The sequence below is a fragment of the Aegilops tauschii genome, chromosome 5 (genome assembly GCF_002575655.3).
Source record: "Aegilops tauschii subsp. strangulata cultivar AL8/78 chromosome 5, Aet v6.0, whole genome shotgun sequence".
In the NCBI taxonomy this organism is placed as follows: domain Eukaryota; kingdom Viridiplantae; phylum Streptophyta; class Magnoliopsida; order Poales; family Poaceae; genus Aegilops; species Aegilops tauschii.
The window spans coordinates 392,715,963-392,788,051 of record NC_053039.3 but is presented as its reverse complement, the minus strand read 5'-3'; the positions used below and the strand labels follow the sequence as shown (position 1 = coordinate 392,788,051).

At 46.2% G+C, this 72,089-nt stretch overlaps 2 protein-coding genes and 2 long non-coding RNA genes across 4 annotated transcripts; 3 read left to right on the top strand and 1 right to left on the bottom strand.

Annotated features, from left to right (window-relative positions):
- Positions 1–35,165: 35,165 nt before the first annotated feature.
- Positions 35,166–36,148, top strand: LOC109752655 (uncharacterized). Its single transcript, XR_002230326.4, has 4 exons — positions 35,166–35,273; positions 35,397–35,501; positions 35,680–35,781; positions 35,872–36,148. It is a non-coding gene; the product is annotated as an uncharacterized lncRNA (long non-coding RNA).
- A 4,273-nt stretch (positions 36,149–40,421) lies between these two features.
- On the top strand, positions 40,422–41,599 carry LOC120964009 (uncharacterized). The gene is made up of 3 exons (XR_005755679.2): positions 40,422–41,069; positions 41,192–41,299; positions 41,490–41,599. It is a non-coding gene; the product is annotated as an uncharacterized lncRNA (long non-coding RNA).
- Positions 41,600–49,795: 8,196 nt separating this feature from the next.
- On the top strand, positions 49,796–51,345 carry LOC109752659 (5-epiaristolochene 1,3-dihydroxylase-like). Its single transcript, XM_073498647.1, has 2 exons — positions 49,796–50,449; positions 50,697–51,345. The coding sequence occupies exons 1-2, from the start codon at positions 49,796–49,798 to the stop codon at positions 51,321–51,323; spliced, it is 1,281 nt and encodes a 426-aa protein (XP_073354748.1). The 3' UTR covers positions 51,324–51,345.
- A 15,988-nt stretch (positions 51,346–67,333) lies between these two features.
- LOC109752657 (uncharacterized) lies at positions 67,334–68,242 on the bottom strand. Its single transcript, XM_020311555.4, has one exon. It carries the CDS (start codon positions 68,162–68,164, stop codon positions 67,499–67,501), a length of 666 nt encoding a protein of 221 aa, XP_020167144.1. The 5' UTR covers positions 68,165–68,242; the 3' UTR covers positions 67,334–67,498.
- Positions 68,243–72,089: the final 3,847 nt, after the last annotated feature.

Below are 72,089 nucleotides of genomic sequence, written 5' to 3'. Positions count from 1 at the left end.
ATCCCTCTAATCATCTAAGTGATCACGTGATCCATATCAACTAAACCATGTCCGATCATCACGTGAGATGGAGTAGTTTTCAATGGTGAACATCACTATGTCGATCATATCTACTATATGATTCACGCTCGACCTTTCGGTCTCAGTGTTCCGAGGCCATATCTTCATATGCTAGGCTCGTCAAGTTTAACCTGAGTATTCCGCGTGTGCAAAACTGGCTTGCACCCGTTGTAGATGAACGTAGAGCTTATCACACCCGATCATCACGTGGTGTCTCGGCACGACGAACTTTGACAAATGTGCATACTCAGGGAGAACACTTTCATCTTGAGATTTAGTGAGAGATCATCTTATAATGCTACCGTCATTCAAAGCAAAATAAGATGCATAAAAGATAAACATCACATGTAATCAATATAAGTGATATGATATGGCCATCATCATCTTGTGCTTGTGATCTCCATCTCCGAAGCACCGTCATGATCACCATCGTCACCAGCTCGTAACCTTGATCTCCATCGTAGCATCGTTGTCGTCTCGCCAACTTTTTCTTCTACGACTATCGCTACCGCTTAGTGATAAAGTAAGGCATTACAGGGCGATTCCATTGCATACAATAAAGCGACAACCATATGGCTCCTGCCAGTTGCTGATAACTCGGTTACAAAAGATGATCATCTCATACAATAAAATATAGCATCATGTCTTGACCATATCACATCACAACATGCCCTGCAAAAACAAGTTAGACGTCCTCTACTTTGTTGTTGCAAGTTTTACGTGACTGCTACGGGCTGAGCAAGAACCGTTCTTACCTACATCAAAACCACAACGATAGTTCGTCAAGTTAGTGTTGTTTTAACCTTCTCAAGGACCGGGCGTAGCCACACTCGGTTCAACTAAAGTTGGAGAAAGTGACACCCGCCAGCCACCTGTGTGCAAAGCACGTCGGTAGAACCAGTCTCGCGTAAGCGTACGCGTAATGTCGGCCCGGGCCGCTTCATCCAACAATACCGCCAAACCAAAGTATGACATGCTGGTAAGCAGTATGACTTGTATCGCCCACAACTCACTTGTGTTCTACTCGTGCATATAACATCTACGCATAAAACCAGGCTCGGATGCCACTGTTGGGGAACGTAGTAATTACAAAAAAATTCCTACGCACACACAGGATCATGGTGATGCATAGCAACGAGAGGGGAGAGTGTGTCCACGTACCCTCGTAGACCGAAAGCGGAAGCGTTAGCACAACACGGTTGATGTAGTCGTACGTCTTCACGATCCGACCGATCCGAGTACCGAACGTACGGCACCTCCGAGTTCAGCACACGTTCAGCTCGATGACGTCCCTCGAACTCCGATCCAGCCGAGCTTTGAGGGAGAGTTCCGTCAGCACGATGGCGTGGTGACGGTGATGATGATGCTACCGACGCAGGGCTCCGCCTAAGCACTGCTACGATATGATCGAGGTGGAGTATGGTGGAGGGGGGCATCGCACACGGCTAAGAGATCAAGAGATCAATTATTGTGTTTCCAAGGGGTGCCCCCCTCCCCGTATATAAAGGAGTGGAGGAGGGGGAGGGCCGGCCTTCTCTATGGCGCGCCCTAGGGGAGTCCTACTCCCACCGGGAGTAGGATTTCCCCTTTCCTAGTAGAACTAGGAGCCCTTCCAAGTAGTAGGAGTAGGAGAGAAGGAAAGGGAAAAGAGAAGAGAAGGAAGGAGGGGGCGCCGCCCCTCCCCCTAGTCCAATTCGGACTAAGCCTTGGGGGGCACGCAGCCTCCCCTCACTCTTTCCCCTAAAGCCCAATAAGGCCCATATACTCCCCGGCGAATTCCCGTAACTCCCCGGTACTCCGAAAAATACCCGAATCACTCGGAACCTTTCTGATGTCCGAATATAGTCGTCCAATATATCGATATTTACGTCTCGACCATTTCGAGACTCCTTGTCATGTCCCCGATCTCATCCGGGACTCCGAACTACCTTCGGTACATCAAAACACATAAACTCATAATACAAATCGTCACCGAACGTTAACCGTGCGGACCCTACGGGTTCGAGAACTATGTAGACATGACCGAGACTCGTTTCCGGTCAATAACCAATAGCGGAACCTGGATGCTCATATTGGCTCTCACATATTCTACGAAGATCTTTATCGGTCAAACCGCATAACAACATACGTTGTTCCCTTTGTCATCGGTATGTTACTTGCCCGAGATTCGATCGTCGGTATCTCAATACCTAGTTCAATCTCGTTACCGGCAAGTCTCTTTACTCGTTCCGTAATACATCATCCCGCAACTAACTCATTAATTACAATGCTTGCAAGGCTTATGGTGATGTGCATTACCGAGTGGGCCCAGAGATACCTCTCCGACAATCGGAGTGACAAATCCTAATCTCGAAATACGCCAACCCAACAAGTACCTTCGGAGACATCTGTAGAGCACCTTTATAATCACCCAGTTACGTTGTGGCGTTTGGTAGCACACAAAGTGTTCCTCCGGTAAACGGGAGTTGCATAATCTCATAGTCATAGGAACATGTATAAGTCATGAAGAAAGCAATAGCAACATACTAAACGATCAAGTGCTACGCTAACGGAATGGGTCAAGTCAATCACATCATTCTCCTAATGATGTGATCCCGTTAATCAAATGACAGCTCATGTCTATGGTTAGGAAACTTAACCATCTTTGATTAACGAGCTAGTCAAGTAGAGGCATACTAGTGACACTATGTTTGTCTATGTATTCACACATGTATTATGTTTCCGGTTAATACAATTCTAGCATGAATAATAAACATTTATCATGAAATAAGGAAATAAATAATAACTTTATTATTGCCTCTGGGGCAAATTTCCTTCAGTGTCTACCGTTCTTCATTATCGACCATCCGATCTATATCCAACACACATGAAGCAAGCTATAACAACTTTGCAAAAAGACGCCCGCACTCTACTCCATATTTGCAGATACCGCCTTGTTTCTCCTATTCAGCTGTATGTCTCCACCACCTCCTCATCCAGACTTCAGGAGAATGCCATGGAACAATCTGGTGTGGTAGGCCACTGCCGGCGCTGTCCATCCCCAATGCCTCCACTCAGCCTGGCCACCGCTACGACCCACTCTTCCTCGATGTATCCTCCCCTTTCCTCGTCTCCCCAACGCACACCTCGCCGCATACGCCGCCGACGAAGTCTGCTCCGACGCCGTCCTCCGCAACCACATCGTCGGCTCTATTCGTGCCCCAATGCCTCTGCTGCCTCACCACCCAGCACCACCACCTCACCATCCTCAATTGATGGAAAGCATAAATTCGTTGCATTAAGAACAAGTATTGAAGCAAAATTCAGGTCGAAGCATTTAATGTTCAAAATAACATCATTTAAAAAACAAATTTTGTATAAAGTAGATAGAAGCAAATTTCAGTTCCATGGGAAGCAAACGGAAATTTTAGTGGAAACATTTCATAAGGAGGCAAACTAGTATGTAGCGCGGAAACTTCTTTTGAAGATAATTAGTTTCCTTGACGACAAAAACTAGTTTCGAAAAAATCTAGAAGAGAATCAAATTAGGGGTAGTTAATAATGAATCCCACGTAATTGGTTTTAATTTTTGATACCCCTGGATGGTGCATGTTGGCTAGTATACTCATCTAACAATTGGGTGGGCTTTTATCCAACGGTCATCTGCTGGTCTGATGGGATGTTATGGATCAGTAATCTGATACATAGTGGTTCCCTGTCATAAACTCATAATTGCTATATTTATGTTGAAATTGCATATTGTAGCGTAGTTTCACGACATAAGCAAAGAGATTATACAACAACCTATAGGCTCTTCATCGCTTCCACCAAACATGCATCTACACCTCTTCGTTCTTTTACATCTCTCTATTTCTATATGTATTGTGTTTCCCGACTGTCTGCTACAACAAGGTTTGCCCGGCTTCGGTGATGGAGGGGTGATGATGGTGGCACACTTCGGCTCGCTACAGTGCTGGTAATCGTCCATAGATGGTCTGCGGACCTGGATGCAATTTTTTTACTTTTGGTTTTTGTTTGAATAATAAACTTTTGATGTTCTTTATACTATCTTACCAGTTGATGAATAGATCCCAAGTTTTTCGGGAGAAAGAAAGAAGTACAAGCAGACGCATGTGATGCAGCTGCTAACGCCAGGTGGTACATCCGAAGTACTCCCTCCATTATTATATACAAGACCACTATGGAATATACGTTTTGTATCTATACAAGGCCACAAACAGTAATCGAGGCAAAATTAATGATATTTTCTCGTGCTAGCAATCTGTTTAATAGTTGCATGCATGCAGTCATAATGACAGTCAGCTACTTCTTCCACTCAGTTTTCTTGCATGCATGTGGGGGTATTAATGATCCCAGTAAACAAAAAAAAAGCTGAGTTTGAAAGCAGACATTAAATTTTACATTGGTACATGTAATTTGAGTTTGTGGCCTTGTATATAAAAATGGAGGGAGTAGTAAAAGTACACGTTCCGAGAAATACAACAACCATCTTCCCATCTAAGGTACTGACCACCTGTTCCATACCAGTTTTTTCCACGGTTGGGACACTTGATTAAGCAATGCATGTGGTTGTACCTGCTGGCCCTCCTACTCTTCTCCAGACATAACACTATAAATTAACGTCAGCTTGGATCGATTGGTCGTGCTAACTGATAAGCAAGTAAGCAACATATATGTGCAAACAACTCGGAGAGCAAACTATAATGACCTCTTCCCGGAATTCATGTAGAAATCGAACCTCTCTCTTAATTGGACTTGGATGCCCGCGCGTATCGGTGTGTTTCGATTTGCACGGAAATGTGACGGAAATTACACATGATGAAACCTGGGATTTCAGTTTAATAATGTCCATTACATCTCATGAGATTTTTTCCATGGTAGAGCAAACGATCTGTCTACAAGCTGATCAGAAACATTAATTCAAGTTCGACGAGGTTGATGGGAAAAGTTCCGACGGGCTGGGATGTTTTGTCATGTCCTGATGACTTTTATTCAAGGGCGCACATCGCAGGCAATAACACCATTTGAATCGAAGTTCATTCTTTCAAATAAATACTACGTCTACATCTCAACTGCACCGTTCATATCTTATTGATACGCGGGAGATCCACGGCAAACGCGCTGGGTCAAGGACTAATGACATTGGCTCGGTACAGAGTAATACGTATACACGTACACCGTGTATAAACCTAAGAAAAACAAACACCATGGTGTGTATACCAGATGAAATTTCCAGGTTTTTGCGCTCTGCCCTGTATATATATCCCATCCATGGGGTAACCCACAACTACCCAAGCATTTATCAACAAAACTCTTTCAAAGCTAGCTAGCTGAACCCAAGACAGGCAGACACGAAGGCCTCCAGGACTACTGAGCATGGCGGCGAAGGGTACGTGAGCCAGCCTCCAGATATCGAATTCATCCACTGCATGCACATGCACGATCGGAGTAAAGCTAATTATCAACTCTGATGTATCAATATTTTCTCCATGCATGCATATATGCAGGGACAAGTAGGCCTGTGCCTCCAATGCCATGGTCTTCCGGCCAACGTCCAGCGTATGCTCCGGCAGAGGCCGGCCAAAAGGCGCCGCCGCCTAGTGCAGGTTAGTGAGTGTCACTCATCGGCTCAACACCTGAGCAAACGTGATACGTGCATGCATGCATGGATAGCTCGCCCTTTATCAGATCCGCACCTTTCTGGTAGTAGTACCTTTCTATTCCACGGTTCTGGTCTCTCATCCTTTTTTGCACTTTCTTGATGCCTTTTGCATGCATTCGTGCGCTTCATAAAGCAGGTAAAGCGTTGTCGACGTCGACCTCTGTGTCGAGCAACGGCAACAGCTCTCACGCAGCGAGACCCCCGTACAAAGCCGATGATGCAAGTAGTGGTGGGAAAACCGCTGGACAAAAAGGTGAGTCGATGATGCAACATGTTTATGTATTGTTCGTAGTAACCCGTACTAGTGTTTTGCATGATTTGATCCTAAATTTTTTGTTATTTGACTATTCAGCCAAGGGCTTATCTAGGTGGTGAATGCTCTGCGCGTGCAAGAAGAATCATGTGACTAAATATCAGTTTATCCAAGTTATATCTGTCAAATACGGTTCTGTGGTCGAAGAAACCTCTCTACATATGGAGTGTAGCTTGTGAAAGTGGTCGTGCAGACAAGTAGTAGTATTTCATTCGTTCATGCATGTTCTTCATTTGTATCTATATATACTGTAGTTATGTTGGTGAATTTGTACAGTGGATCAAATATACTGGAATTGTATATTGAATTCGTTCTAATAGATATTTAATATACATACATATAGACATTTTACACCATGTGATATTATTTAGTACTGCTATTCATCACATGCATGTTTACGTGGAAAGCTACCTTCAGCCCATGATTCTTCTTTGTACCTGGCGTACTTCAAATCATACAAATTAGTGTCGAAATTAAGTACTGCCAACAAGCACATACTATGAAGCTCGATGCATCATCGGCGAGAGTTCATGAAAATTAAGAAAAATGAGACGTTCCATTGGTCCCCCGGATACTCGGGGTCAGGCTCGTGGCCCCAGAAACAACAAGGATACTTCCCCGAAAATTCTGTATATCTAGATTCAGGGGATCCTCACAAACTGATGGCTTCTTTGTACTCTTGGAGTACTTCAAATTCGCCAATTAAATTGTTGTGAAATTAATAAACTACTGCGAAGAAACACGTACCAGCTCTACGCGTCATCGGCTAGAGTTTGCATTGGTCCTCCGGATGTTCAGGTCGGTCCCGCGAGTAGAGACAACGCCCAAGGTTGATTAGCAGTGGCTACAACGTTGAACATTCTAGGATAACTCCTCGACAACATTGAGCGGTCCTCGATCTCCTCCTTGGGCTGCCAGAGCTGCTAATTTCACTAGCATATTTATGCATGAGAGTGGTTTGGTTAATAAAGAGGCACACAAACTTGCTCGTTTTTCGCTTTCTTTAGATCAGGGGCGCCACCTGCGGCTTGTTCAACCCCATGACACGAGTTGTATCCCACATTCTGTGGTTTATGATCAATAAAGCTTTTGCTTTACCGCTCAAAAAAAAAAAAACTAGAGCCCTCGTTGCCGTACGTCACTCCGGCCCATCGCCGGCAGGCGTCCAACCTCATCCCCGTCTCCCGCTGACCCCGCACTTCTTCCTGCCAGCGCTGTGCCATGGCGTCCTGGAGTAGGCTGTAGCCGAGTGCCGCAGCTGTCCGACTTCCACATCTCCCCTCCCTGGATGGACGCATGGAGCACCTCTCCCGTCCGACCGCCGCGCAACCATCGGCCCCGTTGTGTGAGGAGGCGCCGGCCAACTTCTCGTGGAGGGGTTCACGCACCGGCCAACTTATATCTCAAAACATTCCAGTTTTTTGGACCAATGGCCAGAGGTGATTACAAAGATAATAATAAAGAAATACACTGTGCTTAATACGTGCAGCCGTGTACATACGCTCAGGATTCTACCTAGATAAACAACATGGCACTGAAAAATACCATTACGTATGATGCAAAACGATATGCAAAATAAAAGGGTTAGGACATCTCCAGTTGACGGGGGGATACCGAGGCAAGAGCGGCACACCGCGGCCTGCCGCTCCGTGTTCGTTAAGTCGGACGAGGCGGTGGACTGGGTCCGTAACGACCAGAACCTGGCGGCAGCCTGGGCTCTCGACAGGTCCGTCACCACCGCGGAAACGGCTGCGCGCCGCCAGCGCCGTCTTAGTGGGAAACTCGCCAAGGTTGGTGAGGAATGGTCACTTACCAACACCATCGCCAATGCCTATAGGGGGAAGGCCAACACCACGGCACCGCGGGCGTCATCGGCATTGGCAGCGGCGGCCTCCACGCCATGCAAGAGGAAGTGGACCGGCTCCTTCATGAGTGCCAGGCGACGGCTGGACAAGGCTGTCCTGGTGGCCATGCGCCCTTCCACCGCAGGAGGGACGACACCGACGATGATGACAACACGAACAATGATGGCGATGCGGCCGGGCTGGCAGGGCAACCAAGCGTACGAGGTCGTCGTTCACTACAAGTTAGCCTCATAGGTCTTTTTCCTAGTTTTTATTTAAATGGTCGAAATATCATCTGTTTTATATAAATTACGTTCTAACTTTAATGAAATTCGGTGTGTGATATAATTTGTTTATTAGTTTATTTTAATCCAATTTAAAATATATGCGGGCAACTTTGAGACTAGCCACAATGGGTAGTAACATAGAGTAGTAACATGCCCATGTTACTACTCTATGTTACTACCTATATAGTGGGGAGTAACATATGTGTGGTAACATGCAACACTTCATTTATTATGCTATAGACTCATCTTGCCTTGATATGTGTAATGTTACTCATACTAGTAGTAACTAGCTATGTTACTACATGTTTCTCTTTCTTCATTTATTGCTTGCCACATCATCTATTTTATCTAAATATGTGTGATGTTACTACCTATGTTATTCCCATTGCGGGTAGTCTGAATGAGCAGCTCCTACATCAGTGTCCGTGGACTGGTCCTCATCGGTCTACGGACGGATACGATGTCCGATTTTTGAGTCAGCGTTGAAGACGCCCTTATCAACCATTCGTATGTGCCCTTAGTATATGTTTCTCGAACATGCAGGGGAGAGGATTTGGGTCACACAGTTGCGAGGGCACCAAGTCCCCCGCGCGTGCTTTGTTTTTTGTCTTTCCATTTTTTAACTTTCGTATCTTATGAATAAAAAGTCCAAATTGAGTTACCCGCAAAAAAAAAGAGTCCAAATTGAGTTATGTTTTCATATTCGTGTTTCTGATGACAACGGCTTTCAAATAGGATTCATTTTGAATATATTTTGATGAATTTTAGAAATAAAATAAATGTTAAATTTTAACTCTTAAAACTTAGTACGACCGACCGATAACATCATGATTTATGTGCCTAAGACCGGCAAAAGAAATGTGTTAAAGTTTTATCCATGTAAATTGGTAAGAGCGTGTGAAAAAACACAAATTCCAGATGCAAAATCGTAAGTTTGAAAGATTAAAACTTCAAATTTGTTGTACCCTGATGCAGGATCTAACTACATGAATCACGAGGCGACTGGACGGACGGGTAGGTCTTGGCTTGTGCGTGCCCCCGCACCACCTGCGTACCCCTGCAAATTTCCGTGCGGTTCCGCCCTGCGCTACCTCACGCGGTGGCTTCCGGTAATCGCAAAACCGCGTTTGCCATTGGGTCAAGTTCGTCAGTCGTACTCTCCCAACGGTTCCGGTGGATTCAGCCTTGGTGCCCCTTCGCGTGAGCCGCTGTCTGCTAGTACTTGCATTTACTGCCCTACACTCACGCCCTGTTTGGTACACGGGATATTTGCAGGAATCTTGTAGGGAAGCTGTTCCTCTGGGAAGTTTTCCTTTGCTGGTGTTCGGGACAAAGGAAAGATGAACAGTGTTTTAGAGGAAAACTTCCTTTGGCACGCAGATTTTGGCTGATTCCATAGGATTGAAAAAATCTGCCATGAGCCAATGTTTTGGCGGATGCCCGAGGCAAGCCACTCCCTGCCATGTTTGAACATGAATAAAATATTGAACTAAAAAAGATGCTTCAGCTATAGACACAAGCAAATCACTGCTTGGCCAAATAAAAAACTGATATTTTTCCTGTACGTTTCTGATCGAGGCGAACGCTCCTTCGTCCAGTTTCCCTGTGGTTTTCTGTGTTATCTCATTCCTATGTTTTGCAATGACATTCCTTTCCTATTCTCATATATCTCTCCATTCCTACGTTTTGTACGCCTTTGTTCCGAACAGGCCTTCACAGTTCCGCCCAGGAAGGCAAATGGCACGTGTGCATATATATTTGTTTGAGAAAAAATGACACGTATGTATGCTTCTAGCTTTTTTTTTTTTGAGGATCACTTCTAGCTTCTTCTTCGGAAGGTAATTGCTACGTCCGTATCTGCTACTGCCCAGGAAGGCGCCTAGCCTTCCCACCAAAGCTAACTCACCGGCGCAAAAATATCTCTGACAGGACGCGGTGGTATGTGCAACCGAAATGTATAAATACTCCATGGATGCAGTAGCCCATGGGCAATTTGCCTTTCGTTTAGCAGCCATCTCATTACTGCAGCTAGCCGGAAACCCCCCAGAGACGAAGGCCCCCCATCTCAAGGACCGATCATGGCGCCGGAAGGTGAGCCGGCAGCCTCCACATATCCGATTCATCCATGGCATGTGCGTGGTCGAAGGCATGCTAGAGTAATTACTAGCATCTGCAATTTTCTGATGTGCCAACGTATTCTCACATGTATGCAGCGATGACAAGTAAATCCATGGCGCCGGAACGGGGGCCTCCTGGTCCGCGTTCGGTCCCGGCGTATACTGCGCAGGCGGCTGGGCAAAAAGCGCCGTCTACAGGTCGGTGAGCATCACTCATCAGATCAGTAGTCGAGCATACGGATATGTGCATGCATGGATGTTGGATGTGATAGCTCCCTTTCATATCTGCACCTTTCTAGCCAGCACCTTTCTGCTTGACGTTTCTGGTCTCTGAATTGCTTTCTTGTGCACTTTCTTGACGCCTTTTGCATGCATGCAACATCTAAAGGGTTGTCCAAGACGACGCCTCCTGACCAGAGCAACAGCAACAGCACGCAGCATCGATCGCCGTTCAGACCCGGTGAAGAGCGTACTACTACTGGTGGTAAAGTGACAGGTGAGTCAACCTAGGTACTGTCATATCAGCTTCCATCTGTGGATCGATCGATCATGCTATTAAAAATGCTATGTTTATGCATAGGTCGTACTAGAATTTTGCATGATATGGGCTGCGAAAATACCCACGTGCATACTAAAAGTTCCATTCATTTTCATCTTTCAGGCGCCAAGAGCATGTCTTCTAAGGGGTGAACGACCTACGTGCCTAGGCCGCCTTGTGCAGAAGAAGAACCATGTGATCTTAGGCTGGTCATAATGGGAGTAACTTAGATAGTAACATAGCGCACTCCAAGAAAATTTTACTTATGTGGCGAGTAGTTAATGAGAGGTGGTAACATAATATGTTACTGTAACATAGCGTTTCCCGAGACAACATTAGTCTACAAGTTAATAAATGAAGCCATTTATGATATCACTATTATGTTACTTTGCATTATGAAGGTAGTAACTTAGACTAGTGTCATGCATATGACACTAGTCTAAGAGGGCTTGGATATGTTTTAGTCTCATGACTAAAAGTAGTGGGACTAAAACTTGCTAGCCTCACCCATGCTTGGATCCAAATACTAAAGAGACTAAAATCAAGTTAATGAGCATTTATTATACTTCAAACCCTCCAATCCAGAACTCGCCTGTGTTAAAGGAGAGGAGTTAAACGAGAAGAGAGAGGACTAATCCATATTTTAGTAGGGGTATCCCTGACTAAAAAAATTAGTCTTAAGACTAATTTTAGCCTCTCTTTAGTCGGGGGTGCTTGGAACTTTAGCCTCTTAAAGAGACTATTTTTAGTCAGACTAAAATAAGTCCCTTGAATCCAAGCACCCTCTAAGTTACTCCCCACTATGACCAGCCTTAATTCGTCCAAGTCATATGTCAGATTGAATAATGCCACATCGATTCGGTATTCAAAGAAGCTCCGTAGATATCAAGTGTAGTTCGTGAAAGTGGTCACGTAAACAAGTAGTGGTTCATTTGTTCATTCATATGTTCGTTTCTATCTATATTGTTATTGGTTAATTTATTATACAGTGGTCATATCATATATGTGTATACTGGAATTGTTATTGAATTTGTTCTGAGATTTTCTTTAATGTACATTTTGTGGACCATATTTATTACTACATATTCATCGCATGCATGTTTACGTGTAGACTTATCTTGGTCCCAAGAACAGGATTCGAACTTCAAATAAATTAAAATGATTTCTCCATGGGGGATTAAATTAACTACTGCTCGAAAACGTGTCTGAGCTCCACGCGTCATCAGCTAGCATTACTTCTTTTTTTAAATGAAGGAGGACCCCATACATCTGTATCTGGACGATGCATGCAGCCACTTTATTAATTATTCACACAAGACCTTACAAAGTCATACAAAAGTGAGGCTGAAGCCACCGTTTAGGCAACATCTGTCGCCACTCCTATCAGTTGATGAAGGGATGCTGATAGTCTGGGCCTAATACCAAACAGACCACGCAACCAAACTAACATCTAAGACCTGAGGTCCCAACCAGGACGCCTTCCGGGTATGGGGCACCCACCAGTCCGGCGCACTCCTCAACCTGGACGCCTGCCGGGTATGAGGCCGCCGTAGCCACCTGCCACCAATCCATCTTTAGTGCTGTAATGCTGCATGTACCTTGCCCGGTCTAGCTGTCGTCGACGCCACCACGACGCCAGACAACGCCACCATCCTGCGCTCGTCCATCATCACACGCCCACCGGCGAGACCCCGCCGCTCCATGCCGCTGAGACCCGCAGTTGTCGACGTGTCAGATACCACGCCGCTCCCCCTCTTGTCCCCTCCAGCCAACACTTCCAAAACGATGCCCCCAGGAGGGAGAACGACATCGAAACATCGCCATCGTTTGATCCGGTATACCCAGATCTAGGGTTTCCCCGGAACCTTCCTATCAGGTTGACGTGACCTGCAACGACGATGCCTCGAGAAGGGAACGACGTCTGAGACGCCGCCATCGTCCGCCATGACTGCAGTCAGGCACGATTTTCACTGGAAGACACGTCGTCCCGATCTCGCGGTTGGCTGGAACCGAGCGGAGTCTCGCCACGAAGACGAACGCCGACGTCGGTAAACCGGCGGAGATCCGACATCTCCTCGCCGGTCCCTCCCCGCGCCGCCGGTTGGCTGAAGGACACCCCGCGGCGGATCCGATCAGGGTTGGATCCGCAGTCGCCGCCGCCATCATCTCCGCGCAGATCAGGCGCCCCGTCGAATGGGGCGCTGCCACCGCCGCTGCTCATCTCAAGGCCTCCGCTCGGCCGGCTTATGGCGCTTCGGCCACCGCCGCACGAAAAGGGATCGCCGCCCCAGCCGCTGCCTTCGGATCCCACGAGAAGGGCCGCCCCTACCGCCTCAGATGGGATCTCACCGCAACCACCCGCCCAGGTGCCTTCAGCGCCGGGCCCGCCGCCACCGCGGCCCTCGCCGGCGGCAGCAGAGGAAGGCGCGAGAGGAGGCCTGCGGCGCTAGGGTTCGGGGGCCCCTTGCGTCGCCTAGGGGGAGGCGACGCGAGGGGCGGCAGAGGGAGGCGCGAGAGGGAGGGCGTCATGTAACATCCCAAATTTTCAATTTGGAATGTTATACATTACATCATCATTCCATATCATATTTTTGTTGCATTTTGGCTTGGTCCTAAAATTCTATGCAACTCAAGGACCCACAGAGAGAGTTGGGGATTTCGTTATTTTCATAATTGAGTTTTCTCAAATTTTGAAAAGAGGATCATTTGATTTTAATTATTTTTCCCTTCGAATATTTCTTTTATGAAAATAAAAGAGAGGGGATAAAATGACTTCCCCAAAATAAAGAAATATTGGAGATTTAATATTAAAATCAAATAAGAATTTTATTCGGAGTTTTTATCGCTATTTTATTTGAATTAGGAAAAATATGCGTTTTTCAAAATTGCATTAGAGGCCCAAATAAATTTTCACTTTGTCCGCTATATTTATATAGGACGGGGAAAATTTATTTCAGGATTTTTGGAGTCCGGTTAGTATTTCTTTTCTTTGTTTTTCTGCACGCGGAATTATTTAAAAAAAAGGTCAACCGCCTTACCGGGCCGTGTCCGACTAGGACACTGCACCCGGACGGCCTTTTTAAGGCCGAGGCCCGAGCCGCCCCAGCCCCAAACCCTAGCCGCCCCGCCGCCTCGAAATCCGCACCGCCGCCACCGGATTTTGCCGCCGCCGCGCCGCCCTTCCGCCGCCCCACCGCCGACGCCGCGCCGCCACCCCGCCGCCCGTCGCCAGAGCCCGGCGCCGCCGCCGCCGTCCCGATCCGCGAGGTAGCCGTCGGTTTTATTCTAAAAACCGTTCGGTTTTTATACGAAAATCTAGATGTGTTTTTTAGATCGATTTTATTTTTTCTTCCCGGTTTAATTATTTAGCGAACGCCCGTTCGTACGTTCGTTTTAACGAACGGTTTTCACCCGTTAACCGCAGACAGCGAACGTTCGTTCGTTAGCCTGTTCGTCAGTTTTTCATTTTCCAGGGATTTTCCGCGATTATTTTCGATCGCGATTTCTGCCCTGATTTTCGTTTTAGTTTATCTTTTCGCTCGTTTATCGGAATCAGGCGATTCAAGCGCCTAGATCTTCGTTGTGAAGCCCTTTTTCTGTTTAACCACCTTGAACAAGATTTTGCTACTGTAAAATTTGACCTAAGTCCAGATTAGTAAACGGATCTTGTTTCTTTCGCAGTTTGAGTTTTGTTGCTTCGTTTGATCTGATTTTTTTTTGCAAACCGGAGTTCTTAAGTTGAACTTTCTGGTTAGATCTCTTATTTGAGTTTTACCCGTGCTTCTAGTTGAGTGCTTATTGTATGCTTGTTTGTCTGCGATAGAGTACCCGGAGTGCGAAGCGTGCTACTACGAGTCTCTAGGTTTCACGGATCATCAACAAGGCAAGTAGCACTTTGATCATACCTCTTTACTACCCAGTTTTATTGCATTAGATCAATCCTCAAACAATTGCATGGTTAGGATCTGATTAACTTGTGGGTTTTGGGAAGTAGATGAGGTAGTACCTATTTACGTGTTTATTAACAAACCTATGGGGGTTACTTCTACGTTGCTTATATTGCTATGCTATGCTCGTAGACATGGATTGGGTGTGAGTGTATCCATGACAGATGTGAGTTTGTTAATTAATGGTTCAACTTAAGGTGGCAACTTTAATACACATCTGGGTGGATTGCTTGTGGGCACCTGGAGAATCCAGTGTTGTCCTAGGATATCCCGGAGGACCCGTGTGATCATACTACGGTCCGCCACCCAGGCTCAAAGGGATCATAAGATTATTCATGCTAGAAACTTCCGTGTGCAGCCACAAGCCAATATGGGCTCTGACATAGTTGAGTAAGTTGCGTGAAGCTCTTGAAGAGGTAGACTAGCAGATGTAGTGGGTTGTAGGTGGTACTGTCTATCCAGAGTAGAGAGTTAATGCTTCAGAAAGACTGTGTCTCGAATCTCCGACCATGGATGTATTCGAGTCTTGTGGGGAAAAATGCGCAAACCTCTGCAGAGTGTATAAACTAATCATGATTAGCCGTGTCCCCGGTTATGGACGTTTTGAGTATCTAGTTCTTGGATTATCATGTTGATCTCATCACTCTTAAAATAATTTGATTGGGTTTAATGATGATGCTTAATTGGGATTGAGTTGGAGGAACCTTCTCAATGTTTAACAACCACCATGATAGTTAAATAAAATTTATTTCTTTGTTGTAGGAAAAAATTGGCTTTATGCAAAACTGTAACCATAGAGCTTACCACCAGCCAAATATGCATGTAGTGATAGCATTTATTCCGTTCATTACTCTATGTGTTACATTGCCAGCATATTCCATGTGCTGACCCGTTTCGGGCTGCAACGTTCATGTTGCAGACTTTTCAGACGACGAGTAAGGTGCCATAGGTCGTTGTCTTTCACTCAGTGATGCCGTTGGAGTTGATGGACTCACTTTATCTTCCAAACCTTCCGCTGTTATCGATTTTAGATGACCTTAAGCCATATTTATTGTATTAGGTTCTCTTTTGAGACATCCGATGTAATAAGTGTGTGATTGATACTCTGTTATAAATTCTTAAGTACTGTGCGTGTCAGCAGTACCGATCCAGAGATGACACGGATGCACAGAGATCAGACTGTTTGAGGTCTGGTCGCTAGACGTCAACTAGCATTACTATCCTGAAAATTTCAGTGAGTGATAGTTAGTACATCCATCTCAAAATAATACGTTTTTGTAGGAGAGTTGGTAGTAGTTGAGAGGACGAGAGATTTATTTGTGGCTACACTAGAGTGGCTTGACAAGTAGAGTAAGGGAGAGACTATTTGTAAGTCGTCTGGATATTTTTTTCAACTGGTGGCGGCGCCGGGCCGGGGCGGCCGCGAAGCCGGGCGGCTCGGAGATGGTGCCGGGCCGGGCCGGCTCGGCGGCGGCGCGGCTCGACGCCGGCCACGGCGGAGGTGGCTCACCGCGCGGCAGGGGGCTCAAGGCGGAGGCCGTGGTCATCGAGGTGAAGTCGGCGAGGGGTGAAGGCGCCTTGGAAGCGAAGGCGAGGCGCGACGGCGGCTAGCAGGCGTTGTGGTGAAGTCGCGGCGGCGATTCGCAGGCCGCAGAGACGACGGCGCAGAGGCAGCGGCTTAACGAGGTCGCGACGCCGGAGGCGCGGGCGGCGAGAGGCGATTTAAGGGCGAGGGCAGGAAGGCGAAGACCGGCGGCTCGGCGGCGGCAGGGCGGGTCGAGGTGAACCGAGGCGAGGCCGACCTGGCGCGGCTGTGGCGATGAAGGCGGCGGCGCGATGCGAGGTCGAGGCGGGGCCATGGCAGAGGCGCGGCAAGCGGAGACGAACCAAAGTGGGCGGCTGGAGGCTGCAGGGGCGAGCTCGCGCGGAGGCGGCTCGAAGTGGAGATGAATCGGCGAGGCTGTTGGAGCCGGCTTGACGGAGATCGGCGAATGCGGAGGCGGCTTGAAGCCGCGGACGACTCGAAGGCGAGGTCCTGGCCGCAGAGGCAGGCCGTCGGGGCGGAGGCCGGAGGAGGCGACTCGAGGGGGGTCCGAGTCCTTCTCCGGGTCGTCCAACTCTCCTATTTATCGTGACTGGGTTGACGAATCCACGTCCACGTCCTCCGTGTCGTTTTTTTACGTCTGACGACCAAGTGTAGTATCTTCTCCTTTATTTCACAGGTGATTTTAAACCTGGAACGCTCAAAACAAACAGCAGCGGCGGATTGCTTTTTCGTTGGGACTTGATCCCTTCTCTTGGTGGTGTCTTGCCTTATTTGCCTTCAACATGATCGGACGTAGTACGAAATCAGCTGAGCACAACATCCTTTTTTTCATGATAATACGTATTTCATTAATAAAATAAAGATTCAGTTACAAGACACGTAAACATCGATGTTACAGGACTGAAAAGATAGGATAATCCTATACAAAAAATCAGCGCCTGTCCCTCTCCACTAAGGAAAAGGAGACATATCACCTCTTCACACGAGCTCGACGCGGCTCCATCGCTGATTAGCAGCTTTACGGACCTCCAAAGTAGTTTACTTGAAGCAAAACCATTGCCGTTGAGAGTATCAGACCGGGGTCCCCGGACACGCCATCGAACTCCAGAACTGACACCCCCACGCGACTATGACGCCAGAGAAGGAAACCAGAACTGTCAGCCTTCAACCACAAACCCAGCACAAGATACACCCATCTTCCAGCTGTCACTTGCGTAGACAACCGTGAGATCTCCGCAAGGTGAGACGTCGTGCATTGAGGGCAGTACCTGAATTGTCTCAGCCGTCAGCCGTCGGTTTTCTCGGTTAACAAAGCTGAGGTTGGTATCATCCTAACCGCAGCGCATGACACGTCTGCTGTCGAATACACCAGTTTAAGCAGATCATTCACGGCAGTACGCGGGATGTCCACGAAAAATTGTTTCAATCCCGTCTGATGAACTCGGAGTTGATTTGGATCCTTCTGCGCCGGCTCATCTTCATCCGGCCAAAACGTGACCTTCTCGATCCCTGGAAGAGCTCCCTCCAAGACCACAACACCACCTTGCGCAGGCCCCACGGTGGGTGTCAACTGTCGTGGTTTTAGTCGTGAGGCCATCGTAACAAGGTAGCTGCTTGGACGGGGTTGGTCGAAATCGAGATACGCGAGTTTTTACCCAAGTCCGGCCCCTCAAAGTGGAGGCAAAAGCCTATATCCTGCTTGATTGTATTCACGATGACGATGCTCACGGTTACAAGGATTTTTTGTTGTTGGAAATATGCCCTAAAGGCAATAATATTTGTATTATTGTATTTCCATATTCATAATTAAGTGTTTATATTCCATGCTATAACTGCTATGATCCTGGAATATGCAATTCAGTGGAAAAACTCATATGCACGTGTGGAATGATAAACGGAATAAAATAGATTCCCGCTCTCGCCTCTAAGACTGGCTCAAGTGTTGTTGGTGATCACGTTTTCCGGATTTTAGGATATCGTTAAGTGTAATGGTAGTCCTAAAACAACATTGAGGGTATGACGCTGGAAGAACGATCATATTGAATCGACCCAATACTTGTCTGTTATACTATGTGATTATATCGTCTGAAATCATCTGTTATAACACGAAGTGTTTGCATGTGTTTTAGTTTCTCAGACCATGAGATGATAATGACAACTTTCAGGCACACCGGAAAGTTTGACAAGTGACCGGATAACTCGAGAGTGAGATTTGCTCCTCCGATGATGGAGAGATATTCTTAGGGCCCTCTCAGTGTGACGGCATCCATCATCGTCTGGCCAGACACAGGTGACTATGTCACGGGGATGCCGGAACACGTCAATGAGAAAGAAGAACAAAACTCCAATTTTGACATTCTCGCTCGACCCATTTAGTATTTTGGCCACCATTTCTCATACAAACTCCGATTTTGACGTTCTTGGGCTAGTTGGATTCGTATGTACGACGCTGATGCACATGCGGTATTGGATATTCAATTTGGGCACTTTAAAAAATGACATATTTAATACTCCAAAATACCCAAGTCTGGTGCCTGGGAGTCCTCTGTATTGATCCCAACCTCGGCCTTTTCATTGTGCTATGTGCATGGTCTCCAAAACACCTAAAGACGTAACAAAACAAAACAAAATCTACAAAGATGCTCACAATGAAAGGAATATAAACTGGAAATCATGCATAATGGACATAATATGAAACGAATGAGCCTCAAAAGGGTGTATAAAATAGAGGCTTCAAACATCGCCGGTAGCATTGCAGTTGCGGTGGAGACAAACATGCAGCTGGAGCTGGTCAAAGGTTGCGTCTCCCGGTGGTGCGTGTGTGGATGAGCAACTTAAAAACCCCAACAGGACGCCAGGAGGAAGAAGTTGAAATTTCCCTCCCGCGCTGGCTCTTGCGGTATGGAACAACCTCCGCATGTGAAACAATCATTTGTAGCTAACACTTACTAATCATACATATTTTCAGACAACAAACTTATTTTATTTTTTTGGTTTGTGAAATACTAGTAATTATGACGAAAATCAATAATACCACAAATCATGTTACACAATCGAGTCTTACAAGCACACCTTGTATTTTGTCAAAGCATACATGTATACTAGGTATAAAGCATTAAGTTCTTTGCGAAAAAATTAGTTTATGCCCATTAGAGTGGCAAACCAAAACCTACTACGTCCTACAAATGTCAATTTGTCTTACAGATTTACTATATACTAACCACATGAATATAGATTCTTAGTTACTACTCCTTTATCACTTAATTACCGTAAAACAGTACATAAAGTTGGAAGTCTGAGGAGTATTGCTTGTCAGAGATCATATGGTTTGTTTAAATGAAATCAGAGAGGAAGACCTCCCTTTTGCTGAAAAAAACATTCATTTTTATGTGTACAGTAATGTCTCATCAATTAAGTCAAACAACAAACAGATCAGTTTTTCTTCCATTTGTGCAACAAAAATAATTTTGATAATCAATACCACAAAATATATATTTATTGTATATGTTTGCCTGAAAAATAAAACTAGTCTGCACACGTCTATGCACACATCTAAGTTTTGCTTTCTCAAACTTACAATGTCAGCAATGTGTTAGTTAGTTTGGTCCTTTCATACTTAAAGTCGTAATCTCATTTTTTTTCCGCTGTCGCACTGCGCACATGCTTGGATCGAGTTCAAGGCATTTACTTATGTACAGGGAATTCCTGCTCTTTTACGCCTACCACCTTCCTTCCCAGTTGCATGCTCCAGAACCGATCTCTTCTCACATCTCTTGGACATTTTTGCCCCCCAGTCGCACCAACTCCATTCTGCAACCATTGCCACCAAGGAATCCTATTGCGTCTCATTATTGGTTTTTTGACGTACGCACTTTTGATAGTCTAAAAAACCAAAATGGAGGTGGATGAAGGGGATGAAATTGAGGCAAATTTTCATGTATCTCGCTTATTATTTTTCAAACACAGGGACAAATGCTTATTTGCTACTGTTTCTGTTCCTATTGCCCAATATGTTACAATTACAGAGGTTTGTGCAGCCATGAGAATGTTGTGAAATACAACACCGTCAACCTCTTCTTTCGAGAATCCTGCGAACACATGAAAGTAAGATTGAACTAATTATTCATTTCTTAATCAACCGTTGTGTAATTTGTTACTTACTTAACCGTACAATATTCTTGCTTATTTGTTAACTCCAATTTACTTCAAACACAAATGACGCGCCAAAGCTTAACTTTTGGAACATAAACTTGTTATTCATGGGAATTACCTATTAATATATATTAGTTTATCATTTTCAAATTTTCGAAGAGACTGCTTGCTAAATTTCAAAATTACTCGTCTATATGATTATCTCAACCATAATTCCGAAATACCATAATGTCTGTAAAAGAATACCATGCATGATGTGAAAACAATAATTTGTAAACTCTATAACAATAATCAATTATTTCCTTTAACTTGTGTGAGGTTACCCTTGCTTTGCAAGAAATGTTTTCCTGCAAAACCTCCATATTACAAAATTTGGCATAACTGAAAATCAGGGCTTTCCTTAAGACAAAAGAGGACATGAGAATCGGGCGTCGACATCCCGAATAAAGAACATCAAATTTGTTTCACGGGCGATGATTGGAATGATGTGCTAATGACCTTCACTCTAGATGGTGGTGTGGGTCGCTCCATGTATGTGCAACTACCCAATAACCATGTCACTCATCCATGTATGTTGTCTTAAATATAACTGCACTTTAGTATCCTCTGTCTCTAACGACCAACCTGTTAAGATTTAGGTCTCCGTGCTTACCATGCCAACCCCTAGATCGATTCACCAACATAGACGGTACTGATGTAATATCAAACAAAAATGGATCATTCCGTTACATCGTAATGATCCAAAATTAACATAGTCTTATAAACCGCTAGTCAGAGGCTAGCCAAATAAATAGCCTTAAAAACGTAAATAGTTCATAACAACGGAAACACAAACAAATCCTAATAGAGCCCCATCTTCGGTAGAACGGCCACCGAGCGAAACCCCAATATTGGCTCGACAGCCCATTTGATGCCCCCCCCCCCCCGGTGTGTCATTCTTTATGCCCAAAAAAGTAGTCCAAATGAAAAAACTTTCCGAAAACACGTGGCAGAGAAACCAAAATAGATTTGCAATGGGATTTATATCATGGATTTGAATTGTCTACAAAAAAGCATGTACTAAAAAATTAATTGCCATGGTAGTATGAAAAACAAAAATCAACAAAAAGGACAAATAAAGTAGAACACATATTTCCCCTACAAAAATTGCCATCGGATGTGTCTAAAATTTTCCATGGTAATGTCATATTAAATTGCCATTCAGAAATATAATAGTTTAACATTTTATATAAATTTTCGTGCCATAAAATGTAAAATTGCCATACTCTTAGTCAAGTGGCCAAATTGTATATTTTCTGAGTATTAACATCAAATCACACACACACACACACAAATTTCCATGATTGAAATGATAGAACTGCCGTATCATTTAACTAAATTACCATGGTCTAAATAATAAAATTTGCCATGAGACACTGAAAAAACATTTTAAAAAAGACAATCTATTTTAAGTTGTTGTGGTTGTATAATTTAAATTTCCATTTCAACAAGAATAAAGTTCCCATGACAACAAGTTTTTTCTTCAATGATAATGATGCACAAATTGCAATCTTGTGAAAACAAAGAAAATTGCTATGTTTGAAATAATAAAATTACCATGCCATTAGAAATAAAATTTTCGGGCTGTTAGTAATAAAATTTGCATGCCATATATTTTCTTAATAAAATTGACATGCCATTAAAAATAAATCTTCTTGCTCTTAATAATTTTTTTTGTTCTCTAATAATAATAAAATGCCATAAGTTAGATGGGAAAAGGCCCAACTATCCAATGAGAACAAAACATAATAATATCTACAATTGATCTATAAGAATTATGTACATAAATAATTATCTACAACAAATTTACAGGAAAAAAGCATAAAATAATTCATGCCCATAAAATTGCCATCTCAAAAACAATCGTGAAAAAGTTTAAAAATACATAACATGGATATTGGGGCAAAAATGACAAAAAAGTAAGTTTTCCATGATTGTGATTAAATTCCTCCTATATATAACATAAAAATTTCCCATGTTCAAGATTACATATATATGGATAAAAACATAAAATAGAGAGAAACTGTTATGACAAAGTAAAAAAAATCCACCTATATCTAAATTTACAATTGCCATGTTGCATTAAATAAAATTGCCATACTATAATAGATAAATTTCCCATGTTAGAAAAACTAATTTGCCATGGTGATATAGAAAGAAAAACATACTTATGATAAATGGTCATGGTATTGTACGAGAAATTATGAATAGTTCTATTTTTTACATGGTCCATGGAAACTTTGATGGAAAATGTTCTATATATTAAAGAAAACAAGCAAGTTTTTAGGAAATTTTGTAATCATCTCATGTCAATTTGTTGGAAAGAAGTTTAACTTATCACATGGAAAATTAGATATTTTTGTTACATAATTCACTAAAAATTATACATAAAACACATAGCAAATTATGTTCATATGTATTTTGTTTGTTTATTTGTTTCATTTGTTTCATGTAGATGGAGAATCAATAGGCTTTGCACATGTCAATTCCACATAAAAATGATGTTGGCAGTTTTTCTAAAAAATATTCTCAACACAAAATTGTTTTTGTCATATCAAGTACTTGTATATACGCCGTGACACCTATACATAGATCATTGCAAGATTATACATATTATGGAAATTTGGTTGAAATTTTTTCTTTCTAATGTGTGACAAATTTAGAACAATTTTTTTACTGGTCACATAGCAAGCTTAGACAAATTTTTGATCTAGATCATGGCAACTGTACATATTATGATTTTTTTACTAGTCACATGACAAGTTTAGGAAAAATTCATAACATGGCAAACACGTATTTGGTCACATGGATCTTGTTTTCCAAGCATGGCAAATTGTATATATCTATGTAATGTCCACATGGCAAATCTATGAATTTTTTAACTTGTCCCGTGGAAAATTATATACTCTTGGACATGACAAATTACGCATATTTGGTGCATAAGACATGGTAAACCTCCATCTCGTCCCCCCGGAGCAGCAGCGCCAACGAAGCAACCCTACAAACTCACTCGTGTTAGCCGGAGTAGGTGACGGATGGGTTTATCCCGATGGAGAGCCTGTCCTCGAGCTGCTGTGAGTTGCAGGATCCAACGGGGAGCCCCGTCACCGCAGTGCAGTAGCCAGTAGCCGCCTCCTCATATGCGGTGGCCCAGACCACGCGCCCCCGAGGTAGCGTCGTGCTGCTCACCACCCTCGTTGGGGCCTCGTAGGGATACCGGAGCTGCCGCCACAGCACCGCCGCCGGGAAGATGGATGATTTTGAAGGAAATATGCCCTAGAGGCAATAATAAAGTTATTATTTATTTCCTTATTTCATGATAAATGTTTATTATTCATGCTAGAATTGTATTAACCGGAAACATAATACATGTGTGAATACATAGACAAACAGAGTGTCACTAGTATGCCTCTACTTGACTAGCTCGTTAATCAAAGATGGTTAAGTTTCCTAACCATAGACATGAGCTGTCATTTGATTAACGGGATCACATCATTAGGAGAATGATGTGATTGACTTGACCCATTCCGTTAGCTTAGCGCTGGATCATTTAGTATGTTCCTATTGTTTTCTTCATGACTTATACATGTTCCTATGACTATGAGATTATGCAACTCCCGTTTACCAGAGGAACACTTTGTGTGCTACCAAACGTCACAACGTAACTGGGTGATTATAAAGGTGCTCTACAGGTGTCTCCAAAGGTACTTGTTGAGTTGGCGTATTTCGAGATTAGGATTTGTCACTCCGATTGTCGGAGAGGTATCTCTGGGCCCTCTCGGTAATGCACATCACTATAAGCCTTGCAAGCAATGTGACTAATGAGTTAGTTGCGGGATGATGCATTACGGAACGAGTAAACAGACTTGCCGGTAACGAGATTGAACTAGGTATTGAGATACCGATGATCGAATCTCGGGCAAGTAACATACCGATGACAAAGGGAACAACGTATGTTGTTATGCGGTTTGACCAATAAAGATCTTCGTAGAATATGTGGGAGCCAATATGAGCATCCAGGTTCCGCTATTGGTTATTGACCGGAGACGTGTCTCGGTCATGTCTACATAGTTCTCGAACCCGTAGGGTCCGGACGCTTAACGTTCGGTGACGATTTGTATTATGAGTTTATGTGATTTGATGTACCGAAGGTAGTTCGGAGTCCCGGATGAGATCGGGGACATGACGAGGAGTCTCGAAATGGTCGAGACGTAAAGAACGATATATTGGACGACTATATTCGGACATCAGAAAGGTTCCGAGTGGTTCGGGTATTTTTCGGAGTACCGGGGAGTTACGGGAATACGGGGGAAGAAGTATATGGGCCTTATTGGGCTTTAGGGGAGAGAGAGAGGCAGGCCGCGCCCCCCCTCCCCCAATGACTAGTCGGAATTGGACTAAGGGGAGGGGCGGCGCCCCCTCCTTCCTTCTCTTCCCTCTTCCCCTTCCTTGTCTCCTACTCCTACTACTTGGAAGGGGAGGAATGATACTCCCGGTGGGAGTAGGACTCCTCCAGGGCGCGCCATAGGGGCCGGCCCTCTCCCCCTCCTCCACTCCTTTATATATGTGGCCAGGGGGCACCCCGTAGACACAACAATTGATCTCTTGATCTCTTAGCCGTGTGCGGTGCCCCCCTCCACCATATTCCACCTCGATCATATTGTAGCGGTGCTTAGGCGAAGCCCTGCATCGATAGCAACATCATCACCGTCATCACGCCGTCGTGCTGACGGAACTCTCCCGTGAAGCTCTGCTGGATCGGAGTTCGCGGAACGTCATCGAGCTGAACGTGTGCTGAACTCGGAGGTGCCGTACGTTCGGTACTTGGATCGGTCGGATCGTGAAGACGTACGACTACATCAACCGCGTTATCATAACGCTTCTGCTTTCGGTCTACGAGGGTACGTGGACACACTCTCCCCTCTCGTTGCTATGCATCACCATGATCCTGTGTGTGCGTAGGAATTTTTTTGAAATTACTATGTTCCCCAACAGTGGCATCCGAGCCTGGTTTTTTGCGTAGATGTTATATGCACGAGTAGAACACAAGTGAGTTGTGGGCGATACAAGTCATACTGCTTACCAGCATGTCATACTTTGGTTCGGCTGTATTGTTGGATGAAGCGGCCCGAACCGACATTACGCGTACGCTTACTCGCGACTGATTCTACTGACGTGCTTTGCACACAGGTGGCTCGCGGGTGTCAGTTTCTCCAACTTTAGTTGAACCGAGTGTGGCTACGCCCGGTCCTTGAGAAGGTTTAAATAGCACTAACTTGACGAACTATCGTTGCAGTTTTGATGCGTAGGTAAGAACGGTTCTTGCTCAGCCCGTAGCAGCCACATAAAACTTGCAACAACAAAGTATAGGACGTCTAACTTTGTTTTTGCAGGGCATGTTGTGATGTGATATAGTCAAGGCATGATGCTATATTTTATTGTATGAGATGATCATGTTTTGTAACCGAGTTATCGGCAACTGGCGGGAGCCATATGGTTGTCGCTTTATTGTATGCAATGCAATCGCCCTGTAATTGCTTTACTTTATCACTAAGCGGTAGCGATAGTCGTAGAAGCAATAGTTGGCTAGACGACAATGATGCTACGATGGAGATCAAGGTGTCGCGTCGGTGACGATGGTGATCATGACGGTGCTTCGGAGATGGAGATCACAAGCACAAGATGATGATGGCCATATCATATCACTTATATTGATTGCATGTGATGTTTATCCTTTATGCATCTTATTTTGCTTTGATTGACGGTAGCATTATAAGATGATCTCTCACTAAATTTCAAGATAAAAGTGTTCTCCCTGAGTATGCACCGTTGCCAAAGTTCGTCGTGGCGAGACACCACGTGATGATCGGGTGTGATAAGCTCTACGTTCATCTACAACGGGTGCAAGCCAGTTTTGCACACGCAGAATACTCGGGTTAAACTTGACGAGCCTAGCATATGCAGATATGGCCTCGGAACACTGGAGACCGAAAGGTCGAGCGTGAATCATATAGAAGATATGATCAACATAGTGATGTTCACCATTGAAAACTACTCCATCTCACGTGATAATCGGACATGGTTTAGTTGATTTGGATCACGTGATCACTTAGATGATTAGAGGGATGTCTATCTAAGTGGGAGTTCTTAAGTAATATGATTAATTGAACTTTAATTTATCATGAACTTAGTCCTGGTAGTATTAGCATATCTATGTTGTAGATCAATTACTCGCGTTTAAGCTCCCCTGTTTTATTTTTTGATATGTTCCTAGAGAAAACTAAGTTAAAAGATGTTAGTTGCAATGATACGGATTGGATCCGTGATCTGAGGATTATCCTCATTGCTGCACAGAAGAATTATGTCCTTGATGCACCACTAGGTGACAGGCCGATTGCAGGAGCAACTACAGACGTTATGAACGTTTGGCAAGCTCAATATGATGACTGATAGTTTAGTGCACCATGATTTACGGCTTAGAATTGGCGCTTCAAAGACGTTTTTAAAACGCCACGGAGCATATGAGATGTTCCAAGAGTTGAAATTAGTATTTCATACTCATGCCCGTGTCGAGAGGTATGAGACCTCTAACAGTACTTTGCCTACAAGATGGAGGAGAATTGCTCAGCTAGTGAGCATGTGCTCAGAATGTCCGAGTACTACAATCACTTGAATCAAGTGGGAGTTAATCTTCCAGATAAGATAGTGATTGGCAGAGTTCTCTAGTCACTATCACCAAGTTACTAGAACTTCGTGATAAACTATAATATGCAAGGGATAACAGAAACGATTCCCAAGTTCTTCGTGATACTGAAATCGATGAAGGTAGAAATCAAGAAAAACATCAAGTGTTGATGGTTGACAGGACCACGAGTTTCAAGAAAAAGGGCAAAGGGAAGAAGGGGAACTTCAAGAAGAACGGCAAGCAAGTTACTGCTCAAGTGAAGAAGCCCAAGTCTGGACCTAAGCCTGAGACTAAGTGCTTCTACTACAAAGGGACTGGTCACTATAAGTGGAACTGCCCTAGATACTTGGCGGATAAGAAGGATGGCATAGTGAACAAAGGTATATTTGATATACATGTTAGTGATGTGTACTTTACTAGTGTTTATAGCAACCCCTTAGTATTTGATACTAGTTCAGTTGCTAAGATTAGTAACTCGAAACGGGAGTTGCAGAATGAATAGAGACTAGTTAAGGGTGAAGTGACGATGTGTGTTGGAAGTAGTTCCAAGATTGATATGATCATCATCGCACACTCCCTATACTTTCGGGATTAGTGTTGAACCTAAATAAGTGTTATTTGGTGTTTGCGTTGAGCATGAATATGATTTGATCATGTTTATTGCAATACGGTTATTCATTTAAGTTAGAGAGTAATTGTTGTTCTGTTTACATGAATAAAACCTTCTATGGTCATACACCCAATGAAAATGGTTTGTTGGATCTCGATCATAGTGATACGCATATTCATAATATTGAAGCCAAAAGATGCAAAGTTAATAATGATAGTGCAACTTATTTGTGGCACTGCCGTTAAGTCATATTGGTGTAAAGCGCATGAAGAAAATCCATGTTGATGGGGTTTTGGAATCACTTGATTATGAATCAGTTGATGCTTGCAAACCATGCCTCATGGGCAAGATGACTAAGACCCCGTTCTCCGGAACAATGGAGCGAGCTACTGACTTATTGGAAATAACACATACCGATGCATGCGGTCCGATGAGTGTTGAGGCTCGCGGCGGGTATCATTATTTCCTGACCTTCACAGATGATTTGAGCAGATATGGGTATATCTACTTAATGAAACTGAAACATTTGAAAAGTTCAAACAATTTCAGAGTGAAGTGGAGAATCATTGTAACAAGAAAATAAAAGTTTTTCTGCGATTTGATCGCGGAGACGAATATTTGAGTTACAAGTTTGGCCTTCAATTTAAACAATGTGGAATAGTTTCACAAACTCATGCCACCTGGAACACCACAACATAATGGTGTATGTCCGGACGTCATAACCGTACTTTATTGGATATAGTGCAATCTATGATGTCTCTTACCGATTTACCACTATCGTTCTGGGGTTATGCATTAGAGACAGTTGCATTCACATTAAATAGAGTACCGTCTAATCCGTTGAGACGACACCGTATGAACTATGGTTTGGCAAGAAACCTAAGCTGTCGTTTCTTAAATTTTGGGGTTGCGATGCTTATGTGAAAAAGTTTTATCCAGATAAGCTCAAACCCAAATCCGAAAAGTGTGTCTTCATAAGATACCCAAAATTTACTGTTGGGTACACCTTCTATCACAGATCCGAAGGCAAGATATTCGTTGCCAAGAATGGATCCTTTCTAGAGAAGGAGTTTCTCTCGAAAGAATTGAGTGGGAGGAAAGTAGAACTTGATAAGGTAATTGTACCTTCTCCCGAATTGGAAAGTAGTTCATCACTGAAATAAGTTCCAGTGATGCTTACACCAGTTAGTGAGGAAGTTAATGATGCTGATCATGAAGCTTCGGATCAAGTTACTACCGAACCTCGTAAGTCAACTAGAGTACGTTCCGCATCAGAGTGGTACGGTAATCCTATTCTGGAGTTCATGTTACTTGACCATGACGAACCTACGAACTATGAGGAAGCGATGATGAGCCCAGATTCCGCGAAATGGCTTGAGGCCATGAAATCTGAGATGGGATCCATGTATGAGAACAAAGTGTGGACTTTGATTGACTTGCCCGATGATCGGAAAACCATAGAAAATAAATGGATCTTCAAGAGAAAGACGGACGCAGATAGTAGTGTTACTATCTACAAAGCTATACTTGTCGAAAAAAGGTTTTGACAAAGTTCAAAGTGTTGACTACGATGAGATTTTCTCACTCGTAGCGATGCTTAAGTCTGTCCGAATCATGTTAGCAAAATGCCATATTTTATGAAATCTGGCAAATGGATGTCAAAACTACATTACTTAATGGATTTCTTAAAGAAGAGTTGTATATGATGCAACCAGAAGGTTTTGTCGATCCTAAAGGTGCTAACAAAATGTGCAAGCTCCAGTGATCCATCTATGGACTGGTGCAAGCATCTCGGAATTGGAATATACGCTTTAATGAGTTGATCAAAGCATATAGTTTTAAACAGACCTGCGGTGAAGCCTGTATTTACAAGAAAGTGAGTGGGAGCACTACAACATTTCTAATAAATATATGTGAATGACATATTGTTGATCGAAAATAATGTAGAATTTTCTGGAAAGCATAAAGGAGTATTTGAAAGGAGTTTTTCAAAGAAAGACCTCGATGAGCATCAATATCTATAGAGATAAATCAAGACGCTTGATAAGTTTTTTCAATGAGTACATACCTTGACAAGATTTTGAAATAGTTCACAATGGAATAGTCAAAGAAAGAGTTATTGCCTGTGTTACAAGGTGTGAAATTGAGTAAGACTCAAAGCCCGACCATGGCAGAAGATAGAAAGAGAATGAAAGTCATTCCCTATGCCTCAGCCATAGGTTCTATAAAGTATGCCATGATGTGTACCAGATCTATTGTGTACCCTACCACTAAGTTTGGCAAGAGAGTACAATAGTGATCTAGGAGTAGATCACTGAACAACGGTCAAAATTATCCTTAGTGGAATAAGGATATGTTTCTCAATTATGGAAGTGACAAAAGGTTCGTCGTAAAGGGTTACATTGATGCAAGTTTTGACACTAATCCAGATGACTCTAAGTCTCAATCTGGATACATATTGAAAGTGTGAGCTATTAGCTAGAGTAGCTCCGTGCAGAGCATTATAGACATAGAAATTTGCAAAATACTTACGGATCTGAATGTGGCAGACCCGTTGACTAAAATTATCTCACAAGCAGAACATGATCACACCTTAGTACTCTTTGGGTGTTAATCACATAGCGATGTGAACTAGATTACTGACTCTAGTAAACCCTTTGGGTGTTGGTCACATATCGATGTGAACTATGGGTGTTAACCACATAAAGATGTGAACTATTGATGTTAAATCACATGGCGATATGAACTAGATTATTGACTCTAGTGCAAGTGGGAGACTGAAGGAAATATGCCGTAGAGGCAATAATAAAGTTATTATTTATTTCCTTATTTCATGCTAAATGTTTATTATTCATGCTAGAATTTTATTAACCGGAAACATAATAAATGTGTGAATACATAGACAAACATAGTGTCACTAGTATGCCTCTACTTGACTAGCTCGTTTATCAAAGATGGTTAAGTTTCCTAACCATAGACATGAGTTGTCATTTGATTAACGGGATCACATCATTAGGAGAATGATGTGATTGACTTGACCCATTCTGTTAGCTTAGCGCTTGATCGTTTAGTATGTTGCTATTGCTTTCTTCATGACTTATACATGTTCCTATGACTATGAGATTATGCAACTCCCGTTTACCAGAGGAACACTTTGTGTGCTACCAAACGTCACAACGTAACTAGGTGATTATAAAGGTGCTCTACAGGTGTCTCCGAAGGTACTTGTTGAGTTGGCGTATTTCGAGATTAGGATTTGTCACTCCGATTGTCGGAGAGGTATCTCTGGGCCCTCTCGGTAATGCACATCACTATAAGCCTTGCAAGCAATGTGACTAATGAGTTAGTTGCGGGATGATGCATTACGGAACGAGTAAATAGACTTGCCGGTAACGAGATTGAACTAGGTATTGAGATACCGACGATCGAATCTCGGGCAAGTAACATACCGATGACAAAGGGAACAACGTATGTTGTTATGCGGTTTGACCGATAAAGATCTTCGTAGAATATGTGGGAGCCAATATGAGCATCCAGGTTCCGCTATTGGTTATTGACCGGAGACGTGTCTCGGTCATGTCCACATAGTTCTCGAACCCGTAGGGTCCGCACGCTTAACGTTCGGTGACGATTTGTATTATGAGTTTATGTGCTTTGATGTACCGGAGGTAGTTCGGAGTCCCGGATGAGATCGGGGACATGACGAGGAGTCTCGAAATGGTCAAGACGTAAAGATCGATATATTGGATGACTATGTTCGGACATCGGAAAGGTTCCAAGTGGTTCGGGTATTTTTCAGAGTACCGGGGAGTTACTGGAATACGGGGGAAGAAGTATATGGGCCTTATTGGGCTTTAGGGGAGAGAGAGAGGCAGGCCGCGCGCCCCCCAATGACTAGTCCGAATTGGACTAAGGGGAGGGGCGGCGCCCCCTCCTTCCTTCTCTTCCCTCTTCCCCTTCCTTGTATCCTACTCCTACTACTTGGAAGGGGAGGAATCCTACTCCCGGTGGGAGTAGGACTCCTCCAGGGCGCGCCATAGGGGGCGGCCCTCTCCCCCTCCTCCACTCCTTTATATACGTGGCCAGGGGCACCCCATAGACACAACAATTGATCTCTTGATCTCTTAGCCGTGTGCGGTGCCCCCCTCCACCATATTCCACCTCGATCATATCGTAGCGGTGCTTAGGCGAAGCCCTGCGTCGATAGCAACATCATCACCGTCATCACGCCGTCGTGCTGACGAAACTCTCCCGTGAAGCTCTGCTGGATCGGAGTTCGCGGGACGTCATCGAGCTGAACGTGTGCTGAACTCGGAGGTGCCGTACGTTCGGTACTTGGATCGGTCGGATCGTGAAGACGTACGACTACATCAACCGCGTTATCATAACGCTTCCGCTTTCGGTCTACGAGGGTACGTGGACACACTCTCCCCTCTCGTTGTTATGCATCACCATGATCCTGTGTGTGCGTAGGAATTTTTTTGAAATTACTACGTTCCCCAACAGATTTTATGCGGAAGAAGACGAAGAGAAGTAAGCTAATTGGTTGAGTCAACTAGGATTAAAGAAGACCTTTTTTTGCGGTTGAAGATTTTCACGGGTCAGCCGCCGCCTCCCCAAAACTAGGGTTCTTTGCCTCCCACCGGCGCCGGCGCCGGTCCGTCCCGTCTCCGGTGGCCTTAGGGCCATGGAGGCGAAGTGGATCTCGGCCCTTGCCGGTGGGAGGGGTCCGTTTTCATATCTTTTTTCGAGCTTTGTTAGGGTTTGTGTCCTGCTCAGGAAGGCGAGACGGCGGCGGCTCCCTGAAGATGGAATAAAGGTCTTCCCGTCTAGTCCCCGTTCCGGTGATGGGTGTAGCATCATCGGTGGACGTGTGGAGGTGTGTCTCCGGCGGTTCTATCTTTGGTGGATTTGTTCGGATCTGTTCGTCTTTGTTCGTGTGTCTTCAGGTTGGATCCTTTTGATCTACACTCTTCATCCGTGGTGGTTGCTGTTCTGGTGCGTTGGTTCTATGGGACCTTAGCACGACGACTTCCCGACTGTCTACTACAACAAGGTTTGCCCGGCTCCGGTGAGGGAGGGGCGATGACAGCGGCACGCCTTCGACTCGTTTTAGTGTTTGTAGTCGTCGCTAGATGGTCTACGGATCTGGATGTATTTTTTTTATTGTTAGTAGAGTTCGTTGTACTACCATGATTGAAGATGAATAGACTGAAAGTTTTTCCGAAAAAAAGAAGACGAAGAGAAGTGGGGTGGGGTGGGGTGACTGAGAGACACGAGCGGGTGGCATGAGTGGATTCAAACACATGACGTGGCACCAGCCTTGCGACGTGAGCTGTTTTGTGTGATCGGACGATAGGAAGAGCTTTACACGGGATGGTCAGAAATCTAACGCCAGACCTATAACATTTAGGTTTAATAATGCACACATGGAGTAGTATACTGTATAGGTTAACATGCAGTACGCTGAAAATGCTATTTTTGTGAACTATTCTCTATAAATAAATATACGAGTGTTTAGATCTAAACGCTCTTATTTTTATTTTATTATTTTTTTAAACGTGAAACGCTCTTATTTTCTTTACGGAGGTAGTACTTCTATATTAAAGGGCAGGTAGGTAACAGTCAACCCAGTGTGATAAAAGAAGGTCAACACATGTGTAGTATAACCAGGTCGTACATCAGAAGTAGAAGTACACGTTCCCAGAAGAGTTTGTTACTGACCACCCGTTCAATACTAGTTCTTTCCACGGTTGGAACACTTGATTGAGCTATATGCATGGCTGTACCTCTTGGTCCTCCTCCTCCTCCTTTCTAGACATAAGGCCAACTCCACCTCGCGACCCGACGTTCGTTTTGTCGGATTTCGTCCGTTTAGGATAACGATGGGTGGCAAAACAGACATCTGTGTCCGGCTGTTCTTGGACGCGCCCAACGCGGCCAACCATCCCAAAACGTCCGCGTGCGTCCCCCGGTGTGCTTGCCTCCGCGGTCGCCTTGCAGCCGCACCAGCTCACGCTCGCCTGAGGCTGCCCGCCTGCGAGTGCGCACCCGCCCGCCTGCAGCAGCAGCAGCCCGCGCCGCCTCGCCGCTCGCCACCTCGGCTGCGCCCGCTTCCCGCCCCGTGCGCCACCGCCTGCCCGCTTCCCGCCTGCGTGCCGCCCTCGCCGCCGCCTCGTCACACGTGCCCGCTCGCCGCGCCCGCCCGCCGCTCCCCGCCCCGCCCCACTCCGCTGCGAGCTCGGCCGCCCGCCGCTCCCCGCCCCACCCGCCGCGCGCCCCGCCCCGCCCCGTGCGCCCGCCTGCTCGCGGCCCTGCCTCGCCCGTGCACGCGCCGGCATGGTGGTGTGTGGAGCAGAGGAGAGAGAGGATGGTGGGTGGGCATGGTGGGCCATGGGAGATTAAAGAGAGAGGATGACGGGTGGGTCAGGCCTCGCATGTAGAGGACACGGCCCGGACAAGGAGGACGCAAGATTCGTCCGCCCGTGTCCGTTCCAGACGCAAACCCAGACCAACTTTGCTCCGAGGATGGGTCGAGGCGGACCAGAAACGGACGTTTTTTTAGGACGGGGTCGCGCGTTGGACGTTTGATTTGTCCGTTTTACCTCAAACGGACAGACCCGGACGATTTGGGCTCGTGCGGTGGAGTTGGCCTAATAATCGGAGAATCTAATCACCTTAATGTAGTACTCCACACGCAAACGACTCGGAGAAAAACTACCTTGATCTGTCTCCGGAATTCATGTAGAAATCGAGCCTCTCAGTTAATTGGGAGTTGGACGCCCACGCGTGTCGGTGTGTTTCGATTTGCATGGAAATGTGAAGGAAATTACACATGATGAAACCTGGGATTTCAGTTTAGTGTCCAGGCTTCGTCAAGTCCATTACATTCATGACGTTTTCCATGGCAGAGCATCCATCTGTCCACAAGCTAATCAGAAACAACATTGATTAAGTTCGACGAGATTGATGCGAAAAGTTCGTCGGGTTGGTATAACAAATCTGTTTTTGTCATATTCTGATGACTTTTGTTCAAGGGCGCACATTGCAGGCAATAACACCATTTGAATCGAGGTTCATTATTTCAAATAAATACTACGTCTACATCGTATCTCAACTGCAACCGTACCAGCCGGACGTATCTTCTTGATACGCGGGAGATCCAGCGAAAACGCGCTGGGTCAAGGCCTACTGACATTGGCTCTGTACAGTAGGATTACATGTACACGTACGCCATGTATAATTCTATGAAAAATAAACACCACGGTATATACATGATGGATGCAACCAGATGAAATTTCCAGGATTTCCCCCTCTGTCCGTGCGTACTACCTGTATGGATGTATATATACCCCATCCATGGGCTGGCCCCAAATTATCCAAGCATCGAGCAACAAACTCTTCCAAAGCTAGCAAGCTGAAGAGAACACAAGCAGACACGAAAGCCTCCAGGACTGAGCATGGCGGCGAAGGGTGAGGCAGCCTTCTCCAGATATCCAATTCGTCCATTGCATGCACATGCACGGTCGGAGTAAGCAAATTATCAACTCTGATAGATGTTCTAATATATTCTCCATAATACATATATATATGCAGCACAAAGTGGATTCGTGCCTCCAATGCGAGGGTCTTCCGGCCAGCAGAATGATCGACCATATGCTCCGGCGGAAGCTAGCCAAAAGGCGCCGTCGCCTAGCAGAGGTTAGTGAGTGTCGCTCATCCGATCGTTCAACACCTGAGCATACGTGATACGTGCATGCATGGATAGCTCTCCCTTTATCAGATCCGCACCTTTCTGGTACTACCTTTCTATGGTCTCTGATGCTTTCTTGCACTTTCTTGACGCCTTTTGCATGCATTCGTGCGCTCCGTAAAGCAGGCAAAGCGTCGTCGACCGGAACAACCCCTGAGTCGAGCAACGGCAACAACTCATCGAGAACGCCATACAAAGCAGACGATGGTAAAACGACCTGACAAAAAGGTGAGTCAAGAATCCTGGCTGCATGATGGTGACGCGAAAATACTGACGTGCATCCATTCTAATTAAGAATTTCGTTATTTGACTTTTCAGGCAAGGGCATATCTAGGCGGTGAATGGTCTGTGTGCGGAAGAAGAATCATGTGAATAAATATCAGTTTGTCCTAGTTAATCTGTCAAGTACGATATTCCGTGGACCAAGAAACCTCTATACCTAAATATGGATAATGGATTGTATAGCTTGTGAAAGTTGTCATGTAGACAAGTAGTATTTCATTCGTTCATGCATGTTCTTCATTTATATCTATACCTTAGTTATGTTGGTGAATTTGTACGGTGGGTCATATATATATATATAATGGAATTGTATCGGTTTTCGGTTTTTATCTGTTTTTGTCCGGTTTTTTGTTAATTAACTGGGCAATTCTCTTCTGCTTAATTAATCAATGAGGCAATTTTTTGCCTCCGTTTCAAAAAAATAATACTTGAATTGTATATTGAATTTTTTTGCATCAAGTATATTGAATTCGTTGTATAAATAGATGCTTCATGGGGTATTATTATGTACTGCTATTCATGACATGCATGTTTACGACCTTCAGCCCACGAATCTATCATTGGATTCTTCTTTGTACATGGCGTACTCCCGTCTTCAAATCATCTAAACTAATGACCAAATTAACAAACTAGAGTACGCGCAAAAAATAAATTAGAGTACGGCAAGGTAGCACGTACTACCAGCTAAACAGCTCTACACCTCATCGGCGAGTTCAGGAAAATTAAGGAAAGGACGATACGGCGTTGCGTTGGTCCTCCAGATATTCAAGGTCGGGCTTGGGCCCCACGCGTAGAGAGAGACAACGCTCAAGAAGGATCGAACAATGATACTTTCCTGCTCCTGGAAATTCCGGTCCTGGAAATTTTGGTGAGAGTGGTAGTTACAGATGAGATGACGTCGACGAGATCTATCTGTGGCCACGAAGATTGATTATCAATTGCTAGTTGTTACAACGTTTTAACATTCTAGATAGCTCCTCGACATCCAGCAGTCGGTCGATCACCTCTGCTAGCTGCCACTCTAGTACCTGTCGACCTCTGGAATTATGTGTCTTGCAACTATATTCAAATTACATAAACATATTAATATTTGGAATACCATATTATGGAATTATAGATGTATTTGTACATCTAATTATTTTACATGTTTAGCATGAAACAGTTACTTGCTAAATTGTAGGGCCCGATATCTCCTGGCTGTTCGGTCTGCGCAGGTGCCAGACCAAACAAGACGTTTGGTATGATACCTCGCCCCTGACGAACGATTTCGTTCGGGAGGAAAAGCCCCCCAGTGGGTACGCCTCCCCTACTCCTAACACCCCAAAAAGTGAATCAAAAAGCCCAGTAACAAAAAATAGAAAGAAAAAAAGGCAAGATTTCGTTTTTTCTGTGACAAAAATAGGCTAGTTTTTTGCTTTGTTAAGTAAAAAATATGCCATCAACTTTTAAACACGGAAAATTGCCATGGGTGAACAAGATTATATTTTAACAATAACCAAAAAAAAGTCATGGTAATTTACATCATACAAACAAAATAATTTGCAATGGCAAATCAATAGTAACAAAATTCATGGTATTTTTACTTAAACTTACATATAATGTATGCGAAAATTGCCATGTGTGAAAAAACACAAAAGGTTGTAAACATAAAAAAATGAACAAGAAAAACGCCATAACTGAAATCATATTAAATTTTGCATATATTTGACATGGCAAAAAAAATTAATATCTGCCATGTTAATAAAGGTCAAATAAATAGTAAAACTTAGCATGGCAATAAAATTAAAAAATTGCCATGGGGATTTAGGTTAATTTGCCATGTTATAAAGGTAAATTAGCCATGGCAAATAAATAGTGAAACTTGCCATGACAATAAAAGTTAAATATTGCCATGGGGATTTAGGTAAAATTGCCATGTTAATAAGGGTCAATTTGCCATCGGCAAATACAAGGAAAAACTTGCAATGGCAATAAAAGATAAATATTGCCATGGTTAATTAACGTATGCTGCAATGTATTGTAATATTCTATCGCAATTATTGTAATGTTGCAGCGTATTGCAATTTATTATATGGATTTTACCATTGTTGAGGAAATCGTTAACTGGTAGCTGCTCGGTTGGTTGGCGAGTAGGGGATTAATAGGCTAATCGGCAAGTTAATCGGCCATTTAATCAATTACTCGGGTGATTAATCGGTTAATCGGCTACTCGGTGACCCTACGAGTAGGGATAAATCGACAAGTTAACTGGTTAATCGGATGAATTCTTGAACAGGGGATTTTACGCAAAACGCAACCATCGCAGCTCAAATGTTGTCGTGGCTGCAAAAAAAATGCATGCCTAAGTTGTCAGTGGCGGACACTCAAATATGCCCACCACTGTTTAAACACTCAATAATGGTGGGACCAAAAATGTGCCCGTCATTAAAGAGTTTGTACCAGTGGCAGGCGCGCGCCCGTCACCGATGCCATTTTAGTAGTGACAGGAGGTCAGTGACGGACGACCCTGGGAGCCTTGCTTGTCAGTACTAGACTTTTAGTGCCCGCCGGGCATTCCTGCAGTAGTGTATTAATATTTAGGTATAATAATGGACACATGGACACATGGAATAGTATACTGTATAGGTTAACGTGCAGTACGATTGAAAATGCTATTTTTGCGAACTACTTCTATAGTAGTAAAGCGAAGGTAGGTAACAGGCAACCCAGTCAAAATTATGTGTTGGACACGACGCAGTATGATAAAAGAAGGACAACACATGTGTATAGTCAGGTGGTACATCAGAAGTCCCTCAAAAAAAAGGTGGTACATCGGAAGTAGAAGTACACGTTCCCACAAATACTCAACCATCTTCCCATCCAAGGTGCCGACCACCCGTTCAATACTAGTACTTCGTTTTTTTCAACAGCCGCGTCAAAAAACACGTGCGCGCGACGTTTTCACGCGCTTGAGCGGTGGCAGAAAACGATTGCGCGCGCGCGGAAAAAGGCAGCAGCTCGCGCGCTAAATTTGGCCCACCGCGTCCGGCGCACCTATAAATTGCAGCGCCCTCTGCCGCTCTCTCTCTCCCTCTAGCGCTTTCTCTCCTTGCCGCCGACACGACACCACCGCGCCACCATGCCTCCTCGCCGTCGGGGAGGTTCGGGCTACCGCGGCGTCCGCGTGCGTCCGTCCGGCACCTACTCCGCCTCGATCTGGTTGGGCGGCGGCGTGCGCCTCGGCCTCGGAACCTTCGACACCGCCCAGGATGGCGCCCACGCGTACGACGCTGCGGCGTGCGCCTCCGGCGGTCCCGTTGGGACATGAACTTCACCGACGTGGCGACGCCGGAGCGGGCACAAGAGTTGGCTCCTTTCCCGCGGCTTATCACCGACGAGGATCGGCGCAAAAACCGGAGGCGAGAGCGCCGTCTCAGCCTAGCCGAGATGGACGAGAAAGCCATGGCGCTGTGGAGGCAACGCTTCCCGCAAGATATCATCAACGAGGAACAGTTCTTCGAGGAACAGTTCTTCGCCGAGAGGAGGGCGGAGAGGAAGGAGCGAGCCGCCTATCGCGAGGACAAGCAAACGCGGAAGGCGGTCGCTAAATACAACATCACGCTAGGAGATGCGTCGTCCTGGGACTCCCGCGACGAACGGTTCCTTGACGCCTACGCTTCGACGTCGGAGGAGGACATCACCGAGGCAGAGTCCGAGTCGGAGAATGACGAATAGTAGTAGTAGGAGTATATCGTAGAACTTTATACTATGTACTCCCTCCTTTCCAGTTTATAAGGCTTATCTCAAAATTTTAGTTTTTCCATTTTATAAGGCTCAATTTGGTTGTTCCCCATCACATATTCAGATTTCAATGTGCATTAAATCATTACATGCAAGTATTAAGAGAAAGTTGACCAATGCATATACTTTATGTATGCATGCATTGCAATTAATGCATCGGTAAACATAATTTTTTGAGAAAAACAAGAGCATTAATTGGGTGCTTTTGCAAACTACAAAAAGTATTCCACCACTCATCATCTACCTTGGTTGGTGAAATTTTTGAATTGAGCCCTCTAAACCGGAAAGGAGGGAGTACGCATTTTGTATCGTAGAAGAAGACTATGTGCCGAACTATGTATTATATACTATAGAGACGACTACGAACTATGTACGCATTTTGTATCGTACAAGCTATGTGCCGAACTATCACTGTTCTCCACAAGAAAAAAAATGAAATATAGCACGCCTGCTGGAGCGGCTCGGGCGTGCTTTATTTTGCGGCGGCCGCTGGAGCCAGCGCATCACCGCGCACAAAACCTGGCTCACCCGGCGCTGTATTCTGATTTTTAGCGCGTCGCTCGTTGCGCGGCTGTTGGAGATGCTCTAAGTTATGCATGGCTGTACCTGTTGGTTCTGGTCCTGTTCTTCCTCTTCTGACATAATACTCGGAGAACCTACTTAATGTAGTACTCCACACGCAAACGACTCGGAGAAAAACTACATTGATTTGACTCCAGAATTCATGTAGAAATAAGACTTGGACTACCCTAAAAAAAGGACTTGGACGACCGAGCGTATCGGTGTGTTTCGATTTGCACGGAAATTACACATGATGAGACCTGGGATCTCAGTTTAATGTCCAGGCCTTCGTCAAGTCCATAACGTTCATGACGTTCTCCATGGCAGAGCATCCTTCTGTCCACAAGCTGGTCAGAAACATTGATTCAGGTTCAACGAGATTGATGGGAAAAGTTCCGACAGATTGGGATAATAAATTGTTATATTGCTATGTTTTTGTTGTTTTCTGAAGACTTTTGTTCAAGGGCTCACACTGCAGGCAATAACACCATTTGAATCGAAGTTCATTATTTCAAATAAATACGACGTCTACATCGTACCTCAACTGCAACCGTGCCACGGACGTATATCTTCTTGATACGCGGGAGATCCAGGGAAAACGCGCTGGGTCAAGGCCTAATGGCAATCGCTCAGTAGTAATACGTGTACACCATGTATAATCCTGAGAAAAACGAACACCAAGCCAAGGCATATATATGATGGATGCAACCAGATGAAATTTCATGGATTTTGCCCTCTACCCTTATGTACCTGTATATATATATATATACCCATCCGTGGGGTAGCTACAACTATCCAAGCATTTAGCAACAAACTCTTCCAAATTAAGCTAGGTAGCTGAAGAGAAGACAGGCAGACACGAAGGCCTCCAGTACTGAGCATGGCGGCGAAGGGTGAGCCAGCATCCACACATCCAATTCGTCCATTGCATGCACATGCACGATCGGAGTAAGCTAATTATCAACTCTGATGTAGAGTACTAATTAATATATTCTCCATGCATGCATATATGCAGGGACAAGTAGGCCTATGCCTCAAATGCCAGGGTCTTCCGGCCAGTATGATGATCGACGTCCATATGCTCCGGCGGAAGCTGGCCAAAAGGCGCCGTCGCCTAGTACAGGTTAGTGAGTGTCGCTCATCTGATCGTTCAACACCTGAGTATACGTGATACGTGGATGCATGGATAGCTCTCCCTTTATCAGATCCGCACCTTTCTGGTACTACCTTTCTATAGATTCGACGGTTGTGGTCTTTGATGCTTTGTTGCACTTTCTTGACGCCTTTTGCATTCGCTGCGCTCCGTAAAGCAGGTAGTAAAGGGTTGTCGACCGGAACAACCCCTGACGCCAGCAACGGCAACAAGTCTTACGGATCGAGAACGCCATACAAAGCAGATGAGGGTAGAACAACCTGACAAAAAGGCGAGTCAAGAATCCTGGCTGCATGTTTATGTATACTTCGTACTCCTACTAGTGTTTTGCATGATGTGATGTGAAAATACTGACATGCATCCATTCTAATTAAGAATTTCGTTATTTAACTTTTCAGGCAAGGGCATCATCTAGGGGGTGTGAATGGTCTGCCTGCGGAAGAAGAACCATGTGAATAAATATCAGTTTGTCCTAGTTATCTGTCAAGTACGATATTATGTGGTCCAGGAAACCTCTATACCTATATATGGATTGTATAGCTTGTGAAAGTGATTGTGTAGACAAGTAGTATTTCATTCGTTCATGCATGTTCTTGGTTTATGTCTGTATACGTAGTTATGTTGGTGAATTTGTACGGTGGATCGTATATTTATATATACTGGAAGTATATTGAATTCCTTTCTTTGCATCAAGTATATTGAATTCGTTGTACTAATAGATGCTCCATGGGGTATTATTATGTACTGCTATTCATGACATGCATGCCTACAACCTTCAGCCCACGAACCTATCACTGGATTCTTCTTTGTACTTGGCGTACTTCCGTCTTCAAATCATCTAAACTGATGACCAAATTAACAAAGTAGAGTACCCGCAAAAAGAAAGAGTACTGCGAAGTAGCACGTACTACCAGCTAACCAGCTCTACACCTCATCAGCGAGTTCAGGAAAATTAAGGAAAGGACGATACGACGTTGCGTTGGTCTCCACCAGATATTCAGGGTCGGGCTCGGGTCCCGCGCCTAGAGAGAGAGAGACAACACCAAGATCGAACAAGAATTCTTTCCTGCTCCTGGAAATTTTGGTGAGAGTGGTAGTTCGAGATGAGATGACGTTGTGGCCACGAAGGTTGATTAGCAATTTGCTACTCCCTCCGTTCCAAAATAGATGACTCAACTTTATACTAACTTGGAACGGAGGGAGTAGTTGCTACAACGTTTGAACACTCTAGGATAGCTCCTCGACATTGGTCGATCATCTCCGCGGGCTACCACTCTCGTACCTGTCTACCTCTGGAATTATATGTCCTGCAACTATATTCAAATTACATGAAAATATTAATATTTGGAATACCATATTATGGAATTATAGATGTATTTGTACATCTAATTATTTTACATGTTTAGCATGAAATAGTTACTTGCTAAAACGGGGACCCCGATATCTCCCGACCGTTCGGTCTGCGTAGGTGCCAGACCGAACGAGACGTTCGGTACGATACCTCACCACCGACGAACGATTTCGTTCGGGGGGAGAAGCCCCCCCCCCCCAGTGTGAACGCCTCCCCAGCCCCTAACAGCTCAAGAAGTGAATCAAAAAGCCCAGTAATGAAAAATAGAAAAAAAATCCAATATTCTTTTTTGCTGTGACACAATGGCCAGTTTTTTTTGTTAAGTAAAAAAAATATGCCATCGACTTTCAAAGCAGAAAATTGCCATGGGTGAACAAGAATATATTTTAACAATAACCCGAAAAAAGTCATGGCAATTTCCATCATACAAACAAAATAAGTTGCAATGGCAGATTCATAGCAAAAAATATCATGGTATTTTTACTTAAATTTACATAAAATGAATGCGGAAATTTCTACGTTTGAAAAAACATGAAGAGTTGAAAAAAAATAAAAAAAATGAACAAGAGAAACGCCATAACCAAAATCATATTAAAATTTGCATATATTTGTCATGGCAAAAAAAGTAAAATCTGCCATGTTCATAAAGGTCAAATAAATAGTAAAACTTAGCATGGCAATAAAAGCTAAAAATTGCCATGGAGATTTAGGTAAATTTGCCATGTTAATAAAGGTAAATTAGCCATGGCAAATAAATAGTAAAACTTTCCATGGCAATAAAAGTTTGCCATGGGGATTTAGGTAAAATTGCCATGTTAATAAGGGTCAATTTGCCATCGGCAAATAAAAAGTGAAACTTACCATGGCAATAAAAGTTAAATATTTCCATGGTTAATTAACGTGTCCTGCAATGTATCGTAATATCTTATCGCAATCACTGTAATGTCGCAGCATATTGCAATTTATTATATGGATTTTAGCAAAACGCAGCCATCGCAACTCAAATGTTGTCGAGACTGCATTTTTCTTATTTGCATGCATAAGTAGTCAGTGGCGAGCACTCAAATATGCCCGCCACTGCTTAAACACTCAACAGTGACGGGCGCCAAAGCCGTGCCCGTCACTAAAGAGTTTGTACCAGTGGCAGGCGCACGCCCGCCACTGATGCCATTTTAGTTGTGGCGGACATCACTAGGAGCCTTGCCCGTCACTGCTATGCTTTCTGTGCCGGTCACTGCTAGGCATTTCTGCAGTAGTGTATTAACATTTAGGTTTAGTAATGGACAAATGGAGTAGTATACTGCATAGGTTAACAAGCAGTACACTGAAAATGCTATTTTTGTGAACTACTCCATGGAGTACTTCTATAGTGTAAAGGGAAGGTAGGTAACAGCCAACCCAGTCAAATTCGTGTTGGACACCACGCAGTGTGATAAAACAAGGACAACACATGTCTGAACACCACGCAGTGTGATAAAACAAGGACAACACATGTCTGTAGCCAGGTGGTACATCAGAAGTCCCTCAAAAACAAAAAAAAAGGTGGTACATCAGAAGTAGAAGTACACGTTCCTGGAAATACACAATCATCTTCCCATATAAGGTACCGACCACCCGTTCAATACTAGTACTTCGTTTTTCGACGGTCGGGACACTTCATTAAGTTATGCGTGGTTGTACCTTGTTGCTTGTTGGTCCTCGTCATCTTCTCCTTCTCCAGACATAACACTCGGAGATCTTAATTAATGTAGTACTCCACACGCAAACGACTCGGAGAACAAACTACACTGACCTGTCTCCAGAATTCATGTAGAAATCGAGCGTCTCAGTTAATTGGGAGTTGGACGCCCGCGCGTGTCGGTGTGTTTCGATTTGCATGGAATTGCGACGGAAACTACACATGATGAAACCAGCTGGGATTTCAGTTTAGTGTCCAGGCCTTCGTCAAGTCCATTACGTTCATGACGTTTTCCATGGCAGAGCATCCATCTGTCCACAAGCTAATCAGAGACAACATTTGATTAAGTTCGACGAGATTGATGCGGAAAGTTCGTCGGGTTGGTATAATAAATTGTTGTATTACTATGTTTTGTCATTTTCTGATGACTTTTGTTCAAGGGCGCACATTACAGGCAATGACGCCATTTGAATCGACGTTCATTATTTTCTATAGTAAATACTACGTCAACATCTCAACTGAAACCGTACCACGGAGGTATCTTCTTGATACGCGGGAGATCCAGGGAAAACGCGCTGGGTCAAGGCCTAATGACAACGGCTCTGTACAGTAGTAATACATGTACACCATGTATACCCCTGCCCTGAGGAAAACAAACACCACGCTGTATATGTATGATGGATGAAACCAGATGAAATTTCCAGGATTTTTCTCTCCGTCCGTCCGTACCACATGTATATATACTCTTGTTCATCCATCCATGGGGTAGCCCACAATTTGCCACAACCATTTAGCAACAAACTCTTGCAAAGCAAGCTAGCTGAAGAGAAGACAGGCAGACGCAAAGGCATCCAGTAGTGAGCATGGCGCCGACGGGTGAGCCAGCGTCCAGTCCACACATCCAATATTCGTAGATTGCATGCACATGCACGATCGGAGTAAGCAAATTATCAACTCTGATGTTCTAATATATCCTCCATACATACATATATATATATATATGCAGGACAAAGTAGATCTGTGCCTCCAATGCAAGGGTCTTCCGGCCAGCAGAATGATCGACGTCCAGCGTATCCTCCGGCGGCGGCTGGCCAGAAGCCGCCGCCACCGCCGCCTAGTGCAGGTTAGTGAGTGTCACTCATCCGATCAACACCTGAGCACACGTACGTGCATGCATGGATAGCTCTGCCTTTATTAGATCCGCACCTTTCTGGTACTACCTTTCTATGGTCTCTGATGCTTTCTTGCACTTTCTTGACGCCTTTTGCATGCATTCGTGCGCTCCGTAAAGCAGGTAGTAAAGGGTTGTCGACGAAGACCGCTGCGTCGAGCAACGGCAGCAACTCTCACGCACCAAGACAGGCGTACAAAGCCGATGATGCAAGTGCTGGTGGTGGTAAACCGACAGGTGAGTCAACAACCAGCCTAGCTAGCTAGGTATCAACTTGTATCTGTCGATCGATCGATCATGCTCGATTGTTCACGGGTTTATGCGTACTTCGTACTAGTTCTTCCGCATGATAGTAACGCGAAAATACTGATGTGCATCCATTATAATTAAGAAATTCGTTATTTGACTTTTCAGGCAAGGGCATTTCTAGGGGGTGAATGATCTGCGTGGGGAAGAAGAATCATGTGAATAAATATCAGTTTGTCCTTGTTATCGGTCAAGTACATACAATTGATTATGTGGTCGAAAATACCTCTCTATCTACATACGGAGTGTAGCTTGTGAAAGTGGTCGTGTAGACAAGTAGCATTTCATTCGTTCATGCATGCTCTTCGTTGATATCTGTATCGCTGTTATGTACTTATGTTGGTGAATTTGTACGGTAGAACATACTCCCTCCGTTCCCAAATATTTGTCTTTCTAGACATTTCAAATGGTTACAACATACGGATGTATGTAGACATATTTTAGAGTGTAGGTTCACTTATTTTGCTTTGTATGTAGTCACTTGTTGAAATCTCTAGAAAGACAAATATTTAGGAACGGAGGGAGTATATTTTTATATATAGTGGAATTGTACTATATTGAATTCGTTCTAATAAATATTTAATATATATATATATATATATTTATTTATATATGTACACATTTTTACAGCATGGGGTATTATTTAGTAGTACTACTATACATCACTTGGCGTACTTTAGTTTTCAAATCATCTCCCCCTAAAAAAATTCTTCATCATCTAAACTGGTGCCAAAATTAACAAACCACTGCGAAGAAGCACGTGCTACGTACCAGCTCTACGTGTCATTGGCGAGTTCACGAAAATTAAGGAAAGGACGATACGACGTTGCGTTGGTCCACCAGATATTCAGTAGAGACAAAAAGGTTACTTCCTGGAAATTTCGACATATGACGAGTTTATCTGTGGCCATGAAGGTTGATTAACAATCCCGACAACGTTGAACATTCTAGGATAACTCCTCGACATCGATCTGTCGGTCGATCTCTTCCACGGGCTGTCACTCCGGCACCCGCGCCCACCTGGAGGCCTTGCCTTCATTCCGACCCCGGCGTCGCCCGACGTCTTCTCCCTTTCCCCCACCTTCTTCTTCCTCCCAGCACTGTGCCAATGTCTTCCTGTAGCCGAATGTCGCTGTCCCGCTCCGAGATGTCCTCTCCCTCGCCCGCCCGTCGTGACGTTCATGGACCGCGCGGTTAGCGGTGCCCGGCGAGGGATGGTAGAGGGCTAGTGTATGTGTATCTCGCCGGAGTCAGAGCTCGGAGGGAGCGTCCTCTCCAGTCGCTCCTCGCGTCCCGGACGCCGCAACACAATCTGCCGAATCCTGTTGACTGGCTGTGCGATGCGGTGGTGAGGGCCAGCTCTCGGCGGCGTGCAAACGCCCGCGCAGCTCGACATCGGCCCAGTCGGTGTGAGGATGCGCCGGTCAACTTCTCACGGAGGGCCCCCACGCTCCTCTGCCCTCGGCCCCCACCGCCGGGCGCCGTGCTGTTGCAGCGCTCTTGAAGTCACAACGTTCGTGAGGGGTCGGCGAAGAGCTTAATTCATGGACCGTCATGCAGCCAGAGGTCCATTCGAGGCCACGGTGGCTACTGGCGCTGAGCCGTGTGATCCGTGGACTTGGTAGGTAGCTGCTTCCTCGAGTCCTCCGACGAGCTACTGCAAATGGACGGCGGCTACTGCGGTCGTGGTCACCATCACGGGCACCGGACCTGAGGTCATTCTGGGTGGAGTTCGGTTTTGTGTAGCCCGAGCTACCTGGTACCCACTATCAGGGTCGTACACAAAAGAACACATGTCGTAGACTTTGGCCGTTCCAGACGCCCCGAAGCTAACGTCTAGCGCGATGTTGATGGAAGTTAGACCACCGCACCAACCGATTAGTTCCTGCAGAGCGACGACTTAATTTGATGGGAGTAATTTAACCGGTCATTGCTTGATCGGGCTTAGCAGCCGCGCTAGGGTGGCCGCTGGCCGATATTCCCAATTAGTTCGGACGACTGACTTGGATGGAGACATTTAACCAACAGATTAGCTCTGCAGAGCGACGTCTTGATTTGACGGGTACCCGAATAAACAAGACTTAATTTGAAGGGAGTAATTTAACCGGTCATCGCCCGGTCGGGCTTAGCAGCCGCTGGCCGACATTCCCGAATTACTCCTTCCGTCTCGTTACATAAGAGTGTTTTTGACAGACACTAATGAGGGAGTAGTTCGGACGACTGGCCTGGATGGAGAAATTGACCGCCAAATTGAGATGTACATCGTGTGTACGTAGTGGGCCTGGCTGCTTTCTCTTTTTCTAAGTTGTTTTGCTTGGTGTACGGGTTGCGTGACAAGGGCATCTTCAAAGCCGACCCTCAAATCGCCCGCATTCTTTCAGGTCGTGTTGTTCGGACGCGGTTTGTCATCCAACACGGTACCCAGTTTTATCGGTTCGGAGAGCGTTTTGGACATCTGTTTCTCCGCAAACTAGAACGGCTTTGCGGGAGTCCTGGCCAATCTAATGCCGTCACGCACCGTGGCGGAAGGCAGGCAATTAAAAAAAAATGAGACCAACCCAAGGGCTAACCCTTGTTGGCTTTTCTTTATAAAAAAAAACTCCGTGAGTACCGCGCGTCCTGGCTGGGACTCGAACTCGGGTGGGCTGGCAGCAACCTCAGCTGCCCAGCCAACGGGTCGACGCCCCGTCCTCAGGAAGGCTGGCAATTAACATTGGCGTTTGGCAGAAGCTACTAATTAGCATTAGTTTTCCGTAGCAAAGAATGCATTTGGCGGAAGGTTCACTAATTTGGCTGATCCATTTAATCAAAGCATATATTTGGCGAAAGCTTCTACTAATTAGCATGCACACTAATTAGCATTGGATGGCGGAAGCTACTAATTAGCATTGCATTGCGGAAGCTACAAATTAGCATGCATTGTTTCTCCCTAAAAAAAAAGCATGCATTGTTTCATTTTTTTCTTAATAGTCATGGAAGTATTTGGTGGAAGCAAACTTAATCATGCAAGTGTTTGGAGGAAGCAAACTTTAATCCATGCATGCAAGTATTTGGCCTTTGGCGGAAGCTACTCTGTAATCACACATATTTTGACGGAAGCCTTTCTTCATGCTTGGCGGAAGCAAACTTTAATCCATGCATGCAAGTATTTGGTCTTTGGCCGAAGCTACTCTATAATCACACATGTTTTGACGGAAGCCTTTCTTCATGCTTGACGGAAGGTACTAAGTACTAACCCATGGATTAGTACCATAGCGGCAGACATTTGCGGAAGATGTTAATAGGGGCGGACATTTGCGTTAACGGTTGTGTGACTAGCTCTCACACCAGTGTCTCTCCGGATTAGTCCCCGGTTTATGGACGGATGCGGTGGCCGGTCTGCAGCCAACGTTGGTGATGCCGTCAACGGCAGCCCCTAATTGCATGGTTAACAGCTATAATTCAATTCTCACGAAAAAAAAGAGCTATAATTCAATTCAAAGCCGTCTAAAACGTCTGGGACGGACAACGGTGACGTCGCTTGTGCATGCAGACCAAAAAAAGCAGGAAGAAACCTCCGGGAACAAATGATACGTGCTTTTTCCAACCATGCATGACGAGTCTACACGGCATGCATGCAGTCTGAGCTTAGACATTTACATGCATGGAGCATGGTCGATCAGATCAGTATAAATGTTGCAGCCCTAGCATGTAATCTGGCACGTACAACGATCGAACATGGAAATGTTACCGTTAATCTCGCTCGTTGTAGCAGTAGTGTGCATAATGCGAGCAATAGTCTTGATGATCCAGAATGCTGGCTCCACGTCGGCCAGCACAAGAGCCGGCGAGGCGCCTCTCCCGCCGGGCCCGTCCAAGCTCCCGCTGATCGGCAGCATTCACCACCTGGCCACCGGCGAGCTCCCGCACCACGCCATCACTCGCCTCGGCCGCGAGCACGGCCCGGTGATGCACCTGCAGATGGGGCAGGTCGGCCTCGTCGTCGTCTCGTCCCGCGAGGCGGCCAGGGAGGTCATGAAGGTGCAGGACGCAAACTTCGCCCACCGCCCGGAGCTAGCCTGGCCCAAAGCTCTGCTGTACGGCTGCGCCGACGTCGCCTTCTCCTCCGGCGGCCCCTCCTGGCGCCGGCTGCGCAAGGTGTGCGTCGTCAAGCTCCTGTGCGCGAACCGGGTCAGGTCTTTCGCTCCCATACGGAGGGAGGAGACACGTCGTCTCCTGGAGAGTATCGCCGGACACCCTCCGGGCAAGGCCATCGACCTCCGGGCCATGGTCGAGGCCCTCAACAGCACCATCGTGAGCAGGACGGCATTGAGCGAGACATTCGAGCACAGGGGCTCCATCTTAAAGAAGGGCCTGGAGCTGGCGTCGGGGTTCAACCTGTCGGACCATTTCCCGTCGTTGAGCTTCCTCAACGTTCTGATGAGGCACCGGCTGCGACGGGTGCACCGTCAGGTCGACAAGCTGCTCGAAGACATCATTGGGGAGCGCAAACGGCTTCGGCAGAAGAAGATGAAGGACACAGCTGAGGACATGCTAGATGTGCTTCTCGACGCCATGGAACATCCAGACACGGACGTGCCCATTACACACGACAACATCAAGGCGGTCATAATGGTATGGTATCTTATATCCAAACCACTACGATGTACACCCTCCGTGCTACTCCCTCCATAAAGAAAAAGAAAGATAAGAGCGTTTAGATCACTAGAGGGAGTATAAATATAAAAGCGTTTTTTAAACTATTGTAGTGTCAAAAACGGTCTTATACTATATCATGGGACGAAAAGAGTAGAAAGGAATTATTAACCGTCGATTAACTCTGCACAGAACTAACTATTGGATTGAAATGGACACGCTGCAGGATATGTTTGCCGGGGGCACAGAGACATCATCGTCAACGATAGAGTGGGCGATCGCAGAGCTAATGAAGAACCCCAAGGAGATGACCAAAGTGCAGGACGAGGTGAGGACAAAAATGCAGGGAGAGGCAAGTTGGTGCGACATCGGACAACTCAGCTACCTCCGGCTTGTCGTCAAGGAGACGCTGCGGCTGCACATGCCGGCGCCTCTTCTAATCCCCAGGGTCTGCAAGGAGCAGTGCCGTCTTGGTGGCTACACAATTCCGGCCGGCAGCAGGGTGGTCATCAACGCGTGGGCCATGAGCAGGGACCAAAGGTATTGGGAGGACGCCGAGGCGTTCCGTCCCGGGAGATTCCTTGGCACAAGCGTCGACTTCAAGGGGGGCGACTTTGAGTTCCTGCCGTTCGGCGCCGGCCGGAGAATGTGCCCAGGGATAGAGTTTGGGCTCGCCGGCGTCGAGCTTTGCTTGGCGCAACTCCTGTTCTATTTTGACTGGACGCTTCCTGGTGGCATGGCGCCGGAAGACCTCGACATGAGCGAGACATCATTCGGTGTTTTATCGGTAGTCCGAAAGGAGCCGCTTCGGTTGATCCCCAGCATACACGCTCCACTTCACCTCAAGTATTGACCCTTTGGCGTTTCCTTGTTGGCTGGGTGCATGAGGGCTCTGTTTATGGAGTTGTAGGGGTTGTGCCTTCTTTAGTGTTGTAATACCCTTCTTTTCTTAATGAATAATATACATGTAGCTCTACTGCATGTTTCAAAAAATTCACACAACTACAAAATAAAACTAGATATGTTCTACAAAAAAAAATGATGCACATTGTTGTGATGTCCCTCACGTCATATCTACACATTGACAGTCCAACGACAACATAGAATAATGCCGCCCAAAAAACTTGTGCAGCTCATATGGCCAAAATAGCGATACTCGGATAAAAAAAATAGTGATACAGGTACAAAAGCATATAAAAGGTGGTGAGACGGATAAAGCAAAATAGAATTGTTAGCCAATGATATATCTCATTTCCCAATAATAAGTTGGCAGATAGTGAAATTGTCGGTCCTCTCTCACCTTCGGATTAATCATCCCATCGTAAAATTACAGTCGTAGTCGTCGTTCCGTGTCTTTTGGCCAAGCATGACCGATTGACTGCAAAATCAGTCGCATGACAAACTGTGGAAATTATATGGCCTTGGCCCATTCAAATTTCTGCTATAATTTATAAACATATCCCAGAGGCCACCCATTCTAAGAATTACGCGAGAAATATACTCTGTCTCACAGTAGGCAATCGCCAGATCGATTGGCCCAATATGGGATTTTGATGGAGCGGTTTTAGGAGGCTTCTATGACTGGCTCGGAACAGTTTTATAAGCTTATGCATGTTTTATTTTGTTTTTATTTTCCGTGTTTCTTTGGGGATTTTTTTTCCATTTTCCTTTTTCTTTTTCATTTCTATTTTCTTCCAATACATATGTACCTTTTTCAATACACATCGTACATTTTTCTTATACATCTGAAACATTTTTATAGAAGTTTTTTAAATACATGTTGAATCATGAATATTATTTTAAATAATTGTAAGGAATATTAGTCCAACATTGTCAAAATACATGTTGAACATTTTTTTAGTGATACGAATTTTTTAAATATGCAAACTCTTTTTTACATTGTATCACACTGTCAAAAAATGTCATAAACATATATTGAAAATCCTGAACATTTTTTAAATTTCACTGGCATTTTTGGAATGGCACAAGTTTTTCTTAGAATTGTAAGAACATAGTTTTACGTTGTATATTGTTTTAAAAGGTCTCAAACTTTTTTTGAAACATATAAACATTGTTTATGTCAAATTGATTTTTGAATGATATCAGCATTTTTTGAGAGTATGCGTACCCTGTTTTTAACACAGCTTGAACCTTTTTCAAACACGTGAACGAGCATTTTTTAAATTTCATTTTTTTCCCATTTTAAGAAATATTTATAAAAAATAAGCGAGAGCTCCCCCCGCACTGCGTCGGCCTACTAAGGAAGCACCCGATGCGATTGCTTCTTACACCCCGCTGAGACTGAGACAAAAATGGGGGCAACTAATGAGCGGATACCCGTTCGAGAGCTTACCCTGCGGCTGCACGCACAATTTTTTTTTTTTGAAGGACCTAGATGACTGGAAACATAGCCTTTTGCCCCCAGATCTTTATCTTTTACGTTTAGCCCCACCAATGGTTTTTGCGTTGCTCCGTCACTGTGCACGCAGTGGCGGCTCTACCGCCATGTGTCACAAGCTGGCACACCCCGTGCGGACTCACTTTCTTTTCTTTGTATGCACTTTGGGGTTCCTTTCAGGTTTCTTAAAAAAATCGACATTTTGCATTTTGCTTGGTTTTCTCAGAAAAAAAATCGCATGAAAATCACACTATGCGAAAAAAACCATAGTTGTGCTTAGCACAACTATCGTGTCCGACAGTGACCAATGCCACTTTATTCAACGCAAAACCAATCTCACCAAACTGGCACTACTAGATGACGATGAAACTCTAGACCTATGGAACAACAGGGACAGAAACGGAAGCCCACTGTGACGCCCCCGATTCAATCGTACACTAATCATACACACAAACGTGTACGATCAAGATCAGGGACTCACGGGAAGATATCACAACACAACTCTAAAATAAAATAAGTCATACAAGCAAATACGAGCCAGGGGCCTCGAGGGCTCGAATACAAGTGCTCGATCTTAGACGAGTCAGCGGAAGCAACAATATCTGAGTACAGACATAAGTTAAACAAGTTGCCTTAAGAAGGCTAGCACAAACTGGGATACAGATCGAAAAAGGCGCAGGCCTCCTAACTGGGATACAGATCGAAAAAGGCGCAGGCCTCCTGCCTGGGATCCTCCTAACTACTCCTGGTCGTCGTCCGCGGGCTGCACGTAGTAGTAGGCACCTCCGGTGTAGTAGGAGTCGTCGTCGACGGTGGCGTCTGGCTCCTGGGCTCCAGCATCTGGTTGCGACAACCAGAGAGAAAGGAAAGGGGGAGAAAGCAACCATGAGTACTCATCCAAAGTACTCGCAAGCAAGGAGCTACACTACATATGCATGGGTATATGTGTAAGGGTCATATCGATGGACTGAACTGCAGAATGCCAGAATAAGAGGGGGATAGCTAATCCTGTCGAAGACTACGCTTCTGACCACCTCCATCTTGCAGCATGTAGGAGAGAATAGATGGTAAGTTCACCAAGTAGCATCGCATAGCATAATCCTACCCAGCGATCCCCTCCTCGTCGCCCAGTTAGAGAGCGATCACCGGGTTGTATCTGGCACTTGGAAGGGTGTGTTTTATTAAGTCTTCGGTTCTAGTTGTCATAAGGTCAAGGTACAACTCCAAGTCGTCCTGTTACCGAGGGACACGACTATTCGAATAGATAAACTTCCCTGCAGGGGTGCACCACATAACCCAACACGCTCGATCCATTTGGCCGGACACACTTTTCTGGGTCATGCCCGGCCGCGGAAGATCAACATGTCGCAGCCCCACCTAGGCACAACAGAGAGGTCAGCACGCCGGTCTAAATCCTATGGCGTAGGGGTTTGGGCCCATCGCCCATTGCACACCTGCATGTTGCGAACGCGGCCGGAAGCAGACCTAGCCTAGCAGGCGTTCTAGGCCAATCTGGTGCGCGCCGCTCAGTCGCTGACGTCAAGAAGGCTTCGGCTGATACCACGACGTCGAGTGCCCATAACTGTTCCCGCGTAGTTGGTTAGTGCGTATAGGCCAAATGGCCAGACTCAGATCAAATACCATGAACTCGTTAAGCGTGTTAAGTATCCGCGAACGCCGACCAGGGCCAGGCCCACCTCTCTCCTAGGTGGTCTCAACCTGCCCTGTCGCTCCGCCACAAAGCAACAGTCGGGGGCCGTCGGGAACCCAGGCCCACCTCTACCGGGATGGAGCCACCAGCCCCTTCAGCCCCCATCTTCGAAAAATATCATAAGTAATGTAATAGTATAAAGTATGTAGCGTATGCCCGTGATCACCTCCGGAAGTGATCACGGCCCAGTAGTATAGCATGGCAGACGGACAAGAGTGTAGGGCCACTGATGGAACACTAGCATCCTATACTAAGCAGTAGGATAGCAGGTAAGGGTAACAATTGTAGCAAAAATGACAGGCTATGCATCAGAATAGGATTAACCGAAAGCAGTAACATGCTACACTACTCTAATGCAAGCAGTATAGAGAAGAATAGGCGATATCTGGTGATCAAGGGGGGGCTTGCCTGGAAGCTCAACCGAGAATGAGGGGTCGTCAATGTTGGAAATATGCCCTAGAGGCAATAATAAAATGGTTATTATTGTATTTCCTTGTTCATGATAATTGTCTGTTGTTCATGCTATAATTGTATTAACTGGAAACCGTAATACATGTGTGAATACATAGACCACAACATGTCCCTAGTAAGCCTCTAGTTGACTAGCTCGTTGATCAATAGATGGTTATGGTTTCCTGACCATGGACATTGGATGTCATTGATAACGGGATCACATCATTAGGAGAATGATGTGATGGACAAGACCCAATCCTAAGCATAGCACAAGATCGTGTAGTTCGTTTGCTAGAGCTTTTCTAATGTCAAGTATCATTTCCTTAGACCATGAGATTGTGCAACTCCCGGATACCGTAGGAATGCTTTGGGTGTACCAAACGTCACAACGTAACTGGGTGGCTATAAAGGTGCACTACAGGTATCTCTGAAAGTGTCTGTTGGGTTGGCACGAATCGAGACTGGGATTAGTCACTCCGTATGACGGAGAGGTATCTCTGGGCCCACTCGGTAATGCATCATCATAATGAGCTCAATGTGACTAAGGAGTTAGCCACGGGATCATGCGTTACAATACGAGTAAAGTGACTTGCCGGTAACGAGATTGAACAAGGTAATGGGATACCGACGATCGAATCTCGGGCAAGTAACGTACCGATTGACAAAGGGAATTGTATACGGGACTGATTGAATCCTCGACATCATGGTTCATCCGATGAGATCATCGTGGAACATGTGGGAGCCAACATGGGTATCCAGATCCCGCTGTTGGTTATTGACCGGAGAGTCGTCTCGGTCATGTCTGCATGTCTCCCGAACCCGTAGGGTCTACACACTTAAGGTTCGGTGACGCTAGGGTTGTAGAGATATTAGTATGCGGAAATCCGAAAGTCGTTCGGAGTCCCGGATGAGATCCCGGACGTCACGAGGAGTTCCGGAATAGTCCGGAGGTTAAGATTTATATATGGGAAGTCCTATTTTGGCCACCGGAAAATGTTCGGGATTTTTCGGTATTGTACCGGGAAGGTTCTAGAAGGTTCCGAAGTGGGGCCCACCTGCATGGGGGACCCACATGAACGTGGGTAGTGGGGGCAAGGCCCCACACCCCTGGTCAAGGCGCACCAAGATCCCACCTTAGAAGGAATAAGATCATATCCCGAAGGGATAAGATCAAGATCCCTAAAAAAGGGGGATAACAATCGGTGGGGAAGGGAAATGGTGGGATTTCTTTCGCCCACCTTTGCCAACGCCCCAATGGACTTGGAGGGCAAGAAACCAACCCCCTCCACCCCTATATATAGTGGGGAGGCGCATGGGAGCAGCACCCCAAGCCCTGGCGCCTCCCTCCCTCCCGTGACACCTCTTCCTCCCCGCTTGCGCTTGGCGAAGCCCTGCCGGGATCCCGCTACTTCCACCACCACGCCGTCGTGCTGCTGGATCTCCATCAACTTCTCCTCCCCCTTGCTGGATCAAGAAGGAGGAGACGTCCCCGCTCCGTACGTGTGTTGAACGCGGAGGTGCCGTCCGTTCGGCGCTAGGATCATCGGTGATTTGGATCACGACGAGTATGACTCCATCAACCCCGTTCTCTTGAACGCTTCCGCGCGCGATCTACAAGGGTATGTAGATGCACTCCCCTCTCTCTCGTTTCTAGATGACTCCATAGATTGATCTTGGTGATACGTAGAAAATTTTAAATTTCTGCTACGTTCCCCAACAGTGGCATCATGAGCCAGGTCTATGCGTAGATTCTATGCACGAGTAGAACACAAAGTAGTTGTGGGCGATGATTTGTTCAATTTGCTTGCCATTACTAGTCTTATCTTGATTCGGCGGCATTGTGGGATGAAGCGGCCCGGACCAACCTTACACGTACTCTTACGTGAGACAGGTTCCACCAACTGACATGCACTTGATGCATAAGGTGGCTAGCGGGTGTCTGTCTCTCCCACTTTAGTTGGATCAGATTCGATGAAAAGGGTCCTTATGAAGGGTAAATAGCAATTGGCATATCACCGTTGTGGCTTTTGCGTAGGTAAGAAACGTCTTTGCTAGAAACCCATAGCAGCCACGTAAAACATGCAACAACAATTAGAAGACGTCTAACTTGTTTTTGCAGGGTATGCTATGTGATGTGATATGGCCAAAAGGATGTGATGAATTATATATGTGATGTATGAGATTGATCATGTTCTTGTAATAGGAATCACGACTTGCATGTCGATGAGTATGACAACCGGCAGGAGCCATAGGAGTTGTCTTAATTTATTGTATGACCTGCGTGTCAATGAAAACGCCGTGTAATTACTTTACTTTATTGCTAACCGTTAGCCATAGTAGTAGAAGTAATAGTTGGCGAGACAACTTCATGAAGACACGATGATGAAGATCATGGTGTCATGCCGGTGACGAAGGTGATCATGCCGCGCCTCGAAGATGGAGATCAAAGGCGCAAGATGATATTGGCCATATCATGTCACTTTATGATTTGCATGTGATGTTTGTCATGTTTACATCTTATTTGCTTAGAACGACGGTAGCATAAATAAGATGATCCCTCACTAAAATTTCAAGAGATGTGTTCCCCCTAACTGTGCACCGTTGCGAAGGTTCGTTGTTTCGAAGCACCACGTGATGATCGGGTGTGATAGATTCTAACGTTCGCATACAACGGGTGTTGACGAGCCTAGCATGTACAGACATGGCCTCGGAACACAAGCAAAACACTTAGGTTGACTTGACGAGCCTAGCATGTACAGACATGGCCTCGGAACACAAGAGACCAAAAGGTCGAACATGAGTCGTATAGTAGATACGATCAACATGGAGATGTTCACCGATGATGACTAGTCCGTCTCACGTGATGATCGGACACGGCCTAGTCGATTCGGATCATGTATCACTTAGATGACTAGAGGGATGTCTATCTAAGTGGGAGTTCATTAAATAATCAGATGAACTTGATTATCATGAACATAGTCAAAAGGTCTTTGCAAATAATGTCGTAGCTTACGCTTTAGTTCTACTAAGATATGTTCCTAGAGAAAATTTAGTTGAAAGTTGATAGTAGCAATTATGCGGACTGGGTCCGTAAACTGAGGATTGTCCTCATTGCTGCACAGAAGGCTTATGTCCTTAATGCACCGCTCGGTGTGCTGAACCTCGAGCGTCGTTTGTGGATGTTGCGAACATCTGACATACACGTTTTGATGACTATGTGATATTTCAGTGCGTAATGTTGAACGGTTTAAAATTGTGGCACCAAAGACGGTTTTGAAACGTCGCAGAACATATGAGATGTTCCAAAGACTGAAATTGGGATTTCAGGCTAGTGCCCACATCAAGAGGTATGAGACCTCTGACAAGTTTCTTAAGCCTGCAAACTAAGGGAGAAAAGCTCAATCGTTGAGCATGTGCTCAGATTGTCTAAGTACTACAATCACTTGAATCGAGTGGGAGTTAATCTTCCAGATGAGATAGTGATGGTTCTCCATAGTCACTGCCACCAAGCTATTAGAGCTTCGTGATGAACTATAACATATCAGGGATAGACATGATGATCCTTGAGCAACTCCCGATGTTTGACACCGCGAAAGTAGAAATCAAGTAGGAGCATCAATTGTTGATGTTTAGTAAAACCACTAGTTTCTAGAAGGGCAAGGGCAAGAAGGGATACTTCATGAAACGGCAAATCAGTTGCTGCTCTAGTGAAGAAACCCAAGGTTGAACCCAAACCCGAGACTAAGTGCTTCTGAAATGAGGGGAACGGTCACTGAAGCAGAACTACCCTAGATACTTCGTATATGAGAAGGCTGGCAAGGTCGACAGAAGTATATTGGATATACATTATATTAATGTGTACTTTACTAGTACTCCTAGTAGCACCAGGGTATTAGATACCGGTTCGGTTGCTAAGTGTTAGTAACTCGAAATAAAAGCTGCGGAATAAACGAAGACTAGCTAAAGGTGAGATGACGATATGTGTTTCCAAGGTTGATGTGATCAAGCATCGCATGCTCCCTCTACCATCGAGATTGGGGTTAAACCTGAATAATTGTTATTTGGTGTTTGCGTTAAGCATAGACATGATTGGAATAAACGGAGACTAGCTAAAGGTGAGATGACGATATGTGTTTCCAAGGTTGATGTGATCAAGCATCGCATGCTCCCTCTACCATCGAGATTGGGGTTAAACCTGAATAATTGTTATTTGGTGTTTGCGTTAAGCATAGACATGATTGGATTAAGTTTATCGCAATATGGATATTCATTAAAGGAGAATAATGGTTACTCTGTCTATTTGAATAATACCTTCAATGGTCTTGCACCTAAAATGAATGGTTTATTGAATCTCGATCGTAGTGATACACATGTTCATGCCAAAAGATATAAGATAGTAATGATAGTACCACATACTTGTGGCACTGCCACTTGAGTCATATTGGTATAAACGCATGAAGAAGCTCCATGTTGATGGATCTTGGACTCACTCGTTTTAGAAAAGATTGAGAAATGTGAACCATGTCTATTAGTATATATGCATGAAGAAAGTCCATACAGATGGATCATTTGGACTCACTTGATTTTGAATCACTTGAGACATGCAAATCATACCACATGGGCAAGATGACTGAAAGGCCTCGTTTTCAGTAAGATGGAACAAGAAAGCAACTTGTTGGAAGTAATAAATTTGATGTGTGCAGTCCAATGAGTGCTGAGGCTCGCAGTGGATATCGTTATGTTCTTACTTCACAGATGATTTGAGTAGATGCTGAGAATATTTACTTGATGAAACACAAGTCTGAATTATTGAAAGGTTCAAGTAATTTCAGAGTGAAGTTGAAGATCGTCGTGACAAGAGGATAAAATGTCTGTGATATGATCATAGAGATGAATATCCGAGTTACGAGTTTGGCACACAATTAAGAAATTGTGGAAATTGTTTCACGACTAATACCGCCTGGAACACCATATTGTGATGGTGTGTCCGAACATCATAACTGCACCCTATTGGATATGGTGCATACCATGATGTCTCTTATCGAATTACAACTATCGTTTATGGGTTAGGCATTAGAGACAACCGCATTCACTTTAAATAGGGCACCACGCAATTCCGTTGAGACGACACCGTATGAACTATGGTTTAGAGAAACCTAAGCTGTCGTTTCTTAAAAGTTTGGGGCTGCGACACTTATGTGAAAAAGTTTCAGGCTGATAAGCTCGAACCCAAAGCGGATAAATGCATCTTCATAGAATACCCAAAACAGTTGGGTATACCTCCTATTTCAGATCTGGAAGCAAAAGTGATTGTTTCTAGAAACGGGTCCTTTCTCGAGGAAAAGTTTCTCTCGAAAGAATTGAGTGGGAGGATGGTGGAGACTTGATGAGGTCATTGAACCGTCACTTCAACTAATGTGTAGCAGGGCACAGGAAGTTGTTCCTATGGCACCTACACCAATTGAAGTGGAAGCTTATGATAGTGATCATGAAACTTCAGATCAAGTCACTACCAAACCTCATAGGACGACAAGGATGCGTACTACTTCAGAGTGGTACGTAATCCTGTCTTGGAAGTCATGTTGCTAGACAACAATGAACCTACGAGCTATGGAGAAGCGATGGTGGGCCCGGATTCCGACGAATGGCTCGAGGCCATAAAATCCGAGAGGATCCATGTATGAAAACAAAGTATAGACTTTGAAAGAACTACTTGATGGTCGTAACGTTGTTGGGTACAGATGGATTTTAAAGGGAAGACAGACAATGATGGTAAGTGTCACCATTAAGAAAGCTCGACTTGTCGTTAAGATGTTTTCCGGCAAGTTCAAGGAGTTGACTGCGATGAGACTTTCTCACTCGTAGCGATGCTAAGAGTCTGTTAGAATTATATTAGCAGTTACCGCATTATTTATGAAATCTTGCAGATAGGATGTCAAAACATTGTTTCCTCGACGATTTTCTTGAGGAAAGGTTGTATGTGATACAACCAGAAGGTTTTGTCAATCCTGAAAGATGCTAACAAGTATGCAAAGCTCCAACAATCCTTCTAAGGATTGGAGTAAGCATCTCGGAGTTGGAATGAACGCTTTGATGAGATGATCAAAGATTTTGGGTTTATACAAAGTTCATGAGAAACTTGTATTTCCAAAGAAGTGAGTGGGAGCACTATAGAATTTTTGATGAGTATATGTTGTTAACATATTGTTGATCAGAAATGATGTAGAATTTCTGGAAAGCATCCAGGGTTATTTGAAAAGTGTTTTTAATGGAAAACCTGGATTAAGCTACTTGAACATTGAGCATCAAGATCTATAAGGATAGATCAAAAACGCTTAATAGTACTTTCAAATGAATACATACCGTGACAAGATTTTGAAGGAGTTCAAAATAGATCTGCAAAGGAGTTCTTGGCTGTGTTACAAGGTGTGAGTATTGAGTAAGACTCAAGACCTGACCACGGCAGAAGAGAGAGAAAGGACGAAGGTCGTCCCCTATGCTTTAGATGTAGGCTCTACAGTATGCTATGCAGTGTACCACACCTGAAGTGTACCTTGCCATGAGTCAGTCAAGGGGTACAAGAGTGATCCAGGAATGGATCACATGACAGCGGTCGAACTTATCCTTAGTATCTAGTGGACTAAGGAATTTTCTTGATTATGGAGGTGGTAAAACAGTTCGTCGTAAAAGGTTACGTCGATGCAAACTTTGACACTAATCCGGATGACTCTGAGTAGTAAACCGGATTCGTATAGTAGAGCAGTTATTTGGAATAGCTCCAAGTAGCGCGTGGTAGCTACATCTACAAGATGACATAGAGATTTGTAAAGCACACACGGATCTGAATGTTGCAGACCCGTTGACTAAAACCTCTCTCGTAAGCATAACATGATCAAACCCTAGAACTCATTGAGTGTTAATCACATGGTGATGTGGACTAGATTATTGACTCTAGTGAACTTTGAGTGTTAATCACATGGTGATGTGAACTAGATTATTGACTCTAGTGCAAGTGGGAGACTATTGGAAATATGCCCTAGAGGCAATAATAAAATGGTTATTATTGTATTTCCTTGTTCATGATAATTGTCTGTTGTTCATGCTATAATTGTATTAACTGGAAACCATAATACATGTGTGAATACATAGACAACAACATGTCCCTAGTAAGCCTCTAGTTGACTAGCTCGTTGATCAATAGATGGTTATGGTTTCCTGACCATGGACATTGGATGTCATTGATAACGGGATCACATCATTAGAAGAATGATGTGATGGACAAGACCCAATCCTAAGCATAGCACAAGATCGTGTAGTTCGTTTGCTAGAGCTTTTCTAATGTCAAGTATCATTTCCTTAGACCATGAGATTGTGCAACTCCCGGATACCGTAGGAATGCTTTGGGTGTACCAAACGTCACAACGTAACTGGGTGGCTATAAAGGTGCACTACAGGTATCTCCGAAAGTGTCTGTTGGGTTGGCACGAATCGAGACTGGGATTAGTCACTCCGTATGACGGAGATGTATCTCTGGGTCCACTCGGTAATGCATCATCATAATGAGCTCAATGTGACTAAGGAGTTAGCCACGGGATCATGCGTTACAATACGAGTAAAGTGACTTGCCGGTAATGAGATTGAACAAGGTATTGGGATACCGACGATCGAATCTCGGGCAAGTAACGTACCGATTGACAAAGGGAATTGTATACGGGACTGATTGAATCCTCGACATCAGGGTTCATCCGATGAGATCATCGTGGAACATGTGGGAGCCAACATGGGTATCCAGATCCCGCTGTTGGTTATTGACCGGAGAGTCGTCTCGGTCATGTCTGCATGTCTCCCGAACCCGTAGGGTCTACACACTTAAGGTTCGGTGACGCTAGGGTTGTAGAGATATTAGTATGCGAAAATCCGAAAGTCGTTCGGAGTCCCGGATGAGATCCCGGACGTCACGAGGAGTTCCGGAATAGTCCGGAGGTTAAGATTTATATATGGGAAGTCCTATTTTGGCCACCGGAAAATGTTCGGGATTTTTCGGTATTGTACCGGGAAGGTTCTAGAAGGTTCCGAAGTGGGGCCCACCTGCATGGGGGGACCCACATGAACGTAGGTAGTGGGGGCAAGGCCCCACACCCCTGGTCAAGGCGCACCAAGATCCCACCTTAGAAGGAATAAGATCATATCCCGAAGGGATAAGATCAAGATCCGTAAAAAAGGGGGATAACAATCGGTGGGGAAGGGAAATGATGGGATTTCTTTCCCCCACCTTTGCCAATGCCCCCCAATGGACTTGGAGGGCAAGAAACCAGCCCCCTCCACCCCTATATATAGTGGGGAGGTGCATGGGAGCAGCACCCCAAGCCCTGGCGCCTCCCTCCCTCCAGTGACACCTCTTCCTCCCCGCTTGCGCTTGGCGAAGCCCTGCCGGGATCCCGCTACTTCCATCACCACGCCGTCGTGCTGCTGGATCTCCATCAACTTCTCCTCCCCCCTTGCTGGATCAAGAAGGAGGAGACGTCCCCGCTCCGTACGTGTGTTGAACGCGGAGGTGCCGTCCGTTCGGCGCTAGGATCATCGGTGATTTGGATCACGACGAGTACGACTCCATCAACCCCGTTCTCTTGAACGCTTCCGCGCGCGATCTACAAGGGTATGTAGATGCACTCCCCTCTCTCTCGTTGCTAGATGACTCCATAGATTGATCTTGGTGATACGTAGAAAATTTTAAATTTCTGCTACGTTCCCCAACAGTCAACACCGTAGTCGATCGGGGGTCGCCGGCAGTCTCGGGGTCTACCGGAAAGAATTAACGAAGGGGGAACACAATAAATAACAAAGCAACCAAAGCATCACAAAACATAACGAGGCAATGCGCGATGCTAGGTATGCCCTAACGCGGTAGTAAGTGATACCGGCGAAGGGGGGAAACATCCGGGAAAGTATTCCCGGTGTTTCGCGTTTTTGGACAGATGAACCGGAGGGGGAAAGTTGCGTGTTTGCTATGCTAGGGATGTGTGGCGGACGAACGGGCTGCGTATTCGGATTCGTCTCATCGTTCTGAGCAACTTTCATGTACAAAGTATTTTCATCCGAGTTACGATTTATTTCCTATTGATTTTAGAAGATTTATTCATTTATGGAATTATTGGAATTAATTTAATTCGAAAATTCATTTAATAACAAAAAGCTAGGGGTACCCGAAAGTGTACCCAGCCACATGTTTAATAGAGTGACAATGGGCCAGGTCAACTGTTGACTCAGCAGTCAACAATTTGACCGGTCAAACATGAATAGTGCATGTGGGACCCATATGTCATTCTCTTAGCTAGTTTTAGTTTAACTTAACATTTTACTTTAACAAGGGGACCACGTGTCAGTGTTAGTGGGCTAATCTAATCCTAACTGTTTAGTCCTAACTAACTTAATTAGGGGGGGTGCTCGCAGGTCAGTGCCAGGAAGCCAGCGCCACACTCTGGCGCACGTGCGTACCAGGGCCGAAGCCATGGCCAGAGCGCGGCCGGCGCAAGCGCGGGCCAGGTGCGGGGGGCTCGACCGATGAGCGGGGTACACGAGCGCGGGTCGCCGCCGGCGAGCGAGCGGCAGGCGACGGAAATGGGCGGAGCGGGCGCGGTCGGGCGCCGTGGCTGCGGGCGTGGGCGGCGCGGCTGGGATCGATGGGCGCGAGCGGCCAGGGCCTGGGCGCGGCTGGCGGCGGCACTTGCAGGCCGCGGAGGTGAGCGAGGGCGCTGCAGGTGGCTGGGGCGACAGCCGCGAGGCGAGGCGAGCGTGTGGGCGCGCGGGAGGGGGAGCCACGGCAGCGGGTGTGGCGACAGGCGGCTGCGGCCAGGAACGAGGCGGGCGTGATGACCGGAGCTCCGGACTGGGGAGGTGGGGCGCATCCTACGACGTCGGAAGCAAGGGGAAGATGGGGAGGTGCTCACCCCCGTTGCTGTGCAGGGGGGTCGACGAGGCTCGACGAGGCCGTTGAGGGGGAGCCGGGGAGGCGACGCGGAGCAGAGACGAGGTCGACGGCGACGACGTGGAGGAGGTCGAGGAGGCCGCGACGAACGGCGACGACGCCAGATCCAGGGGAAGGGCGCGCGAGGTGGCGGGGCACCGACGGGGCGACGGGATTGGGTGCCCCCGATCCAAATGAGGGAAGGGGATCGAGGGGAGTGGGGGTAGCAGTTAGGGTTTCGGGGAGGGTTTGGCCAAATAGGCCAGCGGGGAGAGGTGGGCCGACTTAGGTGGGCTGGCCGGTTGGCCAGCTGGGCCGGTTGGTCCAGCGTGTGTGTGTGTGTGGGGGGGTTCTTTTCTTTTTAACTTTTATTTAACCTTTTCTGTTTTCTTTAGATTAGGGCATTAACCAATTTGCAAAAAAATTGGTTCACCACAAATATTAACAAATGAAAATTTGCCACGTGACGAACATTTTATTTTAGACATTTGAAAACTCTTGAGTTTAACTTGACTTTGAATTTGGACCAGATTCGAACCAACTCAAGTTAACAACAGTAATAATGATGACATGGCATCATTAGCATGGAATTAGTGTAGCTTAATTATCTGGGCGTCACACCCACCCCCTTTCTCTCGCCGCCGGAGCAGCGGACGGAGAGGGGTGGGGATCACGGCCTGGCCCACATCCAAAGGCTGGCAGGAACTCATCTGTTGCCAAAGAAAGAGAGCAAAGCGGTTAGCCAAGAGCGCGTTCGGAAATGTGTTTTTTTCGAGAGTACGCCAAGGCGTACTATAGCTTTATAGAAGGCGGAATTTCAGTTACAAAAAACTACACTCGCTGCGAACAACGAGAGTAGCACCAACACCACACCAAAGACAAACAACACCGCAAAGCAAACAACGCAGAAGAGCCTATCCAACCTAGAACACAACACCGCGTCTCGATCGACGCCGAACATCTCCGAAGACCACCAACTTCCGCGGAACATCACTTGTCGACGCACCATCCACTCTTATCGCCTAAGAGGAAGTGGTAAGTGGGTGGCAGGACTCATCCGATCCGAGAAAGACATCGTCTTGGACACACTAGCGATGGGCGTACATAGCACCGTTGTGGAACAAAGAGGACATCGACGAACACCAGAGGAGAGCGTCAAGGAACTAGCCATGTCTCCACACCCAATGCTCCCAACAGAGGAGCGACGTCGATGACGCCGCCATTGTGCCGATCCAACACCAAATCGAGGTTGTCGTCCGGAGACAACCACAACTCTGAGTGAGCGAGGGACATGACAAACACGCCTCGACGACGCCTCCAATGAGGGGGATGACATCCACGGGTGCCATCGCTGCTGGCCCGATGAAAGCCGAGCAAGATTTTCAGCCGCGCGTCACACCTCACCACACCACCTGGAATTGGGCAACACCGTCCCAGAAGGTTCACACTGCCGCCACCGCAACACTTTGCTAACGCAACTGCAAGCCGAGGGTCTACAACCGGACGCACGGCAAGAAGAACGATGGTCGCACCACCGACACCCAGCCTAGACAGGAACCACAGCCACCCCGCACCATCGACCAGGTCCAGCACCACCCGCAAAAGCCGTCGCCCACTCCACGGGACAGGCTTGCAATGGTCGGACCCACATCTCCACGAAGAACCAGTTGTACCTTCGAGAGAGCCTCGCCGCTCGCCACACCGCACAGAGATGGCCGGCCGCTCGCTGCTCGCCAAGACTCCATCTTGGCCGAGCCATCCCAGTGCCGCCGCTGCCGGTCTGGCCATGGACTCGCACCGCTGCCTCCGGATTGCACCACCGGCATCCGCGCTCGCCAACACACCGTTGTTTGCTCCTGCAGGCCCACCGCTTCACAAAGCCTCCTGCCGAGCTGTGGCCGCCAGCCCCCACTCCGGCATGCGTAGATCTGACCGACCCCGACCCCGTCAAGAAGATAACGCCGCGCCTCCACCGGCCTGCGCGCTCCGCCGTGACGCTTCGGCACCTGCTAGCCACTGTGCCACCACACACCGCTACCTGCATGCCCGCCATGCCCGACGTGCCGGCCTCCGAGCTTTGCCCGGCGGCGGCAGGGGGAGGGGACGAGGGTGGGGGCTGGGGGCGGCGGCTAGGGTTCGAGCGTCCGGGCCGCCCGCGGCGCGGGGGGGGGGGGGGGGGGGGGGGGGGGGGGGGTAACACGGGGCCGAGGAGGAAGGTTACGATGTTCTGAAATGTGTGACTATTCAGAAATCGAGCGCGTGTGTAAGCCTAACCCTTTTAGCTTCTTTTTCTGGATAGCGTAGCCCGTTTAACTGTGCAGCAAGGAGTGCATTACCTAGTTCCAAATTGTACTTTCTGGCAGTACCACCATCCGTAAATATGAGATTCATGTCGAAAACATCAAAGAATTGTTGTATGCGGTATATACATGGGTCGATCGACGGACAGAACCAACTAACTAATAACGGAATTAAATTAACCACTCCCGAGAATAGTTGAAGTCAGAAGTCATCGGCCTCCAAGATCGCGCTCAACCTTTCCGCGCCTACACGACGACGACGATGGCGGCTGCTGCGCCTTCCACCGTAACCATCTCCTCTCCTCGCCTTCCCAGCCGCCACATCACCGGCGGCCAGCACCCTCTTGCGCACGCCACCGTATTTGCCGTGCGCAAGGTGTTGGTCCCATCCACCGTCCCGCTCCGCGACATCGTCGTCGTCAGCGAGTGGTGCCACTCGAGCCGCCACCTTCCGCCGCTTGCCGTTGGCGCCAGCCAGCGCGGCTCCGTTCTTGCCGCGCGTGGGGGACGAGATGCCGCTCGCGACTGCCAGCGCCGAGCTAGCCCTGACGGCGAGGGCGGTCATCTCCTGCCCCGAGAGCGGCCGACGGAGCATAGACAGGGGCAGCACGAAGTAGAGCCACCCGGGCTGGAGCAGCTCGTCGGCGGCCAGCGCGCGGGCAGGCGCGTCGAGGCGGAGCTCGTCCGAGCTGCACAGGAAGCTCGACGCGCGGGCGGCGCCGACCAGTGCCTCGCGCGCCGTGACCAGCGCCGCGTACTGCGCCATGGAGCCGTCCAGGCGAATCACCTTCGCCGTCTTGCTGCCCACTGCCCGCCAGGACCCCGCCGCCGCTGCCGGCGCCGGCGAGCGCGAGGCGCACGAGCCCATTTCTCCCCTCGTGACGACGTGTTGGTACGTGTGTTGATAGTCCGTATGGCTCTGGGAGCAAGTGCGAAATGGGCTGGTTGGTCCGTTGATACGGTTGCGTGATGAACCTTTTTATAGTGGGTTCATGCGTTTATGCGATGGATGACGCAGGCCAGTTCGTCATGCTGTCAGCGTCAACGGATGGAGACAAGGAGAGCGAACTTGCGTTGCACTCCACTGCAGCGCAGCTGATCGATCACTTGAAGGACAAGTTGGTGCATGCTGGCTGCTTAGTTTCGTGGTGACAAAGTCGCCGTAGAGGCCACTTGTATAGCGGTCAAAGTGATCCGTGAGTAGATAGATCTGATCTCCTGGTCGAAGGTTCCTGCAGGAAGGTGACAGGAAGTGCTAATTGTCCGACTGTCAAGTGGTACGTGGGGTGGTGTGAATGGCCAATTCAGTGGTGACAGAGACTTTCGGAACAAAATACGCAGCGAGACTGCGAGAGCGACTTGTCAGTGCCATGTCCATGTCGTCCGGGGTCGCGGCTAGACTCGTCGTCGTCACGGCTGGCGGTAACTGATTACGACGTTTGAGACTAAGTATAGTTAGTTAACTCGTCACGCACGGGAGTCACAAACAGTCTTTGCAGCTGAGACGTTTTAGCTAAATGAAGAGGACAGAACGGACATATACTAGACTTATTTCACTACAATAAAGTAATCTCTCAGTAACAAAATGTAAGACGTGCTGGATTTGTACACAATTGTACCGAGCCGATTGCAATAGGCGCCCTGGTGGTCAGTCTTAAGTTGGCCTCGGGAGCGGAGCCTGAGAGGCGATCCCCACCTACCCCCCTCTCCGCCACCATTACTGCGCCTCCCCGAGCATAGCCACCTCCCCTTCCGTCGCTGGGCTAGATGACAGCGCCTCGCCGCCGGAGTGCTCAGATCCGTCGTGTTCGTCCGGCGACTCGGGTGGCGGAACCGTTGCTGCTCCCCCCCCCCCCCCCCCAGTCGATGCGAACTCACCGGAGGCGTACCGAGAGATGGAGCGGGTGGTGCGGGAGCGATTCCCGGACCGCTCAGAGTGGTCGGAGATCTTCGAGAACATCCTTCGGCATGCCAGGTTAGACGAATACACGAGATTCACCGGCGACGATGGCGCGTCGAATGTGGAGTTCCTCTTCTGGGCCATCCAGGAGGCGGACTCGCCAGATCCAGCGCAGGCCGCGCGGTGGAGGAATTTCTGATCGAATCCACCACGGTTCAACATCGTGAGGCCTCGCGTGGATGCCTTGTCCAGGATTCCTCCGGGTGTGCTTCCGCTCGGGGTTCTCCCTCCTCGCCAGCTCTAGTCACCGCCGATGGCGGCGGTCGCGGCTTGCTAGATGGAGGTCCGGCTCCTGGAGGCCATCGCCGGATCTGCAAGGGGGGCAAGCGCGACATCGAGCCCCCACCATGGCCTGGAGACCACGGTAAGATTCCGGGATTCATCTCTAACACTTCATTGAAATGCTTGAGCGATTTTCGTGCTCGTCGTAGATTTGGTGTTGTTAATTTGCTTGAATCAGACTGTGTTCCTAGTACCAATTTACCATGCTCAGGGGCTTCCCTTTGTGTTGATAGTGTGGCGAAAAATAAGCGAAATTCAAAGGAGTTGAGGGTTCTCCCTCTTGGTGATAATGTATCAAATAACAATGTGATGGATGTTCCAATTGAGGTTAATGATAGGAGATTTATTCCGCCTGGTTCAAATTCAAAAGTGGAGGAGAAACACGAAGCATGTGCTTCAGGAAAAAGCTGGTAAAAAGCAGAATGACCCCATTTCTGGTCCGGTGGTGCGGGAGCCATCCATTCGTGGATGTGTGGTGATGCAGAAAGCGAAGTCTGGAATTACGTCTTCTAAGCAGCCTGGTCGTGACCTAGAATATATAGAGGAGCACTATGGCCAGTTGTGGTCTATTCCTTCCCCTCCCCACCGCCGCGGCAACCCTAGCTCGTTCCTCCCGAAACCTTTTCCTAGCATATTCTGGTTGCGGAAAGATTTGCTTGCGGCTGGAAAATTTACTAGAGCTGATCGTCATCCTGCTACATTGAGATCGTTTGATCCTGTCCCCAAAGTGATTTGTCTTCCGTGTGAGGGAATTGGCCCGGGTTCGAGATCGTTTGCAGAGGTTGTTAAGCAAGGTATGGTGATGGATGATAGGCGTCCTTCTGGATCCAGCTCTGGGGCAGCATCTCAACGGGGGACTAGCCAACGTGCCCCGGCCCCTGTGCAATGCAGGCAAGTTTCTGCCCCATCTGGTAAAGATCATGTTCCTGCGCAGAAAACCAAATCCACTGCATCTACTTCTACCTCATCTCAAGTCCCTGTTCAAGCTGTAGAAACTGAGGTAGAGCAGGTGCTTGATCCCAGATGCAAAGACATGATATGTGTTAACTGTGGGGGTCCTGGCCACTATGTGGGAAATTGTGTAAAGACCAAGGCCTGTTTCATATGCCAGCAGAATCACAATGTCAATAACTATGCTGCTTGGGCCAAGATTCAACCTTCTACTAATTTTTTTGGAAGTGGAGCTAGTGGTCTTGGTTTCTACCATGTGGAGGTTCCTGCTGCTGTTGAGACCAAATGGCTTAATTACTAGAATTGTGTTGTGGTTAATATAATCAAAGGTGAGGTGCTGAAAACTGAGCTTTGTGGCTTGTTGTCTGCTGTTTTTGTTGGAAATATGCCCTAGAGGCAATAATAAATGGTTATTATTATATTTCTTTGTTCATGGTAATTGTCTATTGTTCATGCTATAATTGTATTGTCCGGAAATCGTAATACATGTGTGAATATATAGACCACAAAGTGTCCCTAGTAAGCCTCTAGTTGACTAGCTCGTTGATCAACAGATAGTCACGGTTTCCTGACTATGGACATTGGATGTCATTGATAACGGGATCACATCATTAGGAGAATGATGTGATGGACAAGACCCAATCCTAAGCATAGCATAAAAGATCGTGTAGTTTCGTTTGCTAGAGCTTTTCCAATGTCAAGTATCTTTTCCTTAGACCATGAGATCGTGCAACTCCCGGATACCGTAGGAGTGCTTTGGGTGTGCCAAACGTCACAACGTAACTGGGTGACTATAAAGGTGCACTACGGGTATCTCCGAAAGTGTCTGTTGGGTTGGCACGGATCGAGACTGGGATTTGTCACTCCGTGTGACGGAGAGGTATCTCTGGGCCCACTCGGTAATGCATCATCATAATGAGCTCAATGTGACTAAGGCGTTAGTCACGGGATCATGCATTGCGGTACGAGTAAAGAGACTTGCCGGTAACGAGATTGAACAAGGTATTGGGATACCGACGATCGAATCTCGGGCAAGTAACATACCGATTGACAAAGGGAATTGCATACGGATTGATTGAATCCTCGACACCGTGGTTCATCCGATGAGATCATCGTGGAACATGTGGGAGCCAACATGGGTATCCAGATCCCGCTGTTGGTTATTGACTGGAGAGGCGTCTCGGTCATGTCTGCATGTCTCGCGAACCCGTAGGGTCTACACACTTAAGGTCCGGTGACGCTAGGGTTGTAGAGATATATGTATGCGGAAACCCGAAAGTTGTTCGGAGTCCCGGATGAGATCCCGGACGTCACGAGAGGTTCCGGAATGGTCCGGAGGTGAAGAATTATATATAGGAAGTCAAGTTTCGGCCACCGGGAAAGTTTCGGGGGTTACCGGTATTGTACCAGGACCACCGGAAGGGTCCCGGGGGTCCACCGGGTGAGGCCACCTATCCCGGAGGGCCCCGTGGGCTGAAAGTGGAAGGGAACCAGCCCTTAGTGGGCTGTGGCGCCCCCCTTGGGCCTCCCCCCATGCGCCTAGGGTTGGGAACCCTAGGGGGAGCTTCCCCCTTGCCTTGGGGGGCAAGGCACCCCTTCC

What these genes read in the sequence shown, in the direction of transcription:
- LOC109752657 (XM_020311555.4), bottom strand. Translation starts at nt 68,164, where the DNA reads ATGGGCTCGTGCGCCTCGCGCTCGCCGGCGCCGGCAGCGGCGGCGGGG.
- LOC109752659 (XM_073498647.1), top strand. Translation starts at nt 49,796, where the DNA reads ATGGGGCAGGTCGGCCTCGTCGTCGTCTCGTCCCGCGAGGCGGCCAGG. An exon ending in ACATCAAGGCGGTCATAATG is followed by an intron (nt 50,450 to 50,696) that starts GTATGGTATCTT and finishes GACACGCTGCAG; the next exon opens with GATATGTTTGCCGGGGGCAC.